Consider the following 62,137-nt stretch of genomic DNA (forward strand, 5'->3'; position numbering starts at 1 on the left):
GTCAGTAGACTACCGTTAAAAAAGTTAGGTTGAGGTAGATACTTTCGAGCATGCATACCTCATGATTATTTGATCCAATAATGAACTACGGCGTAACGTTGCATCTTGCCCGGTATCAAGCATCAAGTAGTAATGATGACCGCTTTTACATAAAATTTTCACAGATGCTGACTAGTAGTGTATGAAGGTCAACATAGATCAGAGATCGGAATGTGTGGCTTCAGCAGAAAAGCTACGATATAAGTCCCACCAGATTTTCATCTAAAATCTGGTGGGACCAAATCGCTGCGTTTGGTAGCATTGCAGAGATCTGATTTACTAGAACCAGACAATGATTCGGCATGTTCATTTGACCGAGTCGCATCGGAATCAATCAGGCTATGCAATAGAAAAACCCGACAGTCCATGAAAATGTTAGGCCTCACACGGTAAATACAGTCACAGCTATTTTTCGGAAGTTCAAATGGAAGGTTTCGTGGTATCCTCTATATACTCCAGACCTGACGTTGGTAGATTTTATGTTTTCCGTTCATTGGATTAGGAGCCGCTTATTTGACAGTGAAATAGGTTTTAAAATCTGACTGAATGAGTTCTTCTACAGCAAAAAAACTTCCGGTGAAAAGAAATAAATTGGTTCACAGATGACAAAAGGTCGAGAACAATGACGGAAGATACTTATTTTCACCGAAATAAATGTGACGTTTTCGCTTAAGCATTAAAGCGCAGGAACCTCCTTTCCAACTGAATATTACGAAGTCAGACTGCTCTATATTTTTCATCGTGAAATACAGTACTTCCCTGTAGAAAAAAACATGTCTAAGACTAATGCCATCGTTGTTTACAAAAATGAAGGGTCTATTTTAGATCTATTCTCGCATATAATCATCATGGACTTACAGATTTTGAGATCTTTGGTAGTTTGTAGTTCATTGTGTTCCGCTAATTCGTAAACGGTTTATCGTTTAATGTCTGTGAGCTTTTGCATATTTTGAACGAGGAAGCGTAGACAGAGATAATAGGGGACACCGTTTTAAGAAAAATGCCCGAAGTGCTCAGTCGTGGCAATTGATCAAGTTACTATTGATTTTGTTACTAGTACTGCATGGGCTGGCCTCTGCGACCGTCTATCAATTGCATTCTTGTGAGAAGCGATTATTTAGAATTGCATTGGGTGTCTCTTCTAGTCGGACATCTTTGACAAGTTTCAAGTTCCATCTTGGCTATAGCTGCCCTTTAAGATCTGTTTATCACAGCGATTCGTCGTGGATTCCAGTGTAAGGGATTACCAGCATTTTGTGAACCATGGAGGCCCCACTACTCAATTTGAAAATTCCACAACCGACTTAAGTACAACTTATCTTGATCGAAAACTTAAGAAGTTAAAGTATAACAACATAAGGACAAGCTTTCTTTATGGATTATTTTTGGCCATTGTGGCTGTTTTAATAATAGCTATAGTAGCATTCGCCGTTGTTAGTCTTAACGACGCAAACAAGCGCATCAAGCATATGCTCGAAGTTACCGACAGGGTGTCTGTATTTATGAGAGACACAGAGCCGATTCTAGGGCCACTTGCGCAGCGAAACGCAACACTGGATACAATTATTAGAGAAGTTCTGTTCTCCACCAGGAAACAGCTAGGGTCGGTCATCAATGGCCTAATATCTGCCGGGGAGATAACATTAAACGGTGCTGACTTCCGATTTGATATTGGCCGGTTGCTGGGGAAATTCTGTAATGCTGATTGTAATAGGTTTAATCGCACACAGGATGCTTACATTAAAGGAGTACCGCTGCGAGCAACACTCACCATAGAAGATATAGGCCTTAGTCCAGCCCTTATTTTGCAATTCAGATGCTCCGCTACAATCGGCGCGTTCGTTGACTGGCCTCTTAAAAACAATATTGGTTTAAGTATATTAAAAACAGGCAACCACGCTGTGGCACATGTTATTGTAACACCTATGGACTTCATCAATTGCGAAAATCCAGGTTCTCCTGGTCAGAAGACATTCGAATGGCAGGTAATAAAGTCGACCGTGAATCACGCCATTAAAAACGATATTGTGCGTTACAGGGTCGAACTCCTACATCTTACTTCTGGATAATCAGAGGTACTCAGTTGTATCTTATGCGAGCTTACAGATTTCTATGTATATCGGCTCCCTGATTGTCTGTAACTAGTAAAATGATTGAGATACTTTGAATTCGCTTTTTGATTTTTTTGTTTTTCTTTTTACTTTTTTTTTTATTTAAAAAATTGTTTTTTTTTTAAATTCTGCCTGCTTCGCTATTTTAAGCCACGTTAGTAAAAAATAAAAGCAAAAAATCTAAAATCTTAGTGGCTTACAATATGTAGATATTACATACTGTACGTACGTATAGACATTGTCTGTATAATAGTATCGAAAATATAATTAAGCACGTTCTAATATAATTTTGTTCAAAGTCTAGCCTTCATCAACTCAGTCGTGCATTGTTTATTAGTTTCTGCTAAACATAATACTATTTTCCGGTATCCTATTCCACTTACTCAATAGAAAAAGCTGTCATACCGCTTTTGCTCGAATGGCCATAATTACGAAAGAACTGATGGTGTGATTTCATATAAGCATTCCTTTAAGGGTTAAAATTTTGCTCGTGCCCACTGAAGGTTCTGTACGTCGGTTTATTGTCGACATGATCTCTGAAGGTCACGAGTGCATCGTAAATTCACGCCTTTCTACGCCAGGAGCTTCGGTAACCCTAATCCTCCTCATTCTGAACAGCCCTATCAGGATTTTTACAAGACACAACTTTTTTTTTTTGACTTGGGTTTAAGGCTCAATACTGAAGCAAATTACCTATCGTAATTTGTAGCATCAGTGAGTAGATGCCGGCAATGGTTCTAGAGAAATCGTGAAGTTGCTGAACATTAACGCATGTATCTATGCACATTTATTTCACATTATTTGTCTAGACAATTTTTTTAATGAGCCTATTCTTCCGAACCAGCAGTACCCGAACAATGTTTATAATTTTACTATTGATGCTTGTAAAGTATACATCTTTGTACTTTACATAAATGTAGTACTGACCAAAGAGTAGCGTGCTTCTACGTGTCGAAACTATAACAGCTACTTACGATTGTGATTATAGAAATTGATAATTATGTAGGTGAATAAAACATTTAAGCTGCAACCAAGGCAGAATTGGGTGCCAACATTGACCCTACCACGCTGTGCCTCTACAGTCCTATTCCGCCAAACAGGTCATCGAAACTATGAACATAAATTTTTATTTTCTATTTTCCTATTAAGTCTATTTTCCAATAGTGAATATTGATGCTAGTAGTTTCATATTTTTAGAACTTATATTCGCGATTTTTTTTCTCTGTGACGGTCAATTTAGATTGAGTGAATGGCCTCACTTGTAAGGTCGGTCCGCAAAATGCACTATAAGATACGAAATCGTGCTACCCGAACATCGACGTATCCTATAGAATATGTGTAACCTGTTCGCTTTGTTTTTTTTATCTGGCTACGCAAAGACGGACTTATCAAAAATTCAAAGATGTCCACAGGAGATTGACGCGCTAGGATAGATCTCGTCAAGAAACGGTGGACCACAACAACACAATTATGTCGCTTCCTAGAAAGTTTTGACTAATTGTCAAGAAAGGCCTCGCACCGGAGGACGCCAGTGATGATATTTTCGTAAAATTTGCAACGATGTATTTTCTTGTGGGAGTACAGACGATGCTGCTGCATCTGCTACTTCGATAATACGACGTCTTTATAATTATTTACGCCGAACACAGAAATGAAACTATTGATTAAAGGAAAGGAAGTAACCGAATTCGGTGGTAAATCGTCAAAATATATACGACTATCACATGATGCGCCCTATAATGGACAAACTTCGTAAAATAAGACACTGTGACGATAGCATTGGGTTTTGTACCGCTACCGTCGGCAGTTCGCGCACGCAGTTCTTGCCAACATCGTCGCCTTATTTATGTATTTTATGGTGTCGCTTCTATCAACAATAGCCGTGCGTCAGCTAATTTGCTATATATCCGTTTCAAGCTTGTTGCTTGTATTTTTCGACCGGCTTTGTTTACACTCGTCCAAGTGTCAGAAGTTAGATAAGCCGTCATCTAGACTGAACTGTGAATCTGGTTAACAATGCCTCGCGAAGGCTTTCACGAAGAATTCGTGTAGCGGAGACAACCTATTCATTATACCTAATATATACGGTTGTGTAACTGTATGTGACGATTAGCCAGAGTGTAATTCTCAATATATAACGGCAGCTTGCGGGATCGATGGCTGCAGTCTAACTTGGAGAATGTCGTTTACCTTGATATGTTTGAATTGTGATGATCGAGAGGGTTACGACAATTCGGATTCGTCCCAGTATCCCACTAGAGCTAGCAAGGTCATAATTCACCGCAGATCCCGAAGACAGGCCTAGCCCTAGCTTAAGAAGAGAGTCCAAAGCTCAGTATGTTCTCTAAACCAAAAGACCCTGAGAGTTCTTCACCAGCCCGCAGGCTAACTGGAATAATACAGGAGTTGAGCCCAAGTAGTCAAGATCTACGTATTACAGAACTCGAAACTCGACTAGCTGACACGAAACGCCTCTACGGAGTCACTATGGCATGCACTATAATCGTGGTAGTTATCCTTGTGATCTTTACCATTATAATATTCACACGAACGCAGAATATGTCCAAAAAAACCGTAGAATTAATGGAAAAAGCGCAGCCTTTTCTGGGACTCATGGAAGACGATACTAACACTTTCAAGAAACTATTGACAAAATTTTTCTCTGTACCAGAAGTAAAAAACGTTTTTGTAAATACTGTTCTCGAGGAAATTGATGCGGAGGATATTGTGACAATGGTTCTTCGAAATGTTAAGCAGAGGCAAATTCTACTTGAGTTTTTTTTAAAGAGTCTATCCTTAGATAGTATTCTTAAGGATGCCCTGGTTAATATCGGTACGAATTTCGACCAGTTAGTTAACGGAGTGATACTGAATGGCTCCGTCACACTTCAAGGAGCTGACTTCATATTTCCATATAGCAAGACTCGCAACGCTAGCACTTCGTATCAAGAAACGACTCCCGGACAAAGATACCGAAAAAACAGCTTGAACAAATCCATTGTTGTGTATCAAAACTCCTTGACTGGATTCGTCAAAGGTGTGCTAATGGAGGTCAATGTTACGGTGTCCGACGTCGGTTTTGACGCAGGATTAAGGATAACACTTCGATGTTTGGTTTTAGATTACCCCATACAAATATTTCCTCTTGCTGGGAATATTGGCATTACTGTTTTAACAAAAGGTCATCAAGTTTTAGTGGTTAAGGTCCGTAACCTTAGTGACATTATCAGTTGCCAAGATCCAAGAAAAGAGGGCTCGTACATGATTCCATTACCACTATCATTCTTAAGCAAAGCAGTCCATAATGGCGCAATCCGCATACGAGTTGAACGCTTGCCATAAGACAGCATTTGATATTACCTCGAAAAGCAGACGATTTAAATTGGTCTGTAATTGATGCCGTCCGCGAGAACTAGAGAACTTATCGCAAAGGTTAAACAATATTAATTTTGTTATTTGTGAATAAAATAATATTTAATTGCACTATAAATATAATAAACTAAACCAAAGTAGACTGAAATTTGCAGGAATTATTTCAACCGAGAGCTGCACTGTTTAGGAACTACCAAAAATGTCTGTCATTATTAATTTTCACTTGTTAAGTCAATTTTTAAAGTTTGTTTTTCTATTTACATTTTGCCTTACTCTTGCATTGTTTTTGATATATTTGAGCTGCTATACTAAAATCAGCTTTTGTGATTTTCCTTCAAATTTATTTGCCTCTTAAGTTAGATTGGGGGTCCCTTTACTTTTAACTGTTTTTACTATACATTTGTTTTTATTTTGTGAAACGATAAAGCCACTGGAGAAATGGTACACAGCTTAAAATAATCTTTCTTTATTCGGACAAAACAGTAACAATAAGCATGTAAACTAATAAACAATCTTACCGGTGAAATATAACACATGGCTATAAACCATTAACATTTAGAGGCAGAGATTTATGAAGCTTACAGCTAATTAAATGCTACATGAATTTTCTCTCGGTCAGTGCTTTCTTCTTCCACAACATGTGTAGCAAACTTTTGCAGAAATTTATACCAAGCGGATTACACCCACACCAATCAACAAAAAAACATCTGTTTTTAAAAAAAGTAAATATAAATACTGCTGAATTTTTCGGAATAAACCAGCGCACGCTGTGCAACTGCGTAAAATTCAAGTAGTCAATGTCAAAAGTTTGTCCACAATCGCCTTGAAAGTTCCCGACGTTTTACAACGAGTTACCCTTAACCACATAGTGGAAAGAAAGGTAAAAAGAAGAAAAAAAGAAAGGACAAAACCTGTGCGAATTATTACGCTGCAGCTTGTCCCCTCGCGTAGATAAAAAGAAAAAGCCAAGATCCATATTAACGCAGCTTCCGATCAAAAATGTAGGATGCAGATCTTCGTAGATATTCTACATATGAGTCTACGCATAATGTACGCATGCCTAGTTTAATCACTGTCTTATATTCTATATATAGTCTAAAGCATGATCGGGGGCAACGGATGTTTTAAATATACGTTACTATTTGGATTAGTATTACTATTCTTGATTTTGACTGTTTTCAAGCTCAGGGGCACAAAAACTATCCATACCCTACCGGAGATTGTACTGAAGAACTTCTTAATCGATCAATGTAGTGGTTTATAAGGCCTATATTTATAGCTTGTGGTTTGTTGATGAATGTGTAAAACATGTATATTTAAGAAATCTGCAGGTGCCCGAAAACCGTCCACGATGCCACTTAAATTGCCGGGCAACAATTTCCAGCGAGTGCTCATTTTCCCGTTTCGACCTTGACGGGACGACATTTTATCAATGATTTCTGTAAATGCTCAGAGAATCCCCCTGTAGATATCTCTGTGGGTAACACTAGAAAAGATTTGTGCCACATTTGTATGCAATAATATGCCAATTTATTAAGGAACTCGAATCTGCTAAACTCTTTGTTGTGATTGAGATAGTGTTTACTATTTCTTTCTATAATTATGCTGACAGTTCGAATATCAAGGAGAATGAACGAAAATAACATAATTACTGCAGCATGTCTAGCATTTCTCCACGTATCTGGCGCAACTTTCGTCATCACAACAAACTTCGTCAGCAACCACCTCGTTTTTTCCCGAAGGTTGAGACCATACTGGAACTCGACAGCAGGACGATTCCCTCCGGTTGGTATAGATCACGTATTTAGTTCCTCTAACTATTTGAGAGGTAACTCCGTAAACGTCTTCCGGTGCCAGGTTTGCGGTTTTCACTGCCTTTTGCACACGCCCGTCCGAGCAATTCGCTGTTGAGAATTTGCCAACCAGATGATTCTCTTTGTGTACATCCAGTCCGTACGTGCTATTACAACGCGGAGCTCCATCTGCATAGCTTTCAAGTGAGAATGCCTTGTCTGCTGGTGACAGGCATATCCCAAAAATACTAATGACGACTATAATTAGGAACGACATGGTGGCAAAGTTGAAACAAACCGAAATAATTTTTACCGGCCGATCGCTTCGACTGATTGTGAGCTGTTGCTGGTATCCCGAAATTTAGCAAAACATTGACTTCACTGCGTTTTATGATTGCCAGTAAATGGTCGGATGAACCTGCAATGTCGTTGAGCGAGAGGTTCTTCAAGCTAGTCCAGTGAAGTTACGTAATAAGGAAGAAAAAAGGGCCCTAGACTACGCAGATAGCGAAAGAATAACAGGGAACGTTAACTCTCACCGAAATTAGATATCCGTCATCTAGAACATCGTGTATAGGACGACCAATTGAATAACAGATTCCGTGGGCACTAATAGCACAAAATGGATAGAAACTTACAGTAGTAGAAACGTGTAACTGGAACAAAGGCCGTCGTAATCTACCGTTCGCCAAGTTATGAATGGGACGCCGGGAAACTAGCCATTATATGAGCAACTTCTTCCTTTATAAAGTGATTTTTCCTTTATGCTTAATGGCACATCAGCGAAAATAGCTCTTACCTAATCTAATGTTGTAAACCTATCACTAAATGACATATTGGAGGGCTTGCGATGTACTATGGTGAAGATAAGGACACGTAGTTACACAACGCAAAGATACCGACGCAGTAACCGATTATCAGCCCGAAGAAATCCGAAAGCAATCCACGTCGTACCCTTAAGCAGCTCCGCTAACTATCAAGAAATGTGCCACCTAGAAACAGTTTTATGATCCATGAACGTAACAATTAGGTAACGTATGAGACATTATAAGCTGTAATGATTGAAAATTCTGATTATCAATTATAGGTGCTTGGCACAGTACGCTTCATCTTCAAACATTATAAAACGAAGTGGCTACGTAGAAAATTCGTTCGTTGCAGATAAAATAGTTAACCCATACTGAACCCGCTTCTAGCCACTGATAGAAGAAAAACGCGCTTAATTTGTATTTGCTAATGAGGGCACGTTATAGACCTCATATATCCAACAACTAACTTCTACACGTAAGTCTGACGCCATTCGTTCACCACATCAATGTTACCCTTCTTGTGCCAATTACACGCACCGTTTGCCTGTCGCTCGCAGAGTGAGCGCAGGATGCCGCCGATAGGGGTCGAGATAATACAGCCTGACGTTTTCCAGATAGTTATTCTCGTATATTTTTCCTAGACTCCGCTAAAAAAGTAGTCTACTCATAAACCTGTACGCAGAATCATATGCCGAACGGTTGTTTCGAGAGGGTTTTTTTTTCTACACGGCATATCAATTTAAACTTGTTTATCAGCTTCGTACCTGTACATTTGTAGGAACTAAGCATGCTTTGTATTCAGCCCGGGCAACTAGGTTTGGGATCAAATATGTAGTTTTATTTGAGGACACGTTGTGTAGCAAAGTGTTGAAATGTGTAACGCTATTGGGCTACTCCATTTAAAGAATGTCCACTCGAATAAGTCCATCGTATTTGTATTAAGGCCTTTTCGCCGGAACAGCGTTCAGTGTGTATCTATTGCACAGCTGGAAAATTAAGAACGCTGAAGTAAATGTACTAATGAGAAAATTCTACAATGAACTCTAATCACTAAGGGCGGTGGCCATCAAGGGTTCTGAATTTAGGAGCACGATTGCACTACGATCTATGATGCTCGCTTTTCAAAGAGTTTGGTAGGTAAAAGTATTGATAAGAGAGATTTCAACTTTTCTAATAATAATTTATGTGGAGCACATATTTACTGCGTTGTAACTATGCTTCCGTAGGGGTACAGTCATTATGATCATGTTGTGCAGCGCAATGCAAAACTTCAACTTGGAGGTGGCTTGTTAAACGAAGTTAGAATTTTTTACGATTTGTCCTTTTTGATCGGAACATTACAAGTAGTGTTCGTTTAAAGCGAGAGAAAGTTATAAATCCTAAGGAATCCTGTAGGGCTAATCGCTATCAGGAGATGCGCCTATTAGAAACCCATAACACGTACGAATAGCCCAGGACACAAATATGTATCGAAACATACTGGAATATAAATTAAAACATAATATAAGAAGCAGCCATCTCACACGTAAGCTAAATAGTAGATTTTCTAGTAAAATCCTATAAATCAAACCAAGTTCTCCACTGATACACTGGCTAATATCTATAGTCAGAATAGAAGAAAACTTGTACCACCCTAAATCCTGATTTATTTGGCTATTCTAGTACTAAGAGTTCTAAGGGCGCCTCTACCAACAGCACGAAGGTACATCTATTCGTGCGAAGCATCAAGTCGACGGAAATAATCATATGCAGTCCGTTTTAGTGAAATAATAATGGGAAACGATGATACGATTATTATATGTACCTATGTTGATTCAATACTAAGGTAAATAGTAGGTTTATAATTTTGTTAAATCTTTTTCACAAGATTACTATTTTATTCCGACGGCATAGAATATCACGTATCTATTCTTGAGCAAGCGTATTGGAATACACCTCACGCGCTCATTTCCAAGGACAACTTGCTTTTTAAGGGGCTTTATATTGTTCCTCATGATTCAGTGAGCCGATGTTTGAGACGACTTCATGCACTCTAATAAGACCATCATAACGCAACATCATCTTGCTCGCATCATGTAAAATTTAGACCAACGCCTGTTTATCGTGATGAAGAATAATACTAGTCATAATTGCACGGGGGCTCTGTATAAACCCACTAAAAGCACCTTGGTAGGAGTAGCAAATTGGATAAATATCATTATAACGATAATGACAAACACGTATACCGCTGAATTATGTCTGGTCTATTCTTTGTGAGCATAAATTGTTCAATTTAAAGTTTAGCAAAGACAGGTTGCTCAGAATCCTTTGAAATTAATGCAGTGGCAGCGGTCGCCACGTCCTCAGACTGCAGATGACACGCGTTCCACGTGGCCATGAATTCCAATGCCTGATCGACGGGATAGCTGCGCGAATAAACCAAATTTACCTGCAAGTAAAAATCTGGCGTTGAAATACACAGTGACAAACAAATAAAGTAATTCTAGACTGGAATAGTGTGTACGGATAGCATTAGACCTCTTTTATATGCAGGTTCTCGCACACGCTTCAAGTGGCGATGATCATATATACCTTCGTTCCCTGTACGGCAACCGGTGATTTCGCAGCGATGGTGTTCGCGAGTTCGAGTGACACTTTCATAAGCTGATCCTTGTCTTTGACGACCTTCGACACGAGACCTTCTTGCCGAGCTTCCTTTGAGTCAATTCTCCTACCGGTTAATGCCCATTCGCTAATCAAAGATCCGTTGCCCACAATTTTCGGCAAGCGTTGAAGCACACCAACGTCGGCGCACAGGCCCACATCGATTTCACGAATCGTAAACCATGCGTCTTCGGTACAATACCTGGATAGCAACAGCATCACTATTAGATTTCTTCTTATCTGTAAGAAATGAAAATGATAAATGGCTTTTTCGTACAAGAAGCACCGAGAACTTAGTGGAGCACGGAGTAAATCAGGGTCGCTATTTTTCAAATGGAACATTATTTGCATTTCATATGAATTTGATTTTTTCCATTTGCCATATGCCCAAGATTACCCAGTATTTATTTTCGGGAGTTTTAGAAGCGTATAATGCACATGCATCGGTGCCGTTCGACGGTACCCAGTGTAAGACTTGTAAACCCACCGAACCCATAAAGTCGGTACTATGTTGGAAATTAATCGATGACCCAGATTCTACAGACACTACGTCTGGAAACATTCGGGTGATTCTTTTGTCGAGTAGTATATGATAGTGGTAAATTCAACGATTTACTTTCCGTAGAGCAAATAAATGCGGTTACACTGTTGTTTCAAGCTTACTGCATTTCTAACAAGGTTCTTCCCAAAGATTCCTTGATGAATTGATCATTCAATTCATAAGCAATGGATCTTATACCCGAGCTTGCATATAAAACCTATCTTTTATTGTTTATGACAGATGTGAGATACGTATAATGGGTTACGTAAACGTAAAAACACATTTTGAATATAATGAACATATAACAACTACTAAAGCTTCCGTTGAGCTTTACTGTCCCCTGTGAGGTCGCCTACCCCCTGCATTAGCCTGGCCGGTTTTTATAACAGCTGACCGCTCTTAGGCTGTTCCTTAAGGCATCAAACAGCAGCAGGAAACTCATTACCTGATATCGCATGATGCGATAAGGCTGTTGCCGGCACCAATGCATCCGCCATGAATAGCTGCAATTACGGGCTTCGCGCACTTCTCTATTGACGTGACAGTATACTGGTAGCGTTGAATAAGATTACGAACTTTGACGAATTTTCTAGAAGCGTCGTCACCATACGCGCCAAATCCCGCCAAGACCGCTGCAATTATATTGTTATATACGTTAATAATAATAATTCCCTATCGAAGTTCTCGACAAGAGATGAAGTGTGATTCTGAGAGTGACGTATCGAGAATTACCAACTTGCTAAATTCCACATTATTCTACTGGAATTTATTTGATGACAGTGGCAAAAAGAAGGGCATAATATTCTCAGGGTCGACTTGTCTCACGAGTGATAGAAATATCGAATTGATTGAAAAGGATTTCCACACAGTCATGGGTCTCTATAGCACTAAGATGCATTTAACGAGAGCGCGAACATCTATTACAGAATACCACGCAATAAATTAGATGACGTTAGAATCTCCCAGTGGAAATGTTTGTAGAAACTACCATTCTTAGGTAATCAAATGTTTAAATACAGATCGCTTGTGTCCAAGATATTTTGTAACTGAATTATATATATGGCTTATATGATGGGAGCGTATGATTCGTGAGTTTGTTTGAGATTGAACCAGCGAAGAAAAAAAGAAGTGGAACTTGATTCAATTAGAAATAACAACTGGTACAATACGATGCGTATGTACTTGTGCGATGTATTAAGTATTTCGAAAACGGAAACACCGACATTAAAAAACTGATTCTTCTAAAATATATGTCGCAACGGAACGCGCGTTGTGTCACTATGATAGCTTGAAAATGGTGATGGGTTGCGGATAGGCTGTGTGTAAGCATTAGGCCAATACTAACCGGCCTGCTCTGTAAGGTCGAGTCCAGCGGTAAACATCGCTCCAGAGCCTGAGAATATGACGACTCTGCAATTTTTTCATGAAGAACATTTGCTTTATCATGTGACTAAGCACAACATTGTTCGGGAATTTTGTTTGATACCACACTTACACATGAATGTGTTCAGACACACAAGTATCTATGTGAGTCGTACTCTCCTGCTAACTCGTTAAACCGAACAAAAAATAAAATACGAAATTCACGTTCCCAGATTTTTCCTTGGAAGTGACATATTTGAAACGAACGAGCCACTTCTCTAACTTCTATGTAAGTGGTAATTGGATAAACATTAGGTCATTGCTTTCAAAATCTACCTCACTCCCGTGCTCTCAGACAGCAAGTGCTTTTCGACCCGTCCACACTCTACTTGCAATGCAAAGATTTATGGATGCTTACCGGCAATCGGGATCGGTGTTTATCAAGGCAAAACACTTCGGTATGTCGCTCCACATCGCACTATTCATGGCGTTCCTCTTCTCCGGCCGGTTCAGCTCTACATTATAGACAAATGGCGCCGGTTTATACACCTAGAAAATGCGAAACGTCATTGCATGCAGTTAAGTTGTAGCCGTTCAACATCCTTCCCTCCTTCCGTCCGTCCGTACGAACGACTCAGTGTATGCGTGTTAGAGTAGGCGATTCTAATACGTATAGAATAGTCTCTAGCATAGATAATACCTTTAGACCTTTAGAATTATGCTATAGTCTAACAGCTCGAGTTCGAATCCCTCAAGTGTCCGCCTTTGAGGATGGACCGCTCATAGTTCAGAAAGTTGACTTGTTCAGATAGAAAGGCGATTATTTGTACGGCCATATTGGAGGAAAAAACTTAGCTTCCGGTATCCAAGGGTATCCCTCGCGATGTTTGCTTTAACATTTTCAGCTAGAACAGCTGTCATTGTTTTATAGATCTACGCATCACTGAAACCAGCATCGGGAAAGGTTTACCCACTATGTTATTAAGTTCCACTACAGATTTTTTATCACTTTTATAAAATGGCTTATAAAGTATGCATGAAAGGACGTGTGTGAACTGTGAAATATAAAGCAAGTAGGATTTGTCTGGCAACGAATACACGAAGTAAGGTACGAATGCCTTACTTCAGTAAATATTTCGTATATTTGCTAAAATTCTAATATGAAACATTTTATAGAAGTGTGACTTTATATTTATAGGTACATCACTATCTTAACTTCTTGTCTTCTCCTTCCTTTACAAACTTGGTGTGTAATAACTAAGTATAGTTCTTGGATTGCTCTACCTCTGGGGAGTTACTTCACCAAATACTTTAGGGACCTCGATACATATGCGTTTCGTGTTATTTTTTTCTATCAAACGATTACTAATTATGATTTTTTCTTATTTCCGCTTATTGACGGGCTGTATTCCGTTAGGTTTAAGAGAAAAAAAATCAAGAGCACTTCGATTCTTTTTGTCAAACAATCGTCTGCGATGACTTGGCGTGATGAATGGCTCGGCCTCGCTCTTCATTTAATCACAGTTTCCATTGATACAAACAAATATATCACAGCTTTATTTGAAGATGTAGCATTTGTCCTAGAAGAAAATTTTGCAGCACCATGAATCAAATAGGCAGATGTCCGTACTAGATTAAGAACCGATAAAAAATGTACTTCAAAAACAAACCGGATAAATGCAATTAGCGGAAAGTTTAACTGACCTCCTAATTATAGCGAACAAGGTATTTGCTCTTGAGATATATAACTTAGAATTTCTTTTTCGTTCAATTAAAGTGCTTCTGAACGTCCCCGTGCCAGGGCAAATGGGCTTCCAAATATATTAGCGCGAATGCAAAGAGGTCACGAGATATTAAGTGACCGACGATTCTGGAGAACTATGTTTCATGACAGCTGAATGGTAAAGGCAGCTGAGCTTTATACATGTGTGAAAGATGATTGAATACATTTCTCGGTTGTGGAAGTCTTTCAGGCAGATACTCAGAAAACATTAGGTTCAATTGATTTATTTGATAAACAAAAGTAATATTAGGAAAACTAAGGTATGTGTGTGTACATAATGTTTTTACATAGTTCTCACACAGAAATACCCTTATTACCCACTATGGTCACCTCGATCGACTTAGAAATGGTTCTGCTTCTTGTAGTTCTTCAGCTTTAACTATTTTACCCACCTTGAGTGTCGTGAACTCGGTCGTTGTTGCTGACATTGCGCGTTTGCTTAACTGGCTTGCTCCCGAAAGTATAATATCCGAGGCTCGCCTGACAGCAAGCAATATTGCCATTGGCTTTTAGATTCTACTGCACTATACGAAAACGGATACGCGGCTACTAAATCGTTCCGAGCACAAAACGATACACATTGTCGTTCCGCAGCTCCCTGTCTGGATCCTGGATGTTTCCGTTTGTATCAACCCGTAACAAAGCACAACGGAACAGTTGTGGCAGTAATAAAAGAAAGTTTAACAGAGACGCCACTCTTCGTAACCAACTGGGTCGTTCCTTCCGTCTTTTAGTTCCCTCTCCCGTTTACTTTCGTTCGTTCCGACACAGTCTATGGTGACTGTAATAGAAGCTCAGTAGCCAAACAGATAGCGTTCACTACGCTATAGCTGTACGTAGCAGACAGCTGACCGACACCGGTATATGAGGAAGTATAACGCATAAACAAAAACATCGTCGCCATCAGTCGACGAATTTACTCTTACTTGAAATGTCTCTCGGCCGAATTACGGATATAGATCTATTTATTAATAAAATAGAGTTAAAAACCTACGCTTCTGAGAGGCACTGCGAGACGATAGGCGCGCGGAAGTGCAATAGACATTCTTCCAGCCGGTACCAATATTTATAGATGAAAAAACACAGCGACATAATTTACACAAAATGCCACGGTCAGGATAGCAATAGCGTATGCTTTTGAAAATGATTATTCTGGTTGGAACCGGGTTGCAAGGGTTGCGGCGACGGCTCACGCAGGCTTGGCACTGTCTATCAACCTGTATAGAACCTTTCTGCGTGGAAAGAGCAAGCACGCAGCTCTTATCTATCGCGCAGCTATTAAAACCGGCTATCTACAGATACACAGAGTACCGTGTTTTGTCTGAATTGAATCTAAGAACATCGTACGCTGACACGCCAACAGGACAATAGGTTGTCTGACCTGAGGTGGGTGTGCAGGAAAAATACCTGTTATGGTATTAGACAATAATCAATCTTAGTGTATTGCATTTAACGCGTGTGCGTGTGTGTTTGAGTGGAAAGTGCCATTGGTCTGTCTGCGTCCGCCTTTCCGTGCAAGATTATCAGCGAGCTGCGTGTCCCCGTTGAGCAGTCGAATACGTGACATAGAGTAAAATGGATCGTGTAAAGGGGCTGATCGAAAGTTACACTGACTTTCCTAAGAAAGGCGTCCAGTTTAGGTAAGTTAACTTCGCTGACGCTGTAGCCAAATTAAGTTAACCATAATAACAATAATGCCGCTGTTGTTGCAACGATTGGATTACTATAGATTATTTTCCAAATGTTTGTCTGTTGAATTCTTGTAAAATAGCACCCAATAGCGAGTTCCACTAAGTCGTTATATAGAATAAACATGAGTTCTATTATGCATGTACAATTTTACTATACACGTATGCATTTTATGTACATATGGTTCATCTTTTCTTCTCTGTGACATAGTGGCCTTCGCAGCTGATGTGGGGGCGCCTGCATAATGGGAGCGCATATAATTAAGTTATTTTTGAGAACTGATGTGCATTAAACCCGAAACTAAGAGCGCATATTTATATATATTTTTTTAATTCAATTTCAAAGTTTTTTCGAAGCGCATTTAACGACTGAATTTAGCTTAGAAACGTAAAGACGCCGTTTGCAGCTGTTGTTGGTTTACGCGTAGTACATGAGAGAGGGAGAGGCAACGCTGGAGGTGTTTTTCATTGGTTTGTTCACGGCCCAGTTTTTAATTGTGGCTACTACAGGAACCTAATTTTCAAAAACGGCTCATTAATAATCATTGCAATATCGATTAGAGCTGACCGATAAGTTATTTATTTTTTACCAACTTCGATATCATCAGCCACGATGTATGTCACAGCTATCCTGTATCTATTTATTAATTAACAGTTTTGTTGTTAATGAAAATGTATAGTGTATATTAGATTGTTACATTTTCGAGTCTTAATTCAAATAGTTGTTTGTCGTTGTAAATAAATGCAGAATATATATATATATATATATATATATATATATATATTCTGGTGTTTTATTAAAGCGCGGCAACATGGTATTATAAATGGTATCAAAGTATTAGAGCTGGGGTTGCATCACCATAATGGAGACGGTCAATACCCATTAGTAACTTGAAGATGAGTGGCTAACTTACGATAAGCGCATTTAAAAAAAATATACTCAATTAGATTTTGGTTCGATTAAGTTGCGCATTGTTGATGCTAACTTCAGTACAGTGTAACTGCAAGTTGACGAAATTTCCGTATGTCAGAAAACGATGCTTAAATATTAGAAATAGACAATGCAATATAACACACTATTATAATAACAAAAGATTTAATGCCAACAATAAATACTTCGGATATGTGTGTGTATATATATACAATTATTTCTGTTTGCTATAGATCTTAATGCCCCGTTAAAAAGACATATAATTTCATTATAGGAAGTATTGTTGTTAATATGAATAAATAATATTTGGTTACCCATTGCAGGGATATTATGCCTGTTTTTCGTGATCCAGAAGCCTACACCTCACTGCTAGTCGCGTTACAGAATAGGATATCGGCGTTGGCTCCTGATTGCGCTGGCCTGGTCGGGACGGAATCTCGGGGTTTTATGCTGGCCGCGCCTCTGGCAATTCGTATGAAGTTACCATTTATACCCCTTAGGAAACCTGGAAAATTACCCGGTCACGTTTTTCAGAAATCCTTTGAAAAGGAATACGGAAAGGTTCAATCTTCTTCCTTCTTTTTTGTGCTAATCGTTATTAGTAGCCATTCCAAACTTTGGCCTCTATTTTGTAATGACATTTCATTGATGTTTTTCATGCTGGTAAAAAGTGTTTCACGAAATGATCGGACTGAATCGGAACGGTTCTTTTGGCAACCTGCTAGTTTATTACAAAGCATGCTTCCAGCGTTTGGTGGAGAAATGTACGTAAAAAACATAAGATCTGCTACTTGTTATTGCTGGCTATTTGCCCAGACCGCTTGACACGGATTACTTCCTGGGCTAGCCAGCTTTCAGCTTAGCTAGCTATGATAAAAACAAGGGTCAAGAAAATTCAATCTTGACAATATTTTGTTGGAATATATCATTAACTATGGCATTCCAAATATGTTTTATGCTTTTTTAAAGCAAAATTTCAAGTCGGTAACAAGAACACATATCAGTCAGAGGCAAGTTTAGAGCTCAAAAAATGGTGCCCTAGAATGCAGATTGTTACCGCTTCAGAACACCCTTCTGTCCTCTGCCTTAAGTATAGTGACTGCGGTTGTACATTTCGCGCACGTAAGATCTTGATGCACTGCGGGAACCTTAGCTAGCCTATAAGTCAACAATATCAACGCAAAAACAATCGGTAAGACTCACTTGTAGCTCTTCAGTATTTAAAAAATCTCCGGTCTATTTGGACTTGGACGTGCATCTGGGAGTCGTATCTAGTTTGTTTATGTAATTGAATGCTCCTTTGTTCGGATACACACCCGTGTTGATGCTTAACACACTGCGATGCCCTTTTCGAAAGGGGCTGCCCATTGAGGTTTAATCTGTACTGTGAGGGAGATACACGTGCAGCTCATAGATTGGTGTCAATTATTGTCCAACGAGATAGTACTAATGAAATGTCGACAGTTTAAGAGGTTTATTTAGATTGTGATTGACTTTGTTATAAATTACTATATTTTGTCTTTTATATTTATATTATCGTGCTATGTGTGCTATTGCTATGTAGAAACCCCGTCCAGATATGTGTTAAAGTTATCATCGTACGGAGAAGGCACAGACGATCTAAATGGCAAGGCTTTGTCAGCGAAGCACTATTGAAGAACCTCACATAACTGAAAATTGTTATTGTGAGTATAATTAGCTCGATCAATTTGCTCAGAAGCAGATACATACACTTTTTAAGTTACCTGTTAACTGTTCTGAGAAACCTGTCGTCATGCGCCAATTAAGCTGGTTACTTGGGTGACAATTGGGTATTATAAAATTAACGCGTTTTTCATTAAGCATAGGGTCGACTGTAGTGACCCCATGCGGATTCCCATTGGTTGGGGTGACTTTTTGTAGTTATGAAATTCTTCAAACAGCGTCGCTAATCGTTGGAGACGACAGGTAGGACGAACCAACTGAAGTATCTAATCTTTAAATATTAAATCAAGAAGCAAGTGCTACGCATCTTAGCTTTACCAATGACGGAGACACGTAAATAAAATGAAGTCCAACTCTTGTCTAACCGTCATTCCGACCTATTAAATGAAAACAGCCTCGTGAGTAACCTTCAACCAAACGAAAATCAAAAATAATCTGATACGTATTCTGCGTAAATCCATATCGGGTTTCGAGCACTTTGTTCTTCACGTCACGTAAAATGTCAAATCGATAGCTAATTTGATTATTACTGATCGCTGTTGGAGCACCCAGCAAACACATTGTAGCTGAAGATCGGACGTTTTCGTACCCGGACCCGTCGTCTGCTGAAAATATTGTTTTTTTTTTTGGTTGACGTATTGGCATCGCGCATTTTCCCTAATCGGCTTAAATTAGAAGACGCCTGTTTCTCCTGTTTGGCACGGTATTATATTGTGAAAGGGATTTGAGATAAAACTAGCAAGTGATCGTACGATTGACCGCCTGCTAGTCGCAACGCTTCGCTGGAAGCACTGCCTGCTCTCCACCAGTCATGGAGTCCTGCTGATCAAACACTTCCTGCTTTATCATGTCAAGTGTTTGGTTGATGATTTAGTGAGTTTGAGTGTGCATTTCATATGAACTCCATATTGCTTATCTCGCATAACTCTCGCGGTCTCTCTCTCTCATGTTAAGTATTTTGTTCCAAGTCTTATTCATTCTACTTAAGGTAAAAGCTGCGATCGCTCAAATGAGCCAATTTGTAACCCTGGGAATGAGCCTGAACCAGGACATCGACGACAACTTATGTGATGTTGCTCAATAGATACTTCCATAACTTCAGAACACTGATGTTCGTTTTAAGAATAGTAATCTGAGTAGTAACCTGTGCACTCTCTGTGGTACCTTACGTAAAAATTGACTGTCATTGACGCTCTCCCTATCAGTTTGTATTGGAGTGCGCCTCACTCATTTTCGTTAACTGTAGCGCCTTTCGGACTCGGGAAAGTTAAGTTGAGATAAGTACCAAATTTAGTTAATATCATATCACTTGGTGGTTCTATTTATCGTGTGATTCTGGCCACTTCCTACTCAGTGATGAATATTTCAGTTGAGCGCTTGCGTAGCTCCTCAGCTTCTCTGGCTGACTGAAGAATCGCGAACTAATTTCTGCGCTCTTTGGTTGTTATATCTCTCTAGTTGATAATATTGAGTTTTTACGGGTGCGTCTAGCGGTAATGGCGGGTTAGGTAAGGATTTCAAATAGTTTCCCAAGTTTCTGTTAGCAACCATTGTTCTTGGCGTCGATAAATGAATGCTTGTGTTCGCTAAGACTGGAAGCCAATAAAAATTGACAGTGCTGTAGATTATTGACGTACAGATCATATAGCATACATAGTAACGAGTGTGGACCTATTTGTTGTTTGTACGTAATTCTATAGGTTATTGCCCAGTCAGAACAGCATAGAGCAACTGTGGTTCTCCAATTGTAACAGGAAGGCAATGCACGATGTATCTGGCTTTAACGAATCAAAGAAGAAGGTGCCAGGTTTATACTACAGCCCAGTGCGTCCCACGAATGAATGTGATCAGCATAGAAAATTAGCCTGGAAAGCTACTAATAGTAATAGATTGGGTACTATGTTCTACTAAAAGTTGAAAATTAATTAAATTTTTTAAAATGTTCTAGCTCTTTTCCGTTTGTCTGTGCCGTTAAGCAAACGCTTTCTTATAGCACAGTTGACGATGTATGGCTCACCTACAAGTTATTTGTATAGCTTTCACTTTAGATTATTACAAAAGACTGACCAATTAATTTCCCGGCCCTTCGACCCATTTAATAGTACTATGAGGTTGGATTAATCTTACTTCTAACGCGTTGGGCAATCACGTAATTGAAATGGATTTCATAAAACCCGTAATGTATAAGCCATGGGCTTCGTAAGCTCAATGAGGCGGAAGCCGGATTACGGTATATCTTACGATACTATTACGTTCAACGGTGAGGAATACGTTTTGTATCAAACTGCTACGTTATTGGCACCATTAGTGTTTCGAACCTTCTGCTAAAAGTTTGCTCTCGTTATTGAAATAGGCCCAAATGTATAGGCAGGATCGTCGTGTGGATTTAGTACAGTCTAGGAAGCATACTAGACGTTTTGGTAGCATTCTTGAAACTAGATCACGGTTATGCTGTGCTTACTATTCAGTGCGTATCCAAAAATTTCATAGGGGCCGATACGACTAAAATTTAGCTATCTCAGGTATAGTATGAGCATCTGGAAGAGGTCTTCAATGAAGCAAATGTAGGAACAGATGCCTTGACGTTGTGTATGGTGCATTATACATCAAGTTTCATTGAACTCTTTGTTTGGCCGCAGACGCAAGTGAGTGAGTCCGCTGTGTTACGATAATCATCCGTACGTAACGTGACGTCTAGTAAAAAGATTTAATTATTTTACTTTTTCGAAAATGCCAAATTAGTGTTGCTGTTAGATACCCAAAAATTGCATAACGGTCAATTTAAAACACCGGCCCAATCGGCCAAAAATCCTTTTTTTGTCTCCGGTCAGGAGACTTTTGTCTCGGGTATATTATGTAGTTAGAAAACCGTTCCACCGGAAGTGATCGGCAGGACCAGATTATTTGAATCAGACCTAGGTAAATCAATAAATAAATACTAGCATGTACCGTCCCCGTGATAGCGAAGTGCGTAACGGGTTAGCTTGCTAATATTAGGGACACATCGTGGTCTGGGTTCAAACCCGACCATAGACACACTTCGTTTTGTGCTGGGAGTCAACAACAGCAATACCGGACATAGAACCCATGTATAGATATACACTTTACCAATAACGAAGACGGTTAACAATCTAAATAACGTGTAGCTTATTGAAATTCATGTTAAACATCGTATTTGAAATGCTTTGCAAAACAGAAATCGGTGGCTGACTTGACCGTTATCGGTCGCTTCCAAAGAGCTCAGAGCATATATATTGTACCCACACCTGTCGAAATCCGACGATCTTGAGTTCTGATATTCGCAGGTTCCTATGTTGTCCAATATATACGTCCGATATATATAAGCACTACGGTTCGCGTTCAGAATGACGATGCCAATATAACTGCTCATGTGTATCTGAGGAGGCTTTCGTGCTGCAGCCACCAAATATTGTTATCACATTTAACCTGTCCTTGGGCATCATTGTAACCTCCGTGTATTTGGCAGATGACCTGATCGATCTCTTTAAAGCGTCTTGGTCGCCTAACGAATCGTTCTAACAAAAGGGAACCCCTAATTTAAGCATCGTGAATTCTATAGCTAGTTAATAGGTTTATAGACGTCCGAGACGGCGTATTTTTAATATTAACCATGAGCGTTATTTCACTTCTATACTATTCTTCACGTCTAGTAGTTCTAGTTTCTAGTCTAGTCTAGGGAGGTGGGTCCTTAAATAACCATACTGACCCATGAGAATCTGGCAGAACCTAAAATTGGAGAAAAAAAATTAAATTTAATATAAAAATTATGACCACATGTTAGCTATCGCAAAATGTACAACTTTACATTACAAACAAAAGTATGATAAGGATGTCACAGACAGTTTTTTTTTTTGATTCACGATATTTTCGTGTCATAAATGCGAAACACGTCGCTTCAGCGGTTTCTCAGCATTGACGTACATGTCAGTGATGGGGTTGTTTGGCTACTTCATTGGCATCCGTCGATGAAAATGAGCATACATTTCACTGGTTGGCCTGTATTGTTATGATTGCTCGTGTTAGCGATACCTTAATTAGGCTTTCGTGTCTTTCGTCCAGTTGTCTGAGGGCTTGGTTGATCGGTGCTTTAATTTCCGCAACTCCCTTACCTGTTTAGGACGTGCCTGTCGACAGCACAATAACTCTGTTTTCGCCAAGGTACTTTTCCCGTCTGTAACTAAGTATTAAAACAATGTCACTATGTTGACCTCTTCGAAAATGCTAAAATGCCACAAACAGGAAGTGCACCTACCGAGTGAATAGCAATACGTAACTGGATTGGCCTAAACCAGACCTCGATAACCTTTGTGAAGCGCCGTGTAACATAGGGTCGTATTGTAACGACTGAATAGAACTTTTCCAATCGAAGATTCGTAAATCGATAACTAAGCCAAGTCGATATTTCTACAGGACACCCTCGAAGTTCAAGCAGCCGCTATTGAGAAAGGAAAAAGGTACGTGATCCTGGATGACCTATTGGCAACCGGCGGAACTCTCAAGGCTGCCTGTGATATCATTAAAGACTGTGAAGCCATGGTAAGCAGCTTGCTAAGCATTAGGTGCTTGATCGTAGTACGCTTTAGGTAAATGTCATATGTATATATAATTCGTACTCTACAAAGCAATCGCTGAGCGAATGGCCCGTTCTTTCAATGCGTATGACCGTGAGGCTAAATCGAAATTTTGTAAATGCCTCTGAGCGAGATTGGAAAGTTAGTAATATGATGTACCTGTGGAGGGACATAGAAAGTGTCCTTTTTCACGTAAAGCGTTCTTCATAGTTACGCCGGCATCTGTTCAAGGATGCTTGCATACTGCTACAAGTGTAACTGGAGAAACTACAACTCATTAAGATGTCTTCTGTCGATTTCAATCAGGATAAAAACACTAATGAACCGTTACTTGACCATTTAGCTAGTTTCGTGTTTAGGCCGATGACTTTACTCATTTGTTAATTGTCATGTTTTACTAAGGGTCTATTACGTGCAGTTCTTTTGTTATGGCAAGCTTTTGACCACCCTGACGATTCAATTTCGATTGAAACGAGCGTTTGCTGTGTCACGGCGCTCGTCTATCGAGAACCACTGAATAGTCACTTGTCAAGCGATAACGTTCAACGAGCGCATTAATAATCAATCCATACCTTAAGTAGGTTTCTCTTCATTTATTCAATGGATAAATTTACTACGTCCTGATATAATTGCCTCTAGCGTTCAGATACTGAAAACAGTGTTTTCAGTGTTCATATTTGTCTCACTTGTACCTTTACGATTTCTGCTGAGAGTAAAGCCTAGAAATTTTTTTTATGGAGTGCCTTTATCAGGTGTTCTATTTGTTTAGTAATGTCATCACGATCCGGTTAATCTGTCATTCACGATGTCAGAGGTGAGTTAACAACGACTCAGAAATTTCTAAGTCGAAACGAAAAAAGACGAATGGGCGAACGGACAGAGATCGGCAACGATGATGATATCATGGATATAAATCACAGTAGCTGTAGATGGCCATGTCAATTGGACCTTCTGCCCTGCAAAGAATGTAGCGGCGTTCGCGTGTTGCGTATCTAGTGATAATGACTGTATGGCAATGTGGCCTCGACATATCGTTGTGCTGGTCTCAATTCCTGCGCTGGTTACTGAGTTCCTCAACAGGAATGGTGTGTCTGTTAGCAAGTAAAAGAAAGCCGGTTCCTTATCATAGGATCTATGAGTTGTGTAAGTACGGCAGGTTTGATTCTGTTTAGTCTGTATAAATAGGCAGCTGGTAGGTTTACATATAAATGTAGACCTTAGGAAGCCGTCCATGCTACCTTTATTTAGGTCAAGCGCAGTTTTTAGCCCTGGGAATGATCATTCAGCGTTGTTGAAACGAACACCTTACGAATTTTATCTTTGATACGCGCTCAATACGATTTTGCGCTGAATGTTAGCGTAACGGTCAGATACGTAAGCTTATTTGCGTTTTCTAAAGTTTGCCAAAGTGTCTAACCCGCCCAGTCGTTTTCTCCGTGACTGAGGTTCATGGCCTACAATCCTATGTCCCGGTTTTCAACAACGGGTGTCTGTTTGTATCTGTTGTGGAAAATCGGTTAAGAAAAGAGCGAACAGTAGAGCACTAAGGTCGTCGCCTTGGGCGAAGCCACTCATCTGTAGGTGAAAGTAACGTTTTGTCACGCGGTCGTCCGTTGCCATGGTGTTGCCCTGTAATATCATCTTCAGCGTACTTAGTATCTCTATACTGGATCTGCCATACAATTTTTTGAGTCTTTGTGATCTTGAGCTAAAGTCAGTTCGGAAATCAAGGAACGTAGTGTAGACAAACGAACCCTTCTTGAGAAGGTTCTTTTCGGCGTCTTCGAGAAACAATGAGCAATATGGCATATGGTCCTGGGAAACTCCGCTGTTGCCGTCAAGCAGAGCTTCTTTATAGTTAAGATCAACGGTCAACCATCGCACGAGAAAACATGTTAACAGTTTGTATGCATTTCTCATCTTTGCTATACCCCACCACGATTTCATGGCTGTCAAACTTTTACTCATTGGGATAAGTGTTAACAAGTTCCGCGTTGAAGTCGCTGGCATAAACCCGGCATGCAAATGTTTGACAGTGCAGATTGGCATGGGGCTATATGTTCGTTTCGCATATCCCCTAACTCTAGGAATATCCTATTCACGAAAATTGTACCGACTTAAAGATATCGTGCTTGTGGATCCGCGTTGCATATGTGCTCGCCAGTGATTATCATTCTTCCGCCAGGTATTTGAGAAAACAAGCACATCTGGGGGATCTTGTTGCGGGATTGTAGTGTGTTATCGACGTATTCCTTTGGACGTTCAGGGTCTACAGGGGAGGCAGTGCGAACGTGTGTCGTGCAGCCACAGATACGAGCATTTTTGTGCTTGACGAAAAAAGCGAGTCCCCTGCCGAGGTTTACGCATAGCCTCTAACGTCTAATGCTAACCCTCTAACCCGGTACCGTAGTCTAAGTCGTTGAGGATCGTTATAGGCCGGCCTTTTTTACTTTGATCTATAATGTAGCGATTTAATTAGACAAATCATTGTGCAATTCCATGATTGATGTTCAGATTTATAAGGAAAGACATTTTTTGAAAAGAAATCTATCTTGTTTAAGTTGTTTAGACATTAAGCCTGCGCTCTCGCGAAGGTTTCGGATTGAATTTACGATAACATCTGTGCCCACAAACGTGTAATGAATGACTGCCCCTCTCCTTTTAACTTGTGCTTTCGGCCAAAATATCTTTTGTTGTAAAACATTTGTCGCCGAACTTATAAATTCGATAAATTTCATCTATTAATTTCATCTATCGAAGAGCTCACGGATCTGATAAAGGCTGGGCGCGAGATGTTGTTCGTTACTAAGAGACCCAGGAAAGCAGCGAGCAGCGTAATTGTCCAATTGTCTGTGGGCGTATCTAGTTTTGTGTTAAGCTTTTCGGCGGTAATCGTGGGTCTCTCCCGGTTCACAAGGCTGATGCACCGAGTTCAGTCGCTTTTGAACTTCAAATAACGTAAGTGCAGGTCAGATATAACTTTTGCGTGAACTATGGCGTTATAAATCGATTTGGTTCCATTAAGGACTATGGGCGACCTTGAAACAGGAAATTGCAAGGGAAACTGTTGTATATGATGGCACGCTGATCGTAAGATCAGCGAGCTAAATGCCTTAGAAGCCGTCTACAAACTTCTATATGAAGCGCATCAAATATTTAATATACTGGACGAAAAGACGTTCAAACGGGTGTATTGGGTTCTGTTTTTTTTTCTTTGATTTTTATTTGATTTGATATTCGTCTTCTTACAAAAATTTTATTCCCTAGTGTCTGCTAAAGCGAAAAAAATGATTAAAAACAAGTGGTTCAAAATTGAATTTTTTATTAGCCTTCGTTAATTAAATAGGCTGAACCTATAGCACGCTACCTGAAATAGTAATGCCTAGCCTTTTCATGGAATGTATTTACGAATCAATGATTTAAAAAAATAATCACGAACACATTGGGTTAGCGCCCAACGTATTGCAAAACGATTTCAGCATAATGCCTTGAATCTTGAAATTGCCACCTTCGTGTGTTTTCTTCTGTTTTCCTTTATGTCCTAAACATTACGAATCACTTCACTTTTTTGTTTTAAATTATGACATGTTTGAAATAGCCATATCAGGCTGTAATACAGACATAGATCAGCAACGTTGACCGTTTCTACTGTTATCATTTTCCCCCGATCCTTCTGCTCACTGCTTCAACAAGCCCTGCTCACTATCTTTATATAAACATCTACAATCACGTATATATATGTACACGGCTGCAATAGCAGGCGAAAAAGTCATGTCAAAAATAGCTTTTAGCGTATCGGCTATGAGGTCGTATCCCGTAAAAGGTTCTCTTTCCGTTGTTGTTGTTGTTGTTGTTGCCATTGTATCTATGATTTACCGAGGGCTTATTAACGCCTGCTGGTACCTTCTCAGAGTCCACATGTCTTCTTCACTGGCATTAAGCGTGGGACCCGAATAACGCGTTTGTGGATAGCTATCAAAAAACTGCTTTTAGAAAACAAACCACTAAACCTCAGTTCTGCTATTCTCTCTAGTCCTTTCTGCCCTTCCCTAAGCCGCTGTTCTTTTTGCCTCCTGCGTTATCCTACGAATCCACATCACATGTACTTTGTAATAGCGATGGGCACTATATACAAATCGCCATCGACAAACGCAGAAATAAAGCGGTCGAGGGGCGCATTTGCTACGCGATATGACAATTACATACGCTGTGTTTCTTTGTACAAGCCACGTAAAGCAAAGTACGTATGGAGCAGCGTAAATGGTAAAACAAAATGAAGCTTAAGGTCGGTGTACCTACCAGCGCCCAGGTCGAGTAATTAATAGAAAAATGATTCTTTTTGCGTAAAGTCGGCCTCTGTCGAATTTTCAGTGTTGTAACTTTTCCACCTGGCGGGATCCCAGAGAGTTTTTGAAGAAGCGGCATAAAACATAACGGTGGTAACAAATAGTAGAAAAAGGGCGAATCCGACCGCCCTATCTGATACGCCTACCCCACTAGCACAGCAATCTCTAAACCTTTCCTCATGCTGGCCAACAGTGGTTGATATTGGAAGTTGAGTCTCACTGCGTAGATTTGTCGGCGTAGAACTTCTTTCGCCAGCTCCGCCATTGTTTGTGGCGCTGACCGCTGATTCGGGCGACTGCTGAGAGGCTTTGGACGAGTTCGAGGACGGTAGTCGGTTTAGTGCTATGGCCTCCCGGGGAGCCATCGCTCGTTTTGTTCTGGTGTGCAATTTTACGATACGCGACGTAACTGAATCTTGTCGAAAACAAACGCCGAACAACAAGTAGAATTAGTATTTGGGCAGAACAAGTTTTGCCAGGTTAGTTAATGAAGCATTTACGGTCTTACTTTTGGTTTCTTGAAATACACCAAACAAATCTTGTCTGGACTTGAGCGTCAAACCCTAATGCTCTGGTCGCCGTACATTTAAATCATCATTACGTGTATTTATGACATTTGAGACAAAGTACATCCTATATATGTTATGTTTTCATCAACTTACAATTAAAAAGTGACCAGGTTTAGGCACATGCCGACAGCGCAGCAGCGGACGCAGTTACTTGTTCGCGTTTCGCGTCTTCCAGTGGTTGCCGTTGTAGTTGTTTCGTGGCCTGGTTAACGGCGCAAAGGAATAGGTTAGCTTGTGTATTTGTATATGCAGACAAATAGACTTTCGGGGCGCGACGACTGGTTGAATAATCCTAGCTCTGTGCGAGAAAAAAGAATGACGATTGAGTCAATGTTGGCATGAAGGCCGAGAGCTTATCATCCACAAGTGGCTAAATACATGGCATATAGTCGAATACTACGATTCAACATGTCTATGTTCAACGCACTGCGGGAGTTTGCTGTAAATATGTCGTCACAATGCCGTAGTATATATTACATATATAGCATAGTTACATTGTAGCCATATATAGTGCATGTATATGTTTGCTCGATCGACGGGTTTCTGTACGTGGGCTGCGGTCAACCCACATATCCGATATCATTCAATATAGTATTCGCGGGTAGATTCGATCAAGGCCACAAGTGCACAATTGTCTAATCAACACAATAACATTGTGACATAAGAACAGAAAGAAAAAATACCACAGTCGAAAAGCTACCGTCCGTACACACCTTTGCCACTTCAGCTGTTGTTTTTAGCGTCCCTTGATGCTACGATGCACGGAAACAGACAAACGCTCGCTTGAGCACGTAATCACTGTGAAATATATCATTTGTATCCATCGTATCGATCAAATCGTGGGTGACCTTTAAAACTTGCTTTCGTCGATCGATTTCCCCTACGTTCTCCACCAGTTCAGAATCAATTATCTGTTATATGAATGTACTATAGATACAAAACAATAAGGATTGACACAGTCTGATGATGATGATGATGATTATTATTATTGAACTTCCCGACGGCAGTTGCGGGTTGTCAACACGAAAATTAGAGCACAAAAAAACAGGCCCTAGCTCCTAGGCAAACTGACTAGGGGCCGGCTTAGATTAATCGGCCAATCATTTAAGGCCTTTTTCTACACAGTTTGTTGGACACGTTGACCGTCGAGCCAAGCATTGTATTGATCGCAGTGTCTAAAAGCGCCGCAGAGCCCTCTGCTGCGGTGTTATCGCGCTGTTGGCGATCGGTGACAGTTTCGCGCGACCCCGTCACCGCTACAACAATTGCGCTCAAAACAACCGAGCCCAAGAGAATCACTGACAGATAGGCTTGAGGCTTTACATTGTCTTACGCTACCCCTTACTCCCTCTGTTTGCTTTTGCATTCTCAGTCTAAACAAACCTATGATCTATTTGTGCGAACGAAAAGTGCTTGTCGGTTGCATCATGTTGAAAGCAACAACGTTCATATAATTATTAATTGGTTTCTTAGTGACTGTATCTGAACAAAAATAGACGGGTTAACGAAATTGTTTGCATGTAGCAGAAGTGTGATTTCTGGTAATCACGTTTATCCAGTACACCTCACCGTAATCGCGGCTTCAGAAACTAGCTATTTTGAAAATATTTTTTTTAATCGTTTGTACGCCAAGCGACCTTTAGGTGTCAGCTCGCCAAATATGTTTTATACAAAAGATTCTATCGAAATTACATTCGAAGCACCAACAACTCATAGCTTCAAAAACGACTAAAAAAGACGAATCATTAAAGTTTATCCGGGTGATTTATATCCTCTGTTTTCTAAAATGGCCGGTATTGTTTTGTGTCAAACAATTAAGTGTTCTTTTTTTAAATCACTTCGATGTACCTTCCAGATTTTTTTACTGAAGGCCTGTTGCAGACCTCCCGGTTTCCCCCTTAAATTCTGCCCTGATTCCTTGCCGCAGAGGGGGCGTCAAGAAAAAATTATCCTCAATAAATGATGAAGTTCTTAATCTCAGTGGAAAGTTCATCCTACGTGAAGACTTAATAATAGTGAAGATAATACCTCATCTTTTTTTTGAAAGTATGCGCTGTTTCTTGCCGTGACGCGTACGTTCTACAGAGGATTGGCTTTTTTTCTCTTATTTTTTTTCTTTTTCTACCACCAAGAATAGCGAAGAAATGCATGCTCACCACAATAAGCGTTACTCAATTTGATGCGTGTGTATATATGTTAACGATCGATGGTCCACGGTCCAACGTCGGTCTGGATGAGCGCTAAACACAGTTGCGCGATATCCTATAAAGCGACTGCAGGTATCAGGCCACTCAGTTGCCTACACCAAATGTTGTCGAGGAAGGAAGTTGTTCTCTAACGTAAGTGCGGTGCCTCGATATGCGACGGAGGGAAAATAGGCAGTCCGCGTGGAAGTAACGCATTTACTCAGTACAGTCGGTACGAGCAACTCACAATGAAGATACCAACGTAAAGCATCTAAATGGACTTTATCCACGGCGAAATTTAGCTGAGATTCGAATGCCTATTAGAGCAGTAATCGATAGGCTAGATAAGACAATGCGTTGAAATGTGAAATATCTAAACTAGCTTGTCTAATGTCTGCGTTGACCTATAATGAGTTGTTTAGCAAAGTTTAGCGGATATACAATTGAGAAGTAGTGCCAAGCCGGGCGAGGCCCTTAGCAATGTTTATGGCAGAGAGAGAGAGCAAAAAAAAAAAGATTATTATTTTTTTTTTTTTTTTTTACCAATTAGCACGAATTCGTATGTCGGCTATAGAATTTCGTCATTAGTGACAACAATGCGTGCTTCTCTGTCATTCTTGTCGTATTGTATTGGCTTTCATCGTGTGAAAGAGCCGACGTCAAAATGAAGACAAGTCGTCATTTCCTACTGTGATTAGTGATTTTGTAGACTATATTTAGGTTTTTCATTTTTATATCCTGAAATAACCTGTTCGGCAACAGCGGCGCCCAATCCGAGGTGGCAAATTATAGACATGGAAACGATAGGGACCTAACCCCTAGCAATTGTACATCACTGTAGCACTTCCTAAACGTTTAGCACGGATATGCCGTGTTACAGACCCAGGTTATTTATGATAATCTAGCAAGGTTAAGGCAAGATTATGAAACGACAGTTCTATAATAAACTACATAAATCTTCAATCTAACCCCGCTTGTCACTGTCATACTAATGTATTGACGTTTCTTTTATAGAATTCCCTTTTTCAAGGGACCTTATTCTAAAGACACTTTTTATTGTTCTAACAATTCCTATAATTATGATCTTCTTTATTTTGTATAGATTACGATCAACTTATGGATTTGTACTAGCTGGACACAGCCACTTGTTCCACTCTAACATATATGCATTTCGATTTTTCGTGCCTGAAATTCGTTCGTACCTCTTATTAATATTTTCGTTATTGTAAACCTTAACATCAATATGGAAATGAACGAGTCCTCGCGATGAATGGCAATGGGACAGCTCCTTCAACGCAGCGTTCTCACTGAGGTTGAACTGAATGGCGTAATCACTGCCAACGTACGTACTCTAGCTGTTACAAGGCTTAATCCAAGGCGTCTCCTAGGCATCTCCAATGCATGACCTCACAAGACAAGAATGAGTATTAGTAAAAGCATTGGCAAAAAAAGTTCGTTGAATAGTATTTGGCAACGTAAGACTTTTGATGACATGGTCATACTTCGTGTTAAGCTGCATGCTTGACCCACGCCAGGTGAACCAACCTGTGGAAAGTTGGATCAACTCTTATTCTGGACCCTCGGAGTTCAAGCCGATTCAATCACGAGAAAGATCTCTAATGGAACCAATATCAGACCACTTCGTCTTTCTTACCGATTCTGTTTAGCATAGCTATGCAGTCAAACCAGATCCGTTGAACGTACATGCTACACGACAGGCGTAATCAAATAGAGAAACAGATGCACGCTAATCTTTAGTTGATAAGACATTCTCTATTGCAGCTTATCAGTATCGCTATTAACTGTTCAGTGCTAGGAGCTCACAGATAGCTTTCTATATTTTGGTCAGTCGCTGAGGAAAAGCGCAGTTATCAATAATCCGGGCAACTGCTTCCTATGGAAGCATCCTATTGCCACTGATAGTTACGTCTGTCTCGCATGTATGGACATTAAGACATTACTTTCTTTCGTACATACATAGCTGATACAGCGCTCGCCCTCTTACGTTAAACGCTTCACCAACGCGCCGACATCTTACATTGTACTTAGTAATCACTGGTTGCAACGCCAACCAATGATTACCAAGTTATTACCGTGCTAGCATAGTCAGTGGACTGTATATAGCGGTATATAGAAGTATGTTAATTAAAAAGCACAGCAGCATAAACGAGACGTGCACACTATTATAACATATATCGATTGTTTATTTTTGAACGTGAATCCGCGTATCTGCTTGCATTGAGTCCCATGCTTTAGACCATCATTATACGTAACTCACCTCATTGAATGTCCGAAGTTTTCCTTTAACGACGCTTCACTTCTCGCTAATACGGCACCCCTCATACTCGTAGACGTCTTTATCGACAGTTCGTTGTCTGCTTACATCAGCGTCAATGTTAATCAATAATTTATCTAACGTTGAGCAGACGCGACAGTGGTTCAATTGAGTTGGTGCGGACAACAACTCATACTAAATAACTGTAGTTCGTACGGCCATGTTACGGAGTAGAACAGCTTTCAGCAATAACGTTTTTACAACGAGATCAGTTCACGGTACGAAGACTCTGTTTACAGATCGTGTAGCTATAGTTGACGCTGACCCGTAGTGCACCGCACACTAATTTCGATGGAATACAAATGAGTTTCACAAGTGAACCGGAAAACGCTCGGAGTAACGCTTTCTAAGGGCACGTCGCGTTTCGCGTCGCTGGAGAAAAACCACTCGCGTTTCCACCAATTTTCGGCTTCAATTAACTTGTTCTTCTAACGTTTAGGGTGTTTCTCTCGGTGCGTGCTATGTAGTGCTACCAATGCATTCATCATTCGAGATCGGATCGAAGGAACAGTGAACACGTCCGATTACGAAATAAGTAACGTCAAACATAGCAACTGGACGGATCATTTGCTGGTCGATATCTGCTCGATAGCTTGGATAGCGTTAGAACAATGCGCTAGTTAACATACCACTCCACTGTGACTCACTGAAAACGAGTGGCGACGCGAAGAGTCCGAAAAAAATTCTTCAAGGGACATGGCTTGCGGTTACTATACAGCATCACGTAGAACTGACCATTGGAACGTGTGTGGCGAGGACGGCTGCAGTGTTCGAAGTACCAGAAGCTGTAGTAATCCTTTCTTAGAGGCGTACTCTGGATCTGGCAGTGAGTCTGTCTATAATAGGTTTGTCGTTTGACGGTTCCGTGACGAGGTCGTACGATCTCGCCAGCTCAGCATTGGCTTTTACTCAGTAGCACCAGTCACCAACAAAGTCTCTAATAGAGGTGGCAACGGAAATCATCACTCGAATATAAATCTATTACACAACGACCGTTTACAAATGACGTGTACCGGTGCTAAATGCACAACTACACAGTAGTCGTAGTAGTTCAATGGCACTTGTGATACAAATAACTGTAGTAATTGTAGTGATAAAGAATAATAGAAATGCGCGATTTGCCACCGCCCCCTTCCAACGGCAGTGGCAGAAGTAACAGTAGCGCCACAGCCGATCGCATCGAACGTTCACGCAGACGGTGATGAAGTCTGTTGTCGCTATTGATATCTATATGTTTGTGTGTATTACGAGTTAATATGTCGCCGCACGAGGTGTTTATCTGAGCGGGCGTTCGTGTGTTTGTGTGTGTGAGTGTGTGTGTGTGGCTGTGTTTCTGTGTCTGTGTGTGTGTGTGTGTGTGTGTGTATGTGTGAGTGTGTGTGTGTGTGTGTGTTCGTGTGTGCGAACCTCTCATTTAGAATATAAAACGAACGTTGTATATGGATAGTAGCTTGATAGGATAATGCTGTCTTGTCCTATGGACCCTAGCGGTGTACTTGGTGAAACTATTGCTGGCAGCGTGCCCAGAAATGCACACGTACACAAAAACACACGCACACGACTACGAGAGGGAGGGAGGGAGGGAGCAAATCACACTCTGTGAAGCAAGATGCAGATTTGTATGAACAAGGAAAAAGGAATGCAATTGGTACGATCGATGTTTGCCGCTACTCCTGATGCTGGACGAATGCTGAGAGCGCTGAACAGGCAACGCCTGCCTGACTGGTCGGCCGACTCTATTCAATGCCGAAGACAAACACCCGCGTAGATCTTCACCTATATGCACACGTATCAGTAACAGCTCATTGGTATTGCTCCGTCTGTTGTTAGTATAGTGCATTCATTGCCGCTGTCGTCATACTTCGTGACGTCGTGTTGCTTGCCACAGTCGCACCGCTGATGGTAGTGAAGACCTAGAACTCTTTGATCGTCTTCAGTATTATAACGATAGCAAGAAGACCAACGTAAAATGTATCGACGAAGCCGAGCGGACAATATGCAGTGACGATTGTCAGTCATACGACCGGCGTGTCATACCCACATTATTCGATTGATTTGGTACACGTTAATTTTAAAGCACACACACACACATAAGTACACAATTAGACAATCACATCTAGGAAAAGCGAAGGCAAACTTAGGATAGACTAGTTGAGGCTTGCTTAACATGGCGAGTGCCATTGAACAAATAAACAGACAGGAATAAATTGTCGGCGATTTTGGCAGAGTTGTAGACCATTGACTTGGTCGCTAACCGGGCGCGTGAAACAAAGATGAAAGTGAGATGGAAATTTTAGGGTTAGTCGCCGGTGGGCCTTTTTGTGTAGTGTTCTAGTCTGACTGACAATTATGGTGACGGTTAACTGATTGCTAGAGTCAGACAATGTAAAGTGAAGGTGGGCGAAGGCGGACGTCTATGTTTGTGCCACTTGGTTTGTTCTCAGTTTCGGTTGTCCGTCTCGGTTGTTGAGTTATGCCGACCTTTTGGTTAGGTGAATTCTTACGGTCGATTGTCACGGCTAGCAGTGCTCTTAATAAAATACACGTACTACGTAAATACAAATACATATATGCACTCAATGAGGAGGGTGTCATGACAACGGGATAGGGTTTTTAAGAAGCGGCTTAATACCCAGACCGTAAATAGCATAATGTGAACCTGCCAATGTGGCCAATTTAAACGCAATGGACAGCTAAGCAGGCCAATTTGTAATGGGTATATTAACAACGCGCTAGATTACAGTCAATTCAATGCAAAAAAAAAAAGAAAATATCGCCAATAACAAATGAATTCGAGACCGACATCGCTAGGTTGCCGCTAGTAGGGCACGATTGTCTCACATAGAATATGTTATTATAAAAAACAACTGGAATCTTTGCCCTGGCTTCCGGATTGTCTGCTGCGTTTAATAATTTTGATCAATTTTCGCACGTCCGAAGGGCACTCGAGACGCTGAGCGCTTGATGTATCCAATCAAGGATATTGATAGGCCAGGAGAGTTTGCCATCTCCCTGGCTGATGACTACGATAAGTTTCAATTGTGCTGATGTCTTTCACATCACCTCACATATAGAGAAGGACACTAACTTAAACTGACGAAACCGCTCGTGTCACGGTTTGCGTGATAGCTGCAACAACTGTTTCTCATACAACATTTGACCGTGGAACTTATCAATACAAAAGTGATCAGTCTAAGGGCACATTAAAATATTCCAAATCTAGTTCTAGCCATATTAAACGAATTACGTGAAAAGATATGAAATTATTATAGAGAACGTACCCGTCATATAATGGTCATGAGCTAGTGCTGCGTGATATCGCGGGTTATACGAAGGCAACTAAACGTTACTTGCCGTATCGAAGATATCGCTCAGGGCCCCGCGCGTTTTTTGTATTCCTGCCAAACATTTGCAAAGTTCTGTACTTTTGCTCCTATCGATCCCTATTTGGCATGCCAGTAACTTTATTTTGTTATACATACTTTCCTCTGATTTTATTCATCACGATCTATCACAGCACGTTGGCCCTACTAGGACGGCGTCTAACTACAACGGTAGTTAGTAGTCGGACAGAGCTCTACGATCGTAAGATGGAAAACGTTCTTACGGTCAATCTTTCACTAGTCTAAACCTAAAATAATCATGCAGATACTTTTTGGTCTAGCAATCTATGGATTTAGATGGATTAAGTAGTCGTTGACTGTCACTGCACCCGAAAAGAGTTCCACAGAAAACTTTGTTTCTATAGAGATAATTTGTTTTCAGCTTAAGAGCCACTAGTGGGGGAAATAGTTCAAATTATGGTAGTGTTAACATAGAGCGGATAATTACAGTAGAGAAATGTCTAGGTCCATTCTATTATTATTTATATTGAAGATGAAATAACGCTTCCGAAATTCGCGGCAAGGGTATGGTTCATATAATATGCGTGGATGCTCCAGTTGATGAATTTTTAATAATGGATTCGCAATAGATGCAATGATCGAAAAAAAAATATATTGACTGCCGAAGCCGAAGCCGAAGTTGACGAAAACATTTTTGCTATTTGGAAGTATTTCCCAGACTACATGTGCGCTATTACGTGCGTGGTCGATGAGGTACCGTAATGCAGAACGGAAAATTGTTACATCAAATAATGGAAAGTGTTCTGAAGACCGAAGCAATCGCGGATCTTCTAGTACAAGATCCGAGCTAGATGGCGGATGCATTAAAAGTCTCGATCCAGCTTCTATGAACTTCTGCCGGCTAGCAAAGGTCGTATGTGGCTTGCCATTGTCATAATGGAAGGTGATGGTTTCTTTGTTCACCATCTCTACAGAATTTTTATCACTCGAATGTATTTATATATCGTCTTGGCGAGCTGTCGAGAGGAATCGTCGTTTTGCCAGGCGATAGCAACTCAAAATCACGATTTCTTTCTAATCCCGCCTTCCACCAAAAGAAGGTATCCTTCTATTTTCTGGATTTTTTCTACCTGCACCTAATTATGGTAAGTAATCCACTTTTCACCACCCATGATGAACCGCTTCTGAAATGGGTCGATATCGTTGCGTCTCTGTCGAGTTTTGCAGACGAAAATACGATCGGGTAAGTTCGTTTTGGTCAATCGTGTGACGCTTAAAGCATTGAGGTTTTTTAATTTAAAAAAGTTCGGTGATGCATGCTTAGCCCTTTGGTGATGTCGTGGCTATTTACGTATTGGCTTTACTCCACTTGCTCAATTCTTCAGTTTCTACATAGTTGGTCGGCTACTACAACCAGCCGGAGATTTCCTGAACGAAAGGGATAGGACCATCTTTAGGCCATATTCTAACTACATACAATTTTCGTATGGATTTGCGCAGCAATTATTTCTCTATCGTAATACAATTCTAAAGTTTTTTAAGTTAATTTTTCAAAAGTTCTGCTTTTCCTCAAGCCGCTCTATCATAAGTTGCGCGAGTCTTATGGCCATCAAACAGTTCTGTTACCCCTAGCACTGCCAGATTTCACTCTTTAAACGTCGCTAAGGCCCACTCCACGCGACTTGTCAGTGGCACAATTGAAGTGTGTGGCTTTAAAGAAAAACACGGTCGATACTTTTTCGACAGTTCAGTATCTACATTGAAGCTCCACCCAACAAGGGACAAAAACCCAAGCTTCGTTAGTGTTTTTATGATTTTTGTCGAGTAACAATGAAATTTCCTCACGTTAACGTAAAAATGCGTAGGTACAGTCAAAATTCTAAAGAACACTGAACATAACAAAGCAGTAATTGTTAATATATATGTATTAACAATTATTGGTATAGAATCAAAGCCAGAGAAGGCACACTGAAGGTTCAGTGCTGTAACATGCCCATGTCAACAGGGTTATATGTAAGACGAGACTCAGTTCATGACTAAATGACTAATAGACTTTTGCATGCCGAAAGCATGGTGTCTATAGTGGCCGTGGCCAGGAGGAGGCTGGATAGATAGATCTGCTTATTGACTGTCGCGAACGAGTTAATAAAAGTGAGGCCATGCGGTTTGCCGCAACGAAGTCGTTTTAACTAAAGTGTGACGTCCCGTTCGTAGATCAATAGTTTACTTCAATTGCACGTCGTTTAAAGTTGACGCTTTGATACTGGATTATCCTTTCGCCTTCAGTATCCTAAGGCTTCCCTAATCGTTTGTGTGGGTCGACATTTCGAAAGATTTTCTATTGTAATTTTATTGTTCGCGAGAATGATTCATGCACCCAATGATTTTTTCTCCTAAAAAGTTGTCAGAAGGGCTTTTCCAGTGTCTCACTATTTGTGAGTAAGAAAGCAGTTATAGCAGATGCGTTCTGTATTGCCTGCAAACACCCCCCGCATTATGTAGCAATCATCTTTATCATACTATAAACTTTATGCGATTATATATAACATATATTATATAAAGCATATATGCCTTGTCAAGGCTGTGGTTATCTCCTTATTATGATACTGGAACTATAAAAAGGCGGAGTGAGATTCTAATTTGGATTCTATTTAATGTGTATGGTGTCTTCAGGTTGCAGTGTGTATCGTCGTAATGGAGCTTGAGAACCTGTCCGGAAGAAAGGTTGTTGAAGCCGGTGGATACTGCGTGGAGACTTTGCTAAAATTTCCTTGTTAACTACCGCGTTAATATCGCTAGTCATGCACGCGTGGTTTTCTCGGAAGGCGCCAAAAATATTTTGGCGCTGGAAAGAGACTTTCCAACTACATTGTTAAACGATCTTCCAACGGGTTGGATAAGTTTCTAACAAAGCTGTTCATGCACCTCTGCTCTGAGCAAATATGGCCTTGTCCCTCCATATCTCGTTTACATTCCCTCTACAGGTTGAACATTCAGTATTACAAATCAAAGCAATTTTGAGGTATATAGAGTCTGCAGGCATTGTATCACGCGTAGAGATTAGGTATAGTAGCTGACCTCTGTGCCAATGAAAGTTTGTCAGGGTGCTTCGAGGAGAATTTGCTACGGTGAGACAACAATCGCACTACAGAGAAATACATGAAATTTTTATACTCAAGTTAATATGAAGTTCAGAGTTCATCCGACCTGTACAAATAACGCCTATGCATATGTATGCGTCTTCTAAATGAAAACAATGGTTTCAACATTTCCGATACGTCATCGTAAAGTTTGCGATGAACAGATTGTCTTTATTAGGCCGTCGTTGGTTGAGTATTCAAAATTGTGTCACATGAGCTGGTAATTCTTTGAATTGTTTTTTTGAAAATAAAGCAGATGCAAAAAAAACGGAGTCATATTAGACGGTGGTATATGGATAAAGGCCGCTTGTTTTGCCGAATCTTGCTTTGTCTTAATAATATTATCTTTAGCATACATTTTATTAAGACTTCGTTGTGTCAATAAAGTCCTATTCTACTTCCGTAGCGTTGAAAATATCCACAGACCTCTCTAAACGAACACAGCGGTGGACCTAACGTATGACAGAGCGCACAGCTTACAAGAAAAGGGCGTATTACTGGCGCCGCTGGCACTGGTTTTCCACCCAAGCACTAGGACTCAATAAATATTATATATATGAATAACGTGATTCTAGGGTATTCTAGAGAGAAAACTCAACTTTTTTTCAGGCATGTTTTTGGTCCATATAATTATCACAACTTAAGTGTTTATCAGTCCTAATATGGAATGGTTTTTAGGCTTTGTAGAAGCATACTTTTATGTTTGTTATTCAATAGATTGTAGTCCTGTCGCACTACAAGGCTGCGAGGGGCCGCAAACCTTGGGAGCGCTAAATAAATTACCTTACCCCTGCGAATGGATGCATTTTATATACGAGGACTTTATTACATGGTCCTGCTTTATCCTAAAATGTATTCTGTGGCACGTAGAATATTATCTTCCATTCGCGGGTTTCCTGCAGCTCGTCCCTGCGAAAAGAATTCATCCGATATATCTTCGCTTTTAGCGTAACATAAATATCCTGTGCCACAGTCAAACGGCGTCGCAACACCAACTGTAAAATCAGACGTATGCCGTTATGTAAGTATCCCCATCAGTATCAGATTAATATGAATTATAAAAACAACATGGCGAGCAGCTGTAAGAACTGGCGTGCGAGTGGATTAAAGCAAATAGGATCAAAGAGTGTTGTTTAAATTATTGTCTATTGACCAAATCGTACCTTAGCCCACGTCTTGTGATGATAGAGTCGGAAGTCTTCATTCGTGGCCAGCTTTCCCTTTGTGTTTTGTCTTCGATCAACAATCTTGTCAACGTTAAACGTAAATTCAGCAAATTCGTCTCGCGCATGAGTCGGTTTTACTGATATTTTCTGGCGCTGGTGCTGTGATGAATCACGCTTCAGGGGTTTATAGGCGAACGTAATAATCTTTGGCGTAAGTCGACAGCCATGATGCTCGCACAATTCAGTCCGGATGCACCGACTGCTTGAAGAAACAGAAATTTAATACGTACTGGCGGTCACAGCTCAGTCTCGTCCTTACACCCTAATAAGGACGCTCTTTCAATTGGGTTTGACAAATGCTAAAATATGCCTCGTTTTCATCGCCTGAGATTTGTATGTCGAGATTGACTGATCCGAGTCAATGAATAACTGTTTCAACCTTTCTCAAGGGAACTATGGCATTACACTAAGAACGTCAAGAAACCTGCGAAATCACGACACGTTGGGTTAGCTTGAACAAAATGGGTCAGAAAGCAACCGTTCAACAGCTTTTTGGCCATTCTGAAGCCCTATTTTTTTTTCATCACCAGCCGCAGATTGAGCCGAGCAGATAAAGCAATGCAGACGATTCAATTGTAGTTTATAAAAAAACTGTTATTCAAAGGAGGAGATTAATTGATACCATCACATAGCATATGCGTGAACTAATCTACACGAAAGTTTCCAATAAACATACAATGGCTGCGGAATAGCCATACGTGAATGATTCACAATTCGTTTTTAATTTTTACGTGCGTGAGAACGGGACTGCCAAAAAAAAAAGCCAGGTTCATGTATCTAAATCTTTTGCCATCGAACATGTTACACCATAGACAAACAGACCAATTATTAATTGTTAAACATAATACAAAAAGTATGAGACAGAAATACCCTTGAAGAGGCAAAAGAAGTATTAGTAGAATAGGTATAAACGTTTGGAAATGTTTGTCATGGGTTTTATCAATTGGAATTTAAGATCGTCCTGTGTCCTTGAGAGATTAAAAACATGTACGGATATCCAAGCGTCTGATTCAATTCTAGACCCTGGTAGGATCAGAAGTCCGACGCCAGTTTCTTCCAGGCCTTAATGCATCGACTTAACAAATGTATATGGTTAAGGAAATTCAATTTTTAGAGAAAATTTCGCTTGTGCACTGTTTTTGTATAGATACAAGAATTTAACATTATAGATTCAAGATACGAGTTGCCTTTCTGCAAGTAGGATTACTGTAAATGGCTTGCTTTACTATATAGAGTATATAAGACCACTCCATACTATACGGAACTGCCCGACCAGATAAGTTACCTTAGCTTTCTATTAGCGTTGGATTTTATTTTTCTACTTGCATTGTTTTAACAATCAGCTACGTAAGAAAATTTATTGAGAAAGTTGATTAACAAATATGGTACATGAAAGTTGTGTGAAAGCCGGAAACCTCTTTTATTGAATTACTCACGATCGTTTTGCGTCTTTTTTATACATCGATGCTTCAGGACAGGTGAAGTCAACGCATCGGAAGTCACCTTCAATATTGATGCATTTTTCACTGCCTGTGCAATTGTTAGTCCCGGCACGGCATTCGTCAATATCTATGCATGCTGATGGCCCGTTCATCACAAAGCCTAGAAATTTAATAAAAAAAAATGGATAATAATATGGGCATATGTAATTTATAGTATCCTAATTATGCAATCTAGATACATAATCTACACCCATCGGTGTGATAGGAATCCAAGCATTGAAGTTACGGTCGCTCACTTCCAGGTTATTATGTGAAGTTGCGTAAATCACTATTTTATTTAAAGCAAAACGGACTATAAATTTGAACGACGTACTTAACGATTTAATTTTGTTCCTGGATCTGCTTTGATTTCTACGAGCACTATAAATGTTTGGACCTGTGGCCTCCTGATAAATTATATTATAGATATTATAGTATCGATTATATTATAGTAAATAGATATTATAATTATTCGGCTGTATTTCTATATTAACGCCTCTCCATCGGTACAACTGACCCAAACTAGAGCTCAACGAATATCTAGCCTTTTTTTTTCTTTTTAATGTTTCCATGCATTAAATCGCCTACTACAATTTACTTCTTCACTTTTTTCCGCAGTTATTATATATCTGATAATAAATGGAATTTCTTAAATATTTGCTTCAGCTATTATAAGATGTTTCTTTAAAAATTATCCAACTGTTATAAAACAGATCGTTCGAACAGAGAGCGGCTTCTTCGAAAAAAAAAAAAGAAATAAAAGGAGTATTATTTTGTCATAAAGGAGGCAACGAAAGAAAAAACACAGTTCTAAAGTATTTTCTGTGCAAATTATCTAGAAAGAAAAACGGATTTTAACGAGTGGAGGTAATCGTGGGGGTGTTAGAGAGAAAAAAGCTCATCTCATTTTTCAAATCGAAGGTAGATAATAGTTTAATGATTAGCTTATTACAAAATAGCCGCAAAATTTTTATAAGGATTTTCTAAGTGTTAACAGTTAATCGAGCTCACGTTACACAGAAAACCAAAAACAAGACGTATTTTCTTACGGCAAAGTCGATGTTTGCTAGGTATAATCATCTGGGCAGTATGTTTCAATCGATGAAAAACGATGGAGGCGTTTATTCAAAAGAACGTTCAGAAAAAGTTGAATAAAACGTTGTTTCTGTTCTAATAGTGAATTGACTGAGGTCGTCACTTACCTGGTGGGCAGGTGCATTCAAACGATCCAATCTTATTGATACAAACGCCTTTACATAAGCCGCGCTCACATTCATTCACGTCTTAAAAGAGAACATGTTTACCAAGTTATTAAGGACAGTTAAAGGGTTAGTCGTATTATAACTGCCCCAAATACAAGGTTTCGTCTTGCTAAATAATTATGTAGATATATATGAAACAGAAGCCGTTATCTATAAAGTAGATTAACAGTAGTAATGTTTTGACTAGAACTAGAATTGATGTGTTTTTATGCATCAAAAGAGGCCAGAAAACGTTGCAATCCATCGTACAGTTGTCCGTTACGCGTATGAGCATTTTTTTCATAACGCCGCTCAGGTAAAAGGCTTCCTATACAGCTGGTTATCTTCACCTGACAGATAATCTTCACTTTGTAAGTACGAGCGAGTTGAGTCAATGTGCGTAACCGTTGCTTGGTTCTACAGACCTATGCATTTTGTTGGGTCGTAGAGATCGGGCTCAAATCCATTGTGACATGTACAACGGTACGTTCCGGGAAGGTTCACGCAAGAATGTTCACATAACGGATTGCCGACCCGGGCGATTTCAAAACATTCATCGATATCTATAAACAAATGCTTCAGAGTTATATATACACTCAAAATAAGATGTTCGAGTAAAAGTCACGAACCTTGAATTATGCTTTAAACAAATGAGACTTGACTACTCTGGTCAACTCACAAAAAGATTATAACGGTGGGGAACATTGTGTTATGGCTAAGACTATTTAAAAAAACACTGCGATAAATCCTTACGCTACTCAGTCTGTTTACGAGTAAGTAGGCTCTCGACATAATTTCGCCAAAACCACTAGATACAGCGATAACCAGATAAATCATTTCAGCCATTTTTATGACACTAGAAACAAACAAACGGTTTAATTTACGGTTGAGCACAAAACAATTTCCATTTTAAATCATATTCGCTTTGTGGCTTCATTGACGACAAGCTATAAAAAAAAGTCCTAAATAACAGTATAATTGTCACATACCTTCGCAGTTTTCGCCGTCCGGTCGATATCCAAGAGGGCACTTCGATTTTTCCGAGACGTTCCAGTTTTGCTCCGCTCGAACGCAAATGCCCCTCCAGTCACTAGTAAATCCTTCTTTACAGTGGCAAAGGTAACTACCAAACGTATTATCGCAATCTGCAGTGTGTGGGTCACATGTGTGCAGACCTATAAATTCAGGCAAAAGCTCTCTTAATGTTAATTTTTTCCATACATACATACATACATACATACATACATACATACATACATATATATATAATTAATAGTTGTGTAAATTCACATTTAAAGGAATACCACCAGTTCAACAGCCAGTAAACAGAGTTCATGCAGCGCTTAACTAACGTTTCGTTACCAGTAAAAACGCAATCCGGATTCACCTGAAACGCGGGTCTCCTAAATTTAGTAGTTGCAGCCTTTCTAGGTTAGTTCATAGACACTGACAGCAATTAGAGAAACTCTGTACGAAAAATGCATCGATTTCTAAATTTGTAATTTTTTTTTCCGAAATTAAGTGGAACCTACCAACCTTCTTGACATTCGTCAACATCCTCACAGGTTGTTCCGTTTGCTGAGCGTTTCAGCCCTTCGGGGCACTTAATGCCGGAGTCGCGACTGATAATACGGGTGCAACGATAAGATCCTATGGTATTTATGCACTCCTGGTCGGGAGCACAAGCTGGATATTTTAAAACGCACTCGTTGATATCTTTGCAGCAAAACGAAGAACAGATATATAATTATGGATTCGTGTCATCATGTTAGCCTATATATAAGAATATTCTAGAGGACAAACGCCGATAGAAATGAGCGGATCTGTTCTTAGTCGTCAAAATTCTGTTAGCGAATAAATGTACATTGTAACAAATTTTAAATAAAGTTCCTCATTACTAAAAGTAAACATATAGTTCCTGTAAAAAATAATATACGATTCATAATAGAACGTTAGCCTTCGCTGACCATCAATAGTTATTCTTAGAAACACCGCATATATTTTCAACGGTTAATTACTCACGCTGAAGAGACGTACTCATTTTTCGGAAGGTCGGAAGTTTTTGGTAATTTCACCATGAAAAAGAGGTTATTTAGGAATGTCTGGAGGTCCGTTTGTTTTCATCTAGTCGACTAGAGTGGGGTAAGAAACCGACAAACACTTTGGAATTGATAGGACGACTAATAGAACCGTATAATTTTACCGAAACCTGCACGCTCACAGATAAAAAACTATATCGAACGATTACTAGGTACTATTTTCAAAGCACACTAGAATTTAACTCAACCTTTGCAGATGTCAAAACCCCGATCGTGGTAGTAGCCATCCGCACACGTCCTTCGCAGAAGGCAAGTTCCATCAGGAGCTGTCACTTTACCAAGGAGTTCGCAGTTTTCGTCAACACAACGAGCGCTTCCTTCAAGATTTTCGCAACGCTGCCCGACTAAACAAATGATATCTCCCGTAAAACATTCATCAATATCTGTGCAATTCAATACAATGAAATAGATACGTGTTGTCAACGAATTCTCGGACAGTTAGCGGCTGCGTCATGAACAGACGAAATACCGTAATTTACGTTAAATGTCAATACAGTGCGGGAAGTTTTGAAATGCATTTACATACCAATGCACGTCCCGTTGTCGTGTGTGTAGCCCTGCCCACAGGTCCTATGGCAGACGAAGCTTCCCGCCATGTTTACGCATCGCGAATGCGGACCGCATGCCTCTCGATGCTCTTTGCACTCATCGATATCTGAAGAGGAATATGGGTAGGGCAAAACAAGCTGCACTAACTCGAATATACCCCAAGCTATAAGACAATTATTAGTGTTTAGTTGTTTTTATGCTGTAACCTGTTCACTATAACATTACCTTCGCATTCTCCTTTTTTGTTTCTCCAGTAGCCTTTGTTACATGCAGGTTTCGTTCTGCATTCGAAGCCTCCTTCTTTGTTGAAGCAGCTTTCCGTTGATGTGCAGTTGTGAATCTCTAAAGCACACTCGTTAATGTCTGAAAATCAATCACATAAACATTTACTCTGAATTTTTATTTATCTATTGGGCATTACGTAGGAGAAAACATCATAATTTCAATACCTGCGACAAATATATCTAACGCGTAACGCCGGTTGGCAAAAAGCAGCTTAGCAGTGACTCGTCATCTCCGACCTGGAACACCTACCTTCTCAATTCAGACTGGAGAAACCAAGCGGGCGTTACCTAAGAGGTAGCTTCATTGTGTTTTAGTTGGTTGCACAGTAGTGTATGAAGACACCTTCATTCACGGAAAGGAGCTCATTCTTTATTAGAACTTACGCTCTTAGCTAACGCCTCGCACGCGGCACGAATATCAGGGCAGTCCGACTGCTTCGGAGTGGTTTGACGCAGTCTTAGAAAATAGCCTAAAATGGTTAGATTGGATAATTCTGAAAACTATATTTGAATTCGTATCGGTCTGTGACCTTTGAATGAGGGGCAAATGAAATTTTGCGCTGGCTATACAAAGTTGAACGGCAATAACCTTCGCATGTCTCGCTGCCTTGTCTGTCATATCCATGTTTGCAAGCCGGCAATTGCTTGGCCGCGCATCGGAAGGATCCTTCCTGGTTGATACATGTCTCCAATACGGTGCAGTTATGTGTACCTTCCATACATTCGTCGATATCTAAAATTATGTGCGAATACTACAGATTATTCAACGGAACCTAATGTCAGCATAATTTTTATGATACAATTCGTGGCGTAGAATTAATCAGATGGATGTTCTTTTGCACCTACCATTGCACTCGACCGTAACTGGGTCCACCTTGTAACCTCTATGACAGTGACTGACACAGACGTATTGACCTCCACGATCTACGCATTCTTCTTCAGTCGAGCAATCGTGCACACTCGAACATTGGTCCACGTCTGATATCATTAATATCAGAAAAATATGTGGGTATGGAAAAGGCGAGCGAATATAAGACCAGGTCGTTAGGTGTTGCTTCAAAGCGAAAGACGGATAAATCGGCAATTTAATTATATCAACGTGCAGCAAGCCATATGTAGCTTACTAACCCGCATTCATTCAGGATTCCTAAGGTCCACATATAGTATATATATATATATTTGTTGGAGAGCCTCAAATTTGGCCCATTATACATGACTATGGCCTTCTTCCAAAAAAGAGTCGTAATTTTACAGCAAACGTAATACGTTATAAGCCGGAGCGTATTTTTTGAAAAGACTTACCAATACAACCCTGATCTATATGAAATCTGTAGCCAGGCTCGCAATCCGTCCATGACTTATTGCGGCAGTAATAGTTGCCGAGAGTGTTCATGCAAACCTCATTTGGGGAACATATGTGTTCCCCACTGACGCACTCATCTCGATCTGCGGTATGTTAAATGGCAAAGCAGGGCATGTTGTGGGGGAGGGGAGGGGAGGGGAGGGGAGGGGAGAGGGTGAAGCAATTTTTGAAAAAACGTTTCATTGACACGAATTGCTTATATGTGAGTATTCGCATTGACGAACTTGCGCCAGCGGCACCCGCAGAAGAAATGTGCCGATAATAACTGAAAAGGTGGCTAATGCTACGAGTTTAAGGGGGAATAATTTGCTGCATCATGACTTTTAAAAATAACTGAATTAAAAGAAAGGTATTTTTTTAGAGTAAGCCGTACAGTCGTACGTCGTCTAAGGCCTCTTCGGCCAACAAGTGCCCTATCGGTAAACTTGCCTACTAGAGCTCTAGTATTTTTATTCGATACCTATCAAACATGGATTAGTAATCAATAGTCACTCAGCTAGCAGGATTGAATGCAAACCTATACAGTCTTTGACGTGCCGACTATAAAAGAATCCTGTTGGGCAGTCAGGAATCACCTCGATCTTCTGGAGCTCGAAAACGTTTGGTGAACACTCGTATCCTCCAGGTAGATTAAGGCATATCGTACCGCGAGGGCAGGAATACTTCCCCAAGAAGCATTCGTCGATGTCTAAGATAGGATCACACCCAAAAAGTACTGATCGATGATTAAGACTATAAGCTATAATAATGTACATTTGTACTTGCGAAGCGAAGAGATGTGCGACATAATAAAAAAATATATATGTTCTGTTACAGTTGCGCAAGTAGATAAAAATAACTTAATTATAGTGATAATAATATAATATATTTTTTAGCTGATTGGGCCAGCATATAGTTAAATAAATCATTGTAGATAATAACGCTTTCAAGATGTATAACAAAGAGACTTTGGGGGTAGCCTTTTATAAATGTATATATATATATATATATATATATATATATATATATTGATTAAATTATTCAATTGGAATAAAGATTGCAAGTTACTGTTTCAGACGGTAATAATTTAACCTTAAAAACAACCTCTAATATAGCTAAAGGTTACAGAAGTTGTAATGCTGGTGGCATCAAAACAATTTTACTGATTCGAGAATCATTCGGGACTAAAGTGCCAAAGCTCAGACGTCGTTTTTGCAAACTCACTAAGTAAAAACATTTAATAATTTTAAACGGCACACCACTCGTGCTGTTATTCGGGTTCGTTTGGTCGCTACGATTGGGATCGTACCGTTCTGCGTAACCTTCTTACTGTCCGTGCAAACTCTGGCGTATAGCGTCAGAGTAGAGTGGCTAGAATATTGAAGTAACTTTCATTTACCTTCGCATGCCAAAAGCGTCCTATTGAAGTGGTAACCTTGGTTGCACATTAACGGAAAAGGACCCGGTAAACTCGATAATCGTCGTTGCTGTAAACTGAGGCTTCTCCAGGTCGCCGTTGAAGCGGAATGAGTTGTCTGCTGTTTGCAGCACGCTTGAAACGTCCTATTCAAAATGGGTTCTCCTTCCAACCAGGGCGCCGAGCATGTCTCGGACACAAGTCCTTCTCGACAAGCTGTACAGCATTCCTAAAATACATGCAGTACGAGCTTGATATGTTTTCTCAATAGGCCCACATTTCCTATAAAAAATTATGTTATGAAATTTAAAAGCATCATACAGAAACTTTTGCGTTTAGTTAAATTTGCTGCTAATGTACAGAGTACAAATGGAGGCGCATTTCCGCCTTTTTTTTTTATTACTAGACTAGACTGAAGTGGTATTCTAAGGGACAGAAATAAGAGACAGACCTTTTCATGCAGAGCAAATTGTTTCCGTATAAGCGAGGTACTTTATATATATAATTTTTCTCTAGTTACCAGAATTATATGATAAATGGTACCCCATTATATCCATATACTATAAGTCGTAATCTAGATTCTATTTGTAAGACATCATTCGATGATACCATCGAACCAAATGTTTTAAACGATCATATCTCGTGTATTTTTTCAATGAATGACTCATATACGCGAGGCAAGTGTGTCAAGAACACAGTCACTGGCAATAGAATTTCTAACGTTTCAATGAGGTTCTGGTTGTTTTTCTACGATGTTGGATTCTCCAATGATGACATTTGTCTGCATCGTTTCGTGCGTGAAGATGAAGTAAACAAGTGTTTATACGGCAGTCGCTTTCAGCTACCGCTCGTACGTGACAATGCATTTAATTGAATTTACATGAAACAAGCGGACGAACCGTTGGAACGGGACACTACAACGAATAGCTATGGCTTGTTCGAGCTAGATATACGCGAACACCTTCCATGACATATTACCCTATGCCTAGCTGAAGCCTGATTCAGGTATATAGCGTCTTGATTTTTTCCATCGGAATAATTCAACGATCATTTTACCAGGTGGAAACACCATTGCGTACTAGCAGGGCATACGATTGATCCTATTAAGCAATCCTGCATTACACCTGTCATCTTAGTAACGAATTGCTATAAACGCACTCTGAAAAAGCTAATGCCGAGGCGGAGTATCTATAAATCTATCAGTACGAAAATCTATAGTTTGTGTCGCTAACTAAAAGTTCTTAACTTTGTAACGTTTAGTGGTGGAATAAGGATACCCGAACCGGCTGGTCCTAAATAAAGGCTTGCTCTGTGTGGCTTAACTGCATACGACAAATCATTAATGCATGTAAAGCGAATTTCGAGGACTCAGGTACGCAACTGATCCCTATTTTCGGGAAAATAATGTTACGATTTGTAGGTATATACGGTACTGTACTGTATATACAAGTCATGGAAATTTTCGTCCACTTTTCGTGAGAAAAAATCGAAATTAGAACGGATTACTTAAAAAAAGTAATGACAACTCGAATGGAATAAAGCAAATAATTAAATTGTCGCGTAAATATTAATCCACTATGACGACGGCTATGTTAACTACGTACTACCGTGAGGATGCCTGTCGTTGGTCATCTTCAATGTATTAGAAATTGTTGTACGGCCGTTGTCCAGGTATTCGCTTTTGAAGATCCTGGTTGACGGCCTCTTCGCATTCATCGATGGCCTATCGTGAATTTAAGTGCAGGAAGTGCAAACTTACGTTTGCAAAGCCACTAACCCTTTTTTCAGTAACAGAATTAAGTTAGACTATGTTTTTGGTCACAAGATGGACATTGGACGAAATTATATTATTTATCAGAAGTCGCAGTTCGAACTGCGCAACACCCACTGCTATTATTATTAGGACCCAATATAAAATAAGGAAGACAAACAGGTGAACTTAATATGGCGTCTTTTGTAAATGTTTGTGCATTTCTCTTGTATAAAGTGTATTTCGTTACTGTTTATTGCACAGATCCAGTTCAAATTATTACAAACCGCCTGATTTCATGTTTCCGATGTCAAATCGAGCTTTTTGAATGATCTCCATGTTTTTTTACAAGCAGCAAATGGTCTAACTACATCGGCAAGATCCATACCTACAGCCATAGTCAAAAATGGCTAAAAGCAAGCCGACTGGACCTCAGCTGTGATCGTATGATCGTTGCAGCTAGCATTAGTTACTGGTTTTTGTTTTAATTAGTTTCACTATAGTAGTAGATACTTCTACAGTTTACAAAGATCATTATCGGATAGTGTTTGCGCGCTAATTAAGCATTATATGCTCAACTTATTGGCATAAAGTTCAAAAAAATAGTAGACACAAATAAAGAACAGTAGACGAAAGACACAAGTCCAAGCAATAAAAGTTCCGGCTTTATATGGCGGCACGAAGTTCCACACAGGTTTTTTTTTTACATATTTGGTCCGTTCTTTCAAAACATTTCCTTGGTATAACCGGTTCGACCCAAATACTCCAACAGACCAGTCATATTCTGTAATGATTTTTGCCTCATTCAGCAATTCAGAGTGGGTGCTGTTGATTTGTCTGTGGTAACACACTCAAACCAACCATGAACATATGGCGAAATCTTGACTGATATTCGTGCTTAAACTGAAGGAATAACCATCCCATGGACACTGCTCCCATTTAAAGTATTTATTTAAAAGCACACATATTGTGTAAGCTTGACTTGTATTTTTGTCAGTGTATATAATTGTTTCCAGATAGAAAAATTCTGTTTTGTGTCTTCTGACCTCGGCCTTGGCATGGATGAGCTCTTCGCAGGGTTTCCCTGAACGAGCGTGTTCACGTCCTTTTTGGCAATTTTGCTCGTTGATTTTTCTACGGCAGCAACGACTGAAATAACCGAGGCACTCCTTCGACTCGTCGAAGGAAAACTCTTTTTGTCGTAGATTTGCGGCAATCCGTTTGCATCCGCCAGTAGTTTGCGCTAGAAACTCACCGAATAGACAGCAGCTGTCTGAAAATGAAGTAAATTAAAACAAGCAATTATGAATCTATATTTAGTAAAGGTGGTGACTATGAGCTTGCGCTAGTTTCGTTCGTTTTCTGTTAACGACGTAGCCCTAGTCTCACTCACAAGCAGCTTGTTACCCTATAAAATCATAAAAACAAGGGTCACAACCGTCGATACGAAGTATGTGAGCGTGTTCATATATTGCCTTATCATGACTACCTAATGAATGCTAGTAGGTCAAGTAAGGGCTTCGAAAGCTTAGTTTTCTGGCCAGCAAAACACGCAGTGACCTTTTGGGCATTGACTCGTTCTGCAGACACGTTTTCACAGCTCTTAAAGAGAGTCCTCATGTTACATTAAGCTATCGGTGATGTTATCGGCGGTTTAGACTCACCCTCAATATTGATGCTTACCTACAAAGGTAAATCCGTATGATATCTGCCACTCTCTATGATTTTTTTTCTCTTATCAATGAAGAAATTCGTTAGCACATTAACACATTAAAAAAATAGAACCATGTGTTGTTACTGATTGACACTTGTCCTTGGATAGATCGCAGAAAAGACCGATGCTGTTATAAAAGACATTATCTCTCTCCTATGAGCCGAATTTGGCAGCTGCCTCATTATTATACCTTTCTGCATAAGAGACGCGGACCGCATCAAGCAACAAATCACTTTTTCTCTCATGACGAAGAGGTTGCATGAGACTGTGCTGCAAAGGCAAGGGCCTTTTCGACCCCTTGGGCCAATGAATAGAGCTACCGAAACACAACAATGCCACTTCAAGAATGACCATTGTTATGATTTCAGCGTTTGACGCCAGATCACCAGGCCGCTTGATTCCGGGTAAGGTTAGACCCGTTTGTATTTGTTTCCGGAGGAAGTAACGCTGATGCCACTGCAGTGCAGCCAGTTGAATGTTTGGGGCCTCCGATAAATCGTAGTAACTGCGTTCAGGGGCATTTCCTATTCTATGAATGCGTCGACGCACGTCACTCGTTCAAAGAATAGAAAACAATGTCTACACATTGCTTCTCTACTGGCACAGTGTATAAAGCATGAGTAGAGATCGCGCCGTGTCGAGTAACTCAGTTCAGCAAAAGAAAATAGAGAGATTATTCATAAGTGGACCATCTTGCGTGACCTTGGGGACATTTAGCTGCGGAACAACTGGATAAGGTCTTTACGTGAAATAAACGAACGAAGCGCTACGCATTACGTGATCCATGGTCAGAACGGTGGCCTTAATCGTGATCAAGTGCTGGTGGATCTTAAGGGCGCATACACACTTTCAAACAACACATATGTCAAGATGACCACTCACGCTTGATATAACACTTATTTAAGTCAGCGCCGCCTGATAAACGCATGACGGTACGAATCGCTCTGACATTTGCCTAATGGTGATGATTTCAGTGCGGTCAATCTCATTTAGGTTATACTAAAGCATGCCCCTCCGTAACAAGTCATTTTTTGGCCAAAATTTTCCACGTTAAACTGAATACTTTTCCTATCTTAATGAAATGAAACGTAACGAAACGAATGGATTGTGATTTAGTTCGCTTTACATAGAGAATGTCGGTCGTCAATGATTGTATCGCCGTGCATCGGCTATACTAGCATCTCCGAAGCCAAGGCGTTTTTAAATTGGCTTGTTGCAAGAGAGCAAGAAGAGCAGTGAAGACTGTAAGTGGACCTGAACTGGATGTATATTATCTTCCCTGTCCGTAGACGAATAAAGAAATCTCCATAGAGAGAGATTTGATGATCAATAGCACTCTGCAAACATGCTGTACCTCGAACGAGCTTCTAAACTCCTAACAAAATTTATAATAGACTGGAAAACAAATAGGTTTGCCAACCTATATTTCGATTAGGCTAGGCCTAATTTTATTGGCCTGGCCAAAACGTTATAGCATTCACCTGAACGGGTTTCATATACGCGCCAACTTGGGCGTCGATTATACTTTCCCCTATGTATTTCACTTGGAGCATTGTTAGTTCCATCAAGCATCAACGGTACATGACTTTTTATCTAGACAGACTCAGCCATTTAGTAATTGGTCATGAACGTGCTAATAAAATTCAAGCTCTAGTGCTGAGTGAGTGCTTCGAATCAGGCAGAGTACGTTTTTCGAGGTGGTGTAACGGTCGCGTCATTGCGTATCGATCTGATAGCCCGAGTTTGGATCCATGCGTAACGGAACAGTCTTTATGAGCCATTTACTATGTAAACACGAGCCGAGGTAAAAGCGAAGGTTTTTCAAAAGGTAACTCTGACGTTTACATTCGCCAGTAGCATTCTGAACTTCAATCGAACTAAGACCAGTGGAGATGACCAGTAAACGCTAAGCTTAGTTATCTCATAGGGCTTGAATCGGATGATTAGTCTCGGATGCTGATGTACGCGCACCAGCCGCTGCCTAAGTCGGTAATTGTTTCTTAACTAACATAATAACTTTAAATACAGGAGAGGCAGTGAATTTCAATGTGAATAGTCAGAATTTTCAAGGCCAAAAACCGGTAAGCAAGGGATAAAATTAAGGGAATTGTCAAAAACTTGTTAAGCGCCCAAAAAGATCTTCGGCGAAGGAGAAGTATCCAGAAGAAGCTGCAAAAGTACAAGTATAACAGCGCTTGTTCTACGGAATCTGTATATAAATCTTTATCTTTATAGTATAAACTATAAACGCATATTACAAGCAGCTCATATCGTTTGCTAACACACGATAAAGTTTATTCGCTAGCCTCTTTTATCCTATGCGATGACTAACTCAATACGTTTCTACCAATCGTATAGAGAAATCTACGTAACTTACTATTTTCGTCCATATTGTAGCTGGATCATTTCAGCACTGAACAGTCGAATGTTCTCTAGAGCAAAAATAGATGCAACCTTACGCAAACCTTAGATGTCGAGATTTTATTTGATCGATTTCGAAATTCACTAAAGTTGCTTTATATATATATATATATATAGACCAACTTTAGTGGCTTAATAAATACTAACGAACATAGGAAAGCATAAATACTTAGTAACTGGCCATGTACAGAGGCTAAATTGCAATGATTACGGATGCGGCCTAATCGTGATAGTGAAAGAAAATGAAAAACAATTTAAAAAAGCGTATGCAGTATCTAGTATATGTCCCTTATCTACCATTTGATGAAGTTGTACGGTCAACTCGAAGTGAGCACACGAGAAGCACAAGGGTCCAGCCGGACGTCATCGGCGATCGGCGCCAAACGTTTGATAGCTCACTCATCCTTTCAACGGTACCCAGCTGTGATTGTTAGTAGGCACAGTTGTTCTTAGTAGCAAGAAACTGTTAATTAGCGCACATAAATACACGTGATCGATTAGACAAAACCTCTTGGAGTGGGCCGCGTCGTTTACTTCGCTGTGGCCGTTTTACTGTGCTGTTATTCGTTGGGCCTTGGACGCACTGCAGTATTGTCGTTATTGCTAGACGAACGGCACTCAAGCGTATTGCACGCCGCTGACGCGCCGAACTGCTTTCGGCAACCGCCAAGACATTACGCGGACGATCACTGTAACGGAACGAAATAATTTGGGCTTTCAATAGCAAAATGATGGAGAGGACACTCGATCGTATGGTAGCATTGGCCGCTGCCTAATCACTAAACAAAGAAAACTATTGGAGAGAGAGAAATAAGTACGACTCTGCCACCCTTGCCTAGCAAACTCTGCCGCTGGGTATAGGGCTGATGCACTTTCCGACGTAGGCACGTTCCGGGTCGGAGAAGACCAGGCTAAAGAATACATGTACCCGGGATGAGGGGAAAACTACGATGCCCGAAACGTTCGTTCAGATAGGTGTTTATAGAAGTTTTTCATGTTAATCTTAAGTAATCATAATTGATCAATATAGCCTAGATCCTGCACAGTTCAAGCAAGGCCTGGTGACCCAGTAACGCTGGACTGACATCAATCGGCCCACGTTGATGCTAGACTCGATCCTGACAGTCGAGAAAAGTAGATAATTTGAAAGTTCGGTTCATTTTTTAAATCTTGGGTGATTTTCGGTTGTCACTCTCACTATATCTAGCAACGGTGAATATATACGATGTAACGTACATTCGGTGGCAGATCACGCCCGCAATTGAATGTTCACTATCTGCATGACGACAACAGTTCGAGATCAACAGGTCCACTGAATAGGCACATTTCGGGTGTGCGGTGAGAGGGAAGGGCGCGTATAAGGTAATTCAACAAGAATAGACATTAATGAAAGAATATTGCGGCTTCTTCACTTGTGTTCCATGATGTCAAAGGCAACAGCGCGCTTCTTCCGCTAACAAAAATAGACAAAACGAAAGAAACGTACATCTCATTGACTAGACGCAGATTGCCTTCATTAAGACGTTTAGTTTCGTGCTGAAATAAGCAAGATGCCTAAACAAATCGCCAATGGCTATAGCAGACATAAACCTCGAAATGTTTTTTGCTTTGCAGATTCTAGTTTTAGATATTTTTTGCCTTATCGACACTTGGACTTCTGTACAGCTAGTGGACGCGGCGGGTTATTACTCCTATACATGAAACGTCGATTTATTTGATCTCTTTTGTAACAGATAAATGTACCATTCTTACCTTTAAGTGTCACGCGTAGTTGGTGAAGAGCTGCTTTACATAAGTCTTCTGAGTAAAAGGATTTCTCATAGATCCACAGAGGTATGTCCGTTTAGGGAAGTACTTGCTTACTGCCCTATCGATAGTTGCGAGCCGTCCGCGTGTATAACTTTCGATCTCAAGGTTAATTAAGAAAATTACTACTTATTTGTAGAAAAAAAAAAAAAAGAAGAACTTTATTGGCTCTTGCATGTTGTACACTGTAAAATAGTTTTATGACTATTATATGATATAGGCTCACTTGGTCACCAATGCCTGCAGCTGGTTCCACCATTTAGAATTGATAAGAAGATTTATGTAGTTCGAAAAACGCCAATTGTCAAACATGCAATTTTCACTAACAGTCGGACACTTTCAAATGTCACAGTAATGTTAGTGGTCATAGTAAAAAGATGATCATGATTAAGTTAAGTGACTTTTTTTTTTGTTTTTTTTTTAACAAACCCATTCTTTGTGACTTTGTTATTGACTCGTCAGGCAAACAGAAATGATCTATAAACAAAATAATGGTATTCGCCACTGCGAAATAATCTAACCTGTAAAATCGGCGTCTTTTCAGCGACTGTCTTGTGATATGGACTCTTTCCAAACATACCTCATGAGCTCCCGAGCACAGCTCGCGATTATCTCTACCTCACAATCTAGTCAAGAGGGCACTGCATAAATCCGAAATAATGGAGCCCGTAGCACATTACAAAGCTCATAAATTGTAGACTAATAGTTAGAATGACTGTTATTTATTTTATCGAGCGGAATGCTTGATCTACTTATTCTGTCATTGTGACACAGAAGGAAGATCTCGTTCGATGCTTTTTTACGCTCATTTTTAGCTAATTCCGGTATCTGAAGTCTGCGTTCTCATCCTTGTAATAAGAGTTGAGTGTATTGCAACAATGCGTACATGCAGAAAGATCGTACGTTATTTCTACGACTTATCGAAAGACTCGTTTGTACCAGCAACGGCATTTTTGTAGTAAAGATATAGTCTAATTCTCGTTAATTTGCTTGCGCTTGTGAATATAACTTCAAGGTCTATTTACTAATATTACGTCAGTAAAGTTTAGTATAGGTGCGCGTGTGATGAAGAACACTGTGAATGGAAAAACGAAATGAGCTCTTTCGTTGCACACCTTCACACCCATAACAATAATAGTAATGTAAACGTGTGGCTGTGTAATTAAAAATTGATTATAATATCGCACTTTTAATTTTATTATGCTTTTTTTCTTTTTAACTGATGATGAAATTTAAAGCGTTTCTAATACATTTTTTTGACCAATAGGATCTATCTCGTTCTATAGAAGAATCAGTTTTATGTAGTAGATATCTTTTGCTAAAACCTATTTCATGTGTTCCCGTTCGTACGGTTCGAACGATAAAAACGTTTAGCAGTCCCATTAAACGTATTACTAAGTACTAGATGTAAATAAAACACATGTGCCTTTATTACACTTATAATAGAAAAGACAATGGTCGAGCATTTGTGAGGAAGTCACTCGTACGATGGGGCGCTTCAAAACGAGAAACTATATAACAATCAGCTCTCTCAACAAAAGTCACTTCGACAATATCAGCGCCCATACACGCTGCCTATCTAAGAATCATAAACAGCTCAGTCATTTGGACATTTTTTTTACGGAACTACAACACATTACCAGAAGCAATGACGCCCAATACTGCAACGACGTCTAATAAAGTGTGCTTGACTAATATAAAAACGCAATTTACTTCAATTCAAATGCTCCTTTATTATATCATTATTAAGTATTAAGTATTTACATTATGCACACTATGTAGATTGCGTTTACGTCAACTATTTACAGAATTATGTACAGTAAATTTTTTTCTTTCGTTTTATCTCTCTCTCTCTCTCTCTCTCTCCCCCCTCGCCCGCCCTCTCGCTCTCTCTTCTTGTCGCTATTTTTCTGTCGTTTGTCATTTTTACATACACATTCTAATAATTTACGTATATATATATATATATATATATATATATATATATATATATTTCCATCGGGCAGAACGCTAGGCGCTCCCTGGTATTTAGTGACCCTCAGCAGAGATCAATCACTAAATTTGAATTATTATTAATATTATCATCCTCATTATATATATATATATATATAGACGGAGAGAGAGAGAGAAGATAACACCGATAGTAATGTGGGGTGGCGGGTTGTTTTCAACTCAAGAGATGTACGTGGAGAAAGAGGAAGATTAGTGCTAATAGTATTAGCCCAGTGGACAATAAGCCATCAGTGAGTCGCAATGATCGGTATTCACCAGCGATGTTTTTTTGTCAATGCGTCGACACGGACCGTGACCGTTACAGATCATCTGCCCAGCGGCCATATGGAACGTGATTTATCGTCATAGTCATTTACAGAGCGATAATAATAATATTAATTTTTATAATAGCAAAGAATTATGTTAGTGGTAATGGTTGTAATAGAAAAAATTGTAGTTATATGTAATTTCGTTTATCACTCAATGTCTCTTCCTAGCGATCATCATCATCATCATCATAGGTTTCTGCTCACTGGCACGTTCTCTTCTTTGTCCCGTTCGTCGGTGGACATATTAACTAAAGAACTATAGTTTAGGTTCCTGTTTGTATCGCAGAGGTAATCGTTCATGCTGTTGTCGGCCACCGCCATCCATAGCATTTTTCAGCGATTAGGTTGACAACAAAGAGCTCGCTGCTTTCATGCAATATCAGTAAACGATATAAATTATTCTTTATGTTGCTTGTTCTTGCTTCCGATCTGTGTTGTCATTAGTGTTGTAAATGATTGGTTTTCTTTTTCAATTTTGAAAAAGCCGAAGATAAATAGATTTACAAACAAACACTTACGCGCGTATCCATACACACACACACACACACATACACATACACACACACACGCACACACACACACACACGCTCGAAACCGAATTGCTTGAGAATTTCGTTAGTTTGAGAGACGGCCATTCTGGCACCATTCATAAGTTACGTACGATACAGCGATCGGTCCCTGTAGACTGTTGGAGACTGGTATCTCCTTTTTGCTACCTGTCACGCTGGGTCTTTTGCTGCTCCACTTGGAAGAAACAAAGACATTGATGATGTATTCCTACTACTAGAATCACTTTAAGCATCATCATCGTTATTATTATTATTATTATTATCTAGATTGATCAATAGCTCCTACGGTTTTCTCACTCTCTGCGAATACCTATATACTTCTATTTCGGTCATTGGTTTACTGATATTTCGACGTGCATTTCAGTGAATTGTTACAGGTGACCTATGGTAAGTTTGTCGATTGTATCGTTCTCTGAGATAAAAGACAGTAGGATTATCCAGTGTAGCAGGACGCATGACGGCTTTTTCCGTTGCTGCCAAACGCTGCAGTTGTTCTTAACTTTCAATTTGTTTTTTTTTTTACATACTTTCTCTTCCGTTTACATATAAGTGACAAGACGGCAAACGCATAGCTATTTCCGTTTGATTCGTACCGTGGCGAGGTGTGTCAGGCTTCGAAATCAGACAAGAGAAGGTGGTGACACTATGGAGAAAAATCAGAGGGCACCATTTATGCAGTGCGTGCAATTACAGTCGTTCATCACATTCCGACAGCAATACACAAATGCATAATTGATGGTCTAATGTATCAGTATTTCGTAAGTACTTTCACTCCTTACTAATTCTATTTTGTTTGACGCGTTTGGCTTTTTTTTTACGCATTTCTATATCATTATCAAGGTTCTGGCGTATTATAGTTGCACGCCTACAGTTTTGTGTTTCACCTTGTTTTGATTCACAGTTAACTCGTTCTTTTCACGTTACCTTTTTTGATGCATTGTATTTTTTGGTATCGGCCTACCTTTCAGAACCCTCTTTTTATAATACTAATAATAATAATAATAGGGTTTCAGTGGTTTTTTTTGCCCCTTTCTCAGCTTAGCCTGCCCCATTTTATTCTAACGTATCAGTACCGCTAAGGGCCGTCAGATCGGCATCGTTATGTCGTGGGAGTGTGGTGAGGTCAACTCGCTTCTCCGTATTAGTACCTCATCCATACATTTAGTCATAATTCGTTCACACTATCGTTACGCACACAGTCACATAGCCAGAAAGCCACCCGTACAGCAGTATTCCTCAACAAGTAACGAATCAATGTGAGGAGGAGGATGATGATGATGATGCAACCGTGAGCTTTCTCAATGGTCTTCACTTCATCTCCTAGCAGATTCTCCATCAACTCTTCCGTCTCCTCCCATAGCATAAAACATTTAAAACCCCGACGACGTCTTTACACTCACTCACTCTCTCTCTCGCTGTCTCTCTCGTCCTGTTTAGTGCATCACTACCAGTTTCTTATATACGCCATCACCTCATACTTCATCTGCTGTTTATACCATTTATATCAGATCACGTTTTCTATTATATATATATATATATATATATATATCCATTTCCATCTCTTTTCCATATATATATATATGAGAATTTATCCACTTTCATCCGGCAGTCTCTGTTTTTACCGCTAAAAGGACCGCGCTTTCTATCCGTCTCGATTCGTTAGCTTGCTTAGCTCAAATAATGATTTTGTTTCTCTTCTAGTTTACTTATTTGTTACTTAGCTGTTTCCCTGTTGTGAACAAGATCAACCCATGACTAGATGTACGAAAATCCGCTATTCTATTAAATCATACGTTTTGAGCTGAGGGTTCGACTGAGGCGTTTCGTTCGAGGAGGTTATGACATGATTAACCGGGGTCCTGTTTCCACTTCTGTTGTTCCATAAATATTTTTTACGGCTGGGGTAAGTGACCGTTTTGGATCTGTTTCTCGTTATTTGTTCAGCAGACGTGTGTGCTAGACAGGAAGTGCTATATAGTAGCGGTATTAATGAGCTCTTGTGTGGTGCTATTAGTGATCATGGTACAATGAAGAATTGGAACCGATGGCAGCAGTAACAGGCACAGTATAGAAGAGGATGGGGAAGCTTAGTAGGCTGATTATTCTGTACATCATCGCTAGATTCATTATTAGCGTTGTCATCATCATCGTCGTCGTCGTTATCATAGTCAATCAAGGAAGCCATTTCATCATTGTTATATTTAGAACTACGTAAATCCATTAAATTGTAGCGCAGTTACGACGGCGTGAAGACGCCGATGATATACACGACCCCGCTAGAGGTTGAAATACGCAGCTCTCACCACTTACCCATACTCTCATGCTTTCAGCTCTATATCATCTCGCGATTAAATTCATGGTCGCGCGGGCCTCGCAAACTCACGTATTCACACAGTCACATATATAGTTCCACTTTTTATTCACTCATTTTACAACAGAAAACTAATTTTTTGACATCGTGACGAATACGAGCAACCTGCCAAGTTGCCTATAATTGTAAGTCGATGCCCAACTAATAAGGTGGCCCTTCACTATTCGATATAATTAGTTTGTCCACCCACGGGTATCCTAGTTTCAGAATGATATTTCTCTCTGTTTGCCCTTTGTCTCCGACTTGATTCACATTATA

General features: G+C 39.9%; 3 protein-coding genes and 1 long non-coding RNA gene across 10 annotated transcripts; 2 read left to right on the forward strand and 2 right to left on the reverse strand.

Annotated features, from left to right (window-relative positions):
• Positions 1–9,954: 9,954 nt before the first annotated feature.
• Positions 9,955–33,560, reverse strand: LOC111260071 (delta(3,5)-Delta(2,4)-dienoyl-CoA isomerase, mitochondrial). 2 transcript variants are annotated; one of them, XM_022832538.2, is made up of 6 exons: positions 32,748–33,560; positions 13,089–13,219; positions 12,654–12,718; positions 11,754–11,940; positions 10,696–10,969; positions 9,955–10,552 (listed from the first exon to the last, which is right to left on the reverse strand). In XM_022832538.2, exons 2-6 carry the CDS (start codon positions 13,154–13,156, stop codon positions 10,397–10,399), a joined length of 750 nt encoding a protein of 249 aa, XP_022688273.1. In that variant the 5' UTR covers positions 13,157–13,219; positions 32,748–33,560; the 3' UTR covers positions 9,955–10,396. The 2 variants fall into 2 exon arrangements, with proteins under 2 accessions (XP_022688273.1, XP_022688272.1); XM_022832537.2 differs by lacking the exon at positions 32,748–33,560 and adding an exon at positions 14,846–15,118.
• On the forward strand, positions 15,862–42,078 carry Aprt (adenine phosphoribosyltransferase). 2 transcript variants are annotated; one of them, XM_022832540.2, is made up of 4 exons: positions 15,862–16,093; positions 17,396–17,633; positions 23,208–23,333; positions 41,988–42,078. In XM_022832540.2, the coding sequence occupies exons 1-4, from the start codon at positions 16,029–16,031 to the stop codon at positions 41,994–41,996; spliced, it is 438 nt and encodes a 145-aa protein (XP_022688275.1). In that variant the 5' UTR covers positions 15,862–16,028; the 3' UTR covers positions 41,997–42,078. The 2 variants fall into 2 exon arrangements, with proteins under 2 accessions (XP_022688275.1, XP_022688274.1); XM_022832539.2 differs by lacking the exon at positions 41,988–42,078 and adding an exon at positions 38,822–39,089.
• On the reverse strand, positions 39,409–56,116 carry LOC111260070 (uncharacterized). 5 transcript variants are annotated; one of them, XM_086968128.1, is made up of 18 exons: positions 56,049–56,116; positions 55,110–55,501; positions 51,724–51,950; positions 48,910–49,156; positions 48,049–48,219; positions 47,471–47,614; positions 47,015–47,146; positions 46,758–46,901; positions 46,110–46,247; positions 45,862–45,990; positions 45,524–45,679; positions 44,773–44,952; positions 44,226–44,411; positions 43,662–43,799; positions 43,198–43,278; positions 41,951–42,116; positions 40,452–40,713; positions 39,409–40,283 (listed from the first exon to the last, which is right to left on the reverse strand). In XM_086968128.1, exons 2-18 carry the CDS (start codon positions 55,213–55,215, stop codon positions 40,134–40,136), a joined length of 2,757 nt encoding a protein of 918 aa, XP_086824254.1. In that variant the 5' UTR covers positions 55,216–55,501; positions 56,049–56,116; the 3' UTR covers positions 39,409–40,133. The 5 variants fall into 5 exon arrangements, with proteins under 5 accessions (XP_086824254.1, XP_022688270.1, XP_022688271.1 ...); XM_022832535.2 differs by having other exon boundaries at positions 45,524–45,718; XM_022832536.2 differs by lacking the exon at positions 56,049–56,116 and adding an exon at positions 55,898–55,912 and having other exon boundaries at positions 45,524–45,718.
• A 91-nt stretch (positions 56,117–56,207) lies between these two features.
• On the forward strand, positions 56,208–58,982 carry LOC147753545 (uncharacterized). The gene is made up of 2 exons (XR_015310877.1): positions 56,208–56,645; positions 57,163–58,982. It is a non-coding gene; the product is annotated as an uncharacterized LOC147753545 (long non-coding RNA).
• The last annotated feature ends 3,155 nt before the right edge of the window (positions 58,983–62,137 follow it).

This window comes from Varroa jacobsoni, unplaced genomic scaffold (genome assembly GCF_002532875.2).
Source record: "Varroa jacobsoni isolate VJ856 unplaced genomic scaffold, vjacob_1.0 scaffold_396, whole genome shotgun sequence".
Taxonomy (NCBI): domain Eukaryota; kingdom Metazoa; phylum Arthropoda; class Arachnida; order Mesostigmata; family Varroidae; genus Varroa; species Varroa jacobsoni.

Coding starts and splice junctions, on each gene's coding strand:
- LOC111260070 (XM_022832535.2), bottom strand. CDS start 55,215: ATGAGTGAGCTATCAAACGTTTGGCGCCGATCGCCGATGACGTCCGGC. Junction 43,279..43,661: donor CGACCCAACAAAATGCATAG/GTCTGTAGAACC, acceptor TTCTCTTTTAAG/ACGTGAATGAATGTGAGCGC. Junction 40,284..40,451: donor ATCACAAGACGTGGGCTAAG/GTACGATTTGGT, acceptor CTGATTTTACAG/TTGGTGTTGCGACGCCGTTT.
- LOC111260071 (XM_022832537.2), bottom strand. CDS start 14,956: ATGGCAATATTGCTTGCTGTCAGGCGAGCCTCGGATATTATACTTTCG. Junction 10,970..11,753: donor ATCGCATCATGCGATATCAG/GTAATGAGTTTC, acceptor GTTGCTATCCAG/GTATTGTACCGAAGACGCAT. Junction 10,553..10,695: donor TTGCCGTACAGGGAACGAAG/GTATATATGATC, acceptor TTTTACTTGCAG/GTAAATTTGGTTTATTCGCG.
- Aprt (XM_022832539.2), top strand. CDS start 16,029: ATGGATCGTGTAAAGGGGCTGATCGAAAGTTACACTGACTTTCCTAAG. Junction 17,634..23,207: donor TTGAAAAGGAATACGGAAAG/GTTCAATCTTCT, acceptor ATATTTCTACAG/GACACCCTCGAAGTTCAAGC. Junction 23,334..38,821: donor TTAAAGACTGTGAAGCCATG/GTAAGCAGCTTG, acceptor TGGTGTCTTCAG/GTTGCAGTGTGTATCGTCGT.